This window comes from Periplaneta americana, chromosome 16, assembly GCF_040183065.1.
Source record: "Periplaneta americana isolate PAMFEO1 chromosome 16, P.americana_PAMFEO1_priV1, whole genome shotgun sequence".
NCBI lineage: Eukaryota > Metazoa > Arthropoda > Insecta > Blattodea > Blattidae > Periplaneta > Periplaneta americana.
In genome coordinates this window covers 152,897,703-152,969,791 of record NC_091132.1, presented here as the reverse complement: position 1 = coordinate 152,969,791, position 72,089 = coordinate 152,897,703, and the positions used below count along the sequence as shown (strand labels likewise).

Below are 72,089 nucleotides of genomic sequence, written 5' to 3'. Positions count from 1 at the left end.
TTCGCACTGGAGCACGAGCTGAAGATAAACAATTCATTCTACAAGAAAAGCGCAGCTTCCAAGTGGATCTGGCAGGCTCCAAATGGGAAGACAAGAAACGAGATTGATTTCATCCTAAGCAATAGCCTCAGAGATATACGAAACGTGCAAGTGCTAAACGGGTTAAAGTTCGACACGGACCATAGATTCATTTCTGCTTATATTATTCTATTCAGAAGGAAACGCCATTTCACACCGAAACACAAACAAAACGCAGAAAATATCGACATTCAGAAGTACAGGATAGTATTACAACAGAAACTTGAACAAGATTGCACCGCAGAATCACGAATTCAGGCTCTCTATAACACTATGGTGCGTTCAAACAGTATATAATTTATGTCTTCAGTTTGTATTTTTATGGGTTTAGTTTGTATAATTTATCTGTTTTGTCTGTATAGTTTTCGTATTTAGTTTGTAACTGTATAGTGTAAGCTCTCTTAGACTGGTTTCCCAAGTGTAGTATACCTTCAGCTCACACTACACTACTGTAGGAGGTCGTTGCACTTACGGGACTTCAAGCTTTTCATGTTTCATATTTAATGTAGGTATCATATAACTCCATCACACACAAATTAAGTTAGTTTATATTATTTTTAACGTTGAAACTAAACAATAAATGAAATTATTGCATGTTCACTAAAATGAAGAAAACATTGAATCAGAGTAAAAATAATAACATTGTACAGACTGAAAAGAATAAAAGTTTCTAATAAGGGAGTATGTCGTCCTGCAGCATTTAACACTTTATGAATTCATCTCGACATACTGGATATCAGATAATCAATGCCTTCTTGCAGAAAATTATTCCAATCCTGCATTAGAACAGTCTGGAAGTATCCAAGGGTCTCTACATCCTCCATGCAGGGTGTTACAGGTCTTTGATTTACCTCCATACATGCTTTATAGGATTAATATCGTGACTGGGCAGGTCAGGGTAATAAAAATTCTCTTACTGCTTCTAACCATTCACTAATCGCTCGAGTAGAATGGACACGGGCAAGCGAAACATTCTCCTAGGGCAGTGATGTCAAAGCAAGCGCATTTTTCTGACCTTGACGTCGTGCGCGGGCAGCAAGCGCTAAGTATGGAAAGAGGAAGGGTTGTGTATATGAATAAGCAACCTGTTGGGTTAAGAAAACAGTGGTGCACAAACTTCAAACGGAACGTGAAATTTTATGTCGTTATTTTTATATGGCTTCTTTCTGTTTAATGTTATCTATATTGTCTGTAAAACAAAAGTACTAACACTGATTTCTTAATATTTCACTTGTGTTTTAAATCTTAATAACATAATAGAGAGTTAAGAAGAATATTCACTTAAATTCAATAGTAGTATAATATTATACTGTATTAAGTGGATGAAACACATCATTCATAAAGAAAGTGATATTCCAAAGAAAGGGATTGAGTATGACATGATAAGTTGGAATTTATATTGATGGTATCTTTAGCCTTACAAAAGTAATCATAATCAATAAAGTAATCAAAACAATATTACAGTACAAAGCAAAGTTACGTAGTTACTGTATCTATTTTAAGTGCAACTAATATTACGTAACAAAACTCTTATCGCATTATGCTTTTAAGGTGATATTTGTGAGCAACTTCCTATCATCAGAATATTAAATTATTTTCTCGAAATCTGCTGAAGCTATAGAGCTGACATTTTTACAACAGATGGGCACGTATCTTTTTCTTATGATGTAACAGTAGTTGATTTGATAATTCATTTCCTTACAAACAATTTCCATGCGAATATTTTCAAAATTTTCAATACACTATCTTCAATAATACGTATATACGGTATATTAGACTTACGAAAACATTCTGTAAGGCTACTAAATAAATAGGCCTATACCTGAAAATTTCACTTTTCTATACTAAAAGTTGAGAAAATATTTCTTTTGAATAAAAAAATCAAACTTGTGAAAAATGGGCATTAAAATTAAAACTTACATTCTTATAATGCACTTATACTTCTCAGGCAAATCTAAAAATTAACATGGATACAGTTTTAATAAGTTCTCTTCCCTTTATCTATTGAATCAGTGCTGGCCATCCCTGAATATAGCTCGACCAAGCGGCATATATCACCTCTGTCGTCTGTCTCTTTCCTTTCTGCTGTAAAGCGCTCAGGCTCTCCTGGGCTCTAAAGCGCGCGCTTGCTCCTGTGGGCATCAATTAACATGCCTGTCCTAGGGTATTCATATCAACTGATGCCCATAGGCGCAAGCACGCACTTTAGAGCTCAGAAGAGACTAAGGCTGGTATTCATAGTCAACACTTTCGATTAAAGTGTCCTTTGGAAGATTCGAAGTATCACTTTTCCGTTGCACAGTCGACACTTTGGTGCAAAGGAGCACTTTGGATGAAAGTGTACTTCCGACCACACTTTGAGCCAAAAGTGTCATTTTGTAGAAAAATGGCTGACGTCTTGGAAGTTGTCGAATTATTTATTAGAACGTGCGGAAGTGGTGGCACAATTAGTGGACAATGTACGAAAGCACTACATTAGGGATAGGCCTAAAGAGAATCCCGTGGAATTTTATAATGATATAGAATTAAAAAAGGTTCCGATTTGATAAAGAAACTCTTATTGAGATTGCTCATCTTTTCGATGACCGGTTGACAAAACCGAATAATAGAGGTTTTCCAGTGCCTGCAATAATACAGTTATTGACTGCATTAAAATTCTATGCTACAGATATGTACCATACATTAATATCTATAATATTATAGTTAAGGCATTTCTGTAGTAACATTCGTATATTTATAACCTCAATTTGATGAAGTGATATGTAGGTAGATATGCCTATATAACCTATTTTTATTACTGAAACGGATTTTTTAAGTTAAATAATATTAACAACTAGCCGTACCCGTGCGCTCCGCTGCACCCGTTACAAATAAATATAAAGTAATTACATAATTAAAAATAGGACACTTGATCCAGGGAACATTCGTGTTTGATAAAAGGATAAATCGTTTATTATGTTACTTAATTTAAATTGTATTGAAAACATAAAATGCGATCATTTTGATCTAGAGACCACTCATTTGGTCGTAAAAATTATTTTAGGAAATACAGGCAAAGAATCCCTATCAAGTTTTCTGTGCATAAGAAGCTATTTTAATCTTACCTGTCCTCGATTCACTCAGAAGTTACTGTAATAACATTATAGCATTATGTCCATCTCGAGAAACTACACTTTCCAATGGTGAATTAATAATTAATTATAAAAACCGGTTAATTTAGCTTCCGATATTACTTCATAGAGACACAGAAAAATTCTCTGTAGGCTATGTTTCATAGCTTTCGATTGTTGTTGTCCAAAGTCCCTTATAGACGAAGTCATTTGTTTTTTATTTCATTACACCGCCTTAGATGGCGTTGTTACTGTAATTTTGAAACTCGTTTATCTCATTAAATATCAGTCCTATCAAAATTTTTCATGGAATAAAACTTATCGGAAATTATTTTTAAAGAAACTTTTGCTATGTAATATTTTTCATGAAAATTAATAAGGGAGATATTTCGATTTATTTAATTCAAGCCCTCTTATAACCCCCCTTTTAAATAAAATATGTTGAATACCATATAGCTCAAATTATAAGTTACAACGAACTTAATTCATATTCCAATTTTGAAATAAATCGGTTCAGCCATTATCACGTGAAAAGGTAACAAACATACAGACAGACAGACAGACATACAAACAAAAATTTCAAAAAAGCGATTTTCGGTTTCAGGGCGATTAATTATATATGTTAGGACCAATTATTTTTGGAAAATTGAAAATTACCAGAAAAATTTCGGCTACAGATTTATTATTAGTATAGATTAATATTTGAGGAGAAAAATTTGCTTCGCCGCCGGGGATCGAACCCGGGTCCTTGGTTCTACGCACCAAGCGCTCTGACCACTGGGCTACGCCGATTTCAATCCACAGCACCGGATCGAATCTTCCTCCCTCAATGTTTCCCTTTGTGGCCTGACTCTAAGTTAGGCATACATGTTGACGTATATGTGCAATGTCAACTACCATTATATTAGGAGCGCCGGAGCGAATTTTTCTCCTCAAATATTAATTGTCAATATTACAGATATTATTCTGTAGGACAGATTAATTAATCTACAATATTCTCATAGCTGCAGTACATATGTCTGTACAGATTACTGTGCACTTAACTTCGGAATTCCGGCCAAACAAGTCACTCAGCTGAGTGCGCTCCTAATATAATGACAGTTGACATTGGACATACATATACGTCAACGTGTATGCCTAACTTGGAGTCAAGCCACAAAGGGAAACATTGAGGGAGGAAAATTCGATCCGGTGCTGTGGATTGAATTCGGCGTAGCTCAGTGGTCAGAGCGCTTGCTACGTATAACCAAGGACCCGGGTTCGATCCCCGTCGCCGGAGCGAATTTTTCTCCTGAAATATTAATTGTCAATATTACAGATATTATTCTGTAGGACAAATTTATTAATCTATAATATTAAATAATATTAAACTAACTTCAATATCTTCAATCTCATGTAGGCGTAACTATCTTAAATTAGCATTGAGAGACCTCACGCCTGCTTTCTAACCAGATTCCATATTTATATTGGGTTTAAAATGATTTTGATTTTTGTTTATTACCTATATTTTGAGATAAGGTTGATCTTGATGTTGATATAATCATTACTGTTTTGATAATATATATTTTCATGACGGTAAGCAATACATCTGAAATGGCTGCTTCTGCTGAGATACTATCTCTAGTTCACGTGCAATCATAACCTCACCATGAAAAGAGATCTCATACCATTAGGTCTATTTTGTTTTGCATTTTAGAAAAATTTGGCATTCAAAATATTCCTGAAGAGCAGGCAATAATGGAAACAAGAGAGATAATAATAATAATAATAATAATAATAATAATAATAATAATAATAATAATAATAATAGCAGCAGTAATATTTTTATTTCATTCCTTTGACTTCTATTCACTATTCACGAAAAAGACAAAAATGAAAATAAAGGGAATAAAACGATATAACAATTAAGCAGACACGTATAAAACCTAACCTAACGATAGAAATGACACACACACACACACACACACACACACACACACACACACACACAAACAAAACTTAACCTACTGAGTCCAACTTAACCTAATTATATAAACAAATAGAATATATGTACAAAATCTAACCTAACTATATAAACCAGTGGAACGGATACATACAAAACATAACTTAGCTATATAAATCAATGAAAAAGATATGTACAAAACCTAACCTAATATCACGAGCAGTACAACAGTCTATTTAATAAAATATTATATATCTGAACTAACTGAAATAATCTAAACTATCGGTAACAAAAACTAAAAACTGAAATAAAACAACTTAAAATATATATTTTCTTTCTCGCGCGATCAATTAGGCTCCCAACTCAAATCACAAGCATTATAATCTGTGGGTTACACATTAATTTGTTATTGTTTGTTCACATGTTTTGAAAGGCATTGTGGGACTTCTGTTACCAACCAAATTGTAACGCTTCACTTTGCTGGCGTAAAGTGACACTTTGTAAAGTGCGCTTCTTCAATCGTCTATGAATACCACTAATATGAAAGAGCCACTTTCGTCAAAAGTATCACTTTGCAAAGTGGTGATATAAAGTGTCGACTATGAATATCAGTCTAAGTGATTTACAACGGAAAGGAAAGAAACAGACGAAAGAGGTAGTATATGCCGCTTTGTCGAGCTATATACAGGGATGGCCAGCACTGATTCAATGGATAATGGGAAGAGAATTTATTAAAACTATATCCATGTTAATTTTTGTATTTGTCCGAGAAATATAAGTGCACTATAAGAACACAAGTTTTAATTTTAATGCCCATTTTTCACAAGTGTGTGTTTTTAATCAAAAGGAATGTTTTCTCAACTGTCCTTTTACAGAAAAGTGAAATTTTCAGATATGTTTATTTAGTACCCTTATAGGTACTGAAACAATGATTTCATAAATCTAATATATCGTAAATACGTAATATTGAAGATAGTGTATTGAAAATTTTGAAAATATTCGCATGGAAAATATTTGCATTATTATTATTATTATTATTATTATTATTATTATTATTATTATTATTATTATTATTATTATTATTATTAATGGGGTTCAAAGGGCCCTTCAGCATGTACGGCTATTTGCGCCCTTGAGGAAGAGTCAGTACAATGACTCAATTTAAAATTGGTAGACGTTAAAAACGACTTAAATTAAAATCTCGGTGTCAAAAACCAGAAGGCACAAATAAACAAGAAAAATATATATATCACAAGGAAGTTTGTTACTAAAACTGCCACGAGATGTAAAATGTCTGGTACATAAAACGTAATCGGATGTAAAGCTCCGAGTACAAGGCATATAAAACGTGGGAGTGTATCCCCTAGATTTAAAGAGTCTAGGGACCGATAAAAATAAAATGACGTTATCAAGACCTGTACTGGATAAAAACTTTAAAACCGCGTTCACACGATTGAAATCGTTTCCAAGAGCGTCACGCAGCGTCGGACCTATTGCATGTTGACGTCGAGCACGTCTGTATTTCCTACAGTGCAATAGCACATGTTCCATAGAAACTGGGACATGGCACGCGTCACACACCGGAGGAGGTTCACCATTTAAAAGATGGCCATGTGTGAAACGGCAGTGGCCAATCCTCAACCGCGTAACTAAAACTTCTTCACGTCGTGACGCTCTTGTAATGAAATGTCAACAACACGTTCATTTACAATAGGTAATCATACCTCAACAATGAATTGTCACTGGAGGCTATTATGATTAACTCACTGATTATGCCATAATAACAAAATGTCATAAATCGTTAATATAAAATCAATATAATGTGAATTATAGTGAAAAAATATCACTGGTATCAGTGGTTAACCCTCCTGTTAGTATAAGTAGCATGATTACTTTGTTAATTATAAGTTACGTACGGCCAGCAGAGATTACAAAAGAAAGAAAATAATTTGTTCGTTAACATAGATGAACCTAATCTAATTATACAAAGCTGGTATTAACATAGGCCTAGGCTACTTATATAGGCCTATGTGATTTATTTACACTTACCTGTAGGCTTTAACATTCTCGGTCGTTTCGGCTTTATTTTCATTAATGCTGCTCGAAAATCAGGAACAAAATCGTCATGTTTAAAATGATCAGAGTATACTCTGTTTGTATCAATGTTGAATTTATCCTGTTTTTTGCACGCATTTTTACCCATTTTTTTTTTCTAATTTCTTAAATCTTTAGGGTTGGTAAAGAAAGACAAATCTTTATTTTTATCGTTAGAATTGTTGCATACCGCAACAGCACATCTTTGACCTGGCATAATGCATTCAAAACAACATAAACAAGAAAAAACACGAGATCCTGCTTTGAAGCATTTGAGCTTTGGCGCGCTCAGCTATCTTGTGACGTCAGATCGCTCTCCTTTCCCCGCCAATCCCTCGCGAACAAGCTCGATACTAATGCAGCCAAAGAGTTTGTAATATATAACTAGAGACACCAACGGCGCTAGTTTCGCGTACAAAATTGAACCACTGTTCGGCCGCCATTAAAGGGAGTTGATGCTTCGCCAGGAGTGCGAGCAGTTCATGTTTATTGAGGAGTACGAATAAATATAAGTACACTTGAAGGGAAATAATAACAAAATGGTGAAATATTGCGCCGCAAATAATTGTTCGAACATAGCTACTATTGTAGAATGCTCAGGAAAGCATGCATATCTTAATATTTGAAAGAATGTTCCAAATCCAGTTCCTCCTTTGAATGTGTTTACAGAATGTCGGAATATTTCTTGGATAAAGTTTTTCCAAAAACACATTAATGAGATTTATAAGGTTGATTTCAACAATGACTAAGGGTTAGGTGCCATCATATTACAGTGGATTATAATAGCAGAGTGCATAAGAAAATCCTCAGACTATATCTGTCTAAAACTGTTTTGTTTCACAGTAAATGAATTAATCATGTAATTTCCGTACTGTACAGTATGTACTTCTAGTTTTTGGTTCTATTAAATGCAAAGAAATTGGTGAAAATATAGCTGATGGCCTAGTTAGGCCTATTATCACCACTACTACTAGGTCTACTATGACTACTACTACTACTAGGCCTACTATTACCACTACTACTAGGTCTATTATTACCACTACTACTAACTAGGTCTCACTACTACTAGGCCTACTAATGCCACCAAAACTAAGCCTACTATTACCACTACTACTAGGCCTATTATTACCACTACTACTAGGCCTACCATTACCACAAAAACTAGGCCTACTATTACCACTAATACTAGGCCTACTATTACCACTACTACTAGGCCTATTATTACCACTACTACTAGGTCTACTATTACCACTACTAGGCCTACTATTGCCATTACTACTAGACCTACTATTACCACTAATACTAGGCCTACTATTACCACTGCTACTAGGCCTACTATTACCCCTTATACTAGGTATATTATTACCACTACGACTAGACTTATTATTACCACTACTACTAGGCCTACTAGCCACAAAAACTAGACCTACTATTACCACAAAAACTAGACCTACTATTACTACAAAAACTAGACCTACTATTACCACAAAACTAGACCTATTACCACAAAAACTAGACCTACTACTACCACTACTACCACACCTACTATTACCACTACTACTAGGTCTGCTATTACCACTACTAATAGGCCTACTATTACCACTACTAATAGGCCTACTATTACCACTACTACTAGGTCTATTATTACCACTACTACTACACCTAATATTATTACCACTACTACTAGGCCTAATAGCCACAAAAACTAGGCCTACTATTACTACAAAAACTTGACCTACTATTACTACAAAAACTAGACCTACTATTGCCACAAAAACTAGACCTACTACTACCACTAATACTACTACTACACCTACTATTACCACTACTACTAGGCCTACTATTACCACTACTAATAGGCCTACTATTACCACTACTAATAGGCCTACTATTACCACTACTACTAGGTCTATTATTACCACTACTACTACACCTAATATTACCACTACTACTAGTCCTACTATTACCACTACTACTAGGCCTACTAATAAGTTACTATCGAAACTAGGCCTCCTATTACCATTACTACTAGGCCTATTACCACTACTACTAGGCGTACTATTAACACTACTATTAGGGCTACTATTACCACTAGTCCTAGGCCTACTATTACCGCTACTAATTGTATTAAAAAGTCTGTACTGACCTCTATCTTGGTGGTCATCAGCTACACAATGAATAGATTGTTTTATGATAAAATTTATTCTCATTATATTTTAAATCTGTCTCCAGAATTTTTATGATCTCATATTACACCACTAAATATTTTCTAAGTACCATATACCTTCCTCTTCCTTTGCATGAAAGGACTAAAATATAGATTATTTTAAATATTACAGTAAATATCCATTAGTATGTCTGAAAACAATACTAGTAATACTGAAAATTAATGCTGATATTGCCATTATTCAATATTTCACATAATTGTCCCGAGTGTATATGGGTGATATCGCCAAAGATGAACCATTATAATACTTTAATAAATATAGCGATCCTCTTCCATTCATGTTTATTTCATCACGATTCATCATTTGTAAAATATGTTTAAAACAGTGTCTATCACCAGGCTACATCAATGTATTGTGATACTGTTTTCGAATTTTGCGCCGCAAACACTCCCTTTAATGGCGGATGCTAGCCGATTCAATTTGTGACATTTTTCTTGCCTGCCACTCACGGGTATGTGTCTCTAGTAAGTATTACAAACTCTTTGAATGCAACCTATGAGAAGTTTAGAAGCCTTGCTGTAGACCAGCACGGTAAAAGGATGGACCAGCACGTCTGAGCCACTCTTTAGCAGCGTGCACAAGGCAGTCATCTTCTAACCTCGTTCCGGGAAGGGATCCTTCAATTTACCAAAGAGATGGTAATAATACGGTGCCAGTTCAGGACTGTAAAGCGGATGTTTCAGTGTTGTCTATCCGAATTTTCTGATCTGGTCTGTGGTCTTGTGACCGACATATTATGGCTGTGCGTTGTCGTGCAATAGCAGAACATCCTGCTTCTCCCGATGTAGTCGAACACGACTCAGTCGAGCTTGAAGTTTCTTGAGAGTTGCCACATACGCGTCAGAATTGATGGTGGTTCCGTGTGGCATGATGTCCACAAGCAAGAGCCCTTCTGAATCGGAAAACACAGTAGCCATAATTTTCCTGACGAAGGTGCACTTTTGAATTTCTATTTCTTTGGTGAATTTGCATGATGCCACTCCATTGTCTGCCTCTGTCTCCGGTCCAGAATGGTGGAGTCATGTATCATCTTCTGTCACAATTCTTGCAAGCAAGTCATCTAGCACTTATCATTGGCACTTAGCATGATAACAAATCAAATAGAAGCTACACTGAACCCATTGCGTCCCCCTTTTCTTTTTTGTTATTACATCTTATCTTCAGATTTCTAAAATTTGTATTGTAATACAATTTTTAAAATCGTATAAAAAGTAACGCTTAATGCTCAACAAAATTTCGCCTCAAACAGCTAAGATTTCTATCATTAAAGCTAAGCCTATATGGCGACTACAGCTTTATCTAAAATTCCAAAAACATTTCCTAAAATTTCATTAAGATACTGTATAATAAATTATGGTACCAAATATCATATGCTTACCTTTAGTAATAAGTCTGTAATGTAATTACCAGGGAACGGATTTATATGGACTAAAAATATATGAAATATGTAAATATATATGTAGTTATTTTTACCAAAATATGGAATTAAATATGGATTTTTACCAAAATATGGAATTAAATATGGACTTAAAATTATAAAAAAATGACTATGTACGTTAAATATTGGTACATTTTAATCAAACTAAACAAAAAATATAATGGACGTACCTTATCTTCCAATGTAGTTTCAACAAAACACAATTTTTATTGTCTGTTACCATAACAATAGGTTACAAACATTTCTTTCAAGTGCTGAAAAGTGAATCTTCTTCTATTGTCTCTGAGGATAGATTTATACTGACTAAAAGAGCGTTCGACGTCACAAGAAGTAACTGGTACATAATTCAATTTCACAATGTCTGCTGGCGATAAGTCCAAGTTAATCTTCACTGTTGATTCACCACTCATCACAGCAACAACCTTTTGTAGTTCTTCATATCCAGGGTTTTTTGAAAGTACAGTGTCCACCTTAGCTCTTACTGCATCTGCAACTTTACCTCTACCACGATTCAGTTGTTCCACAGTACTATTTATAATTTCAAAACTTTCAGATAGTGAAAGGTGCCTATTTTGGAGACTTTTGAGCGTTTTTATGATGCATGAAAATGTATGCTGAATGTGAGCTAAGTCATTCTTCACACTTATGTCACAGGTAACTGTTTTCGCAGTATCAATTGAGACTGCATCTTCAGAGTCCAATGCAAGGAGAACATTGTTAATAGAGTCTATATGTTCGGCATAATATTCAACTGCTTCTAGCCATGTACCCCATCTAGTTAAAATTGGCTTTGGTGGCAATGGAATTTCAGGGTACATTTCTTTCAACACGTTAACTCTACTGGGAGCTTTGAGAAATACTTTTTTCACTGATGAAATCAACAAATCTACTTTAGGGAAATTGTCTCTGACCACTTCTGCCACACGATGAAATGCATGCGCCACACAAGTAAAATGAGTCAATTTAGGATATACAACAGATAATGCTTGTCCAGCTTTGACCATATAAGGGGCAGCATCGCTAATAAAGAATAACACATTATCGTACATAATACCCTTTGGCCACAGGATACCCATAGCTTCGTTGAACAGTTTAACTATAGTTTTGTTATTGCACTTTTCTAGAACATCACAATGTAAAAGAATTCGTTCAGAATATTGTTCACTTAACAAACCGATAACTACATTACCAACAAGTCTACCTTCTTTGTCGGGAGTCTCATCAATGGAAACCCAAATTGAACTATCTTTAATTTCATCTCTTATCTTCTGTATTGTCTCATCGTAGATGGATGGAGCATACGTCTTCCTAAGTGTTGACTCATCCGGGATTGTATGTTGAGTATATTTTTCAAGGAATTCCCTGAAGACCTTATTCTTTAGTTTGTAGAGAGGAATATCAGCAGAGATGAGAGAACGGCACAGGTCGATGTTAAACTCAGATCTTACATTCGATGTTGTTGGTTGTGTTAAAAACAATTGTCTCTGCTTGGAATTTAGTTGTTTGTTGGCCTGATGTTTACTAGTTGTAATGTGTTGTTGCACCAGGAACTTTTGTGTAGATGATACTGCACACTGACACAAATTACAAAATAATATTTTATTGTCAGTTGATAAACCATCTTCTTTAAATTCTGAAATGTAACTTGTTAGTTTTGATTTTAAATTGACTGAATGACGTACTTTTGGCATATTTACCGTCTTTATAGTATGATTTACAAAACTGAACCTGTGTGTACTCTGACTGGCATTTAACTGTTGAGCTGCACAACTGAAGTCTGTTAAAAATTTTAAATTAAATTAATACAGTTTTGTAACTTACTTTCCCATTGTTGATAGGACTGCTAATTTTCAAATAACTCTGATGTTAAAGGGATTACTGAACATGTGTTTAAATCTCTATTGTTGAAATGTATTTTTAAAAGTTAATGGAATTTTGTTTTGTTTTATTGTTAAACCTAATATAATATGGACTGTTTTATATGAAATATGGAAAATATATGGAAATTAACGAAAATATGTACTAAACTCTAAAATATGGAAAAATATGGAAAATAAAAGTAGGATTTTTCAACCCTACACATTGTGAAACATAAAGATAATGCAAAATATAAATTATATTAGCTTTATAAGTAAATATGTATTTACATATAAATCCTTTCCCTGGTAATTACTAACATCCACAAAATGTATACGCCTGAGAAATCGACGCTAACTTGCTCTCTCCAAACATAAAAGCTCACTGAAGCAGCTACAATAGTCACACAAAGCGTAGCTGTATGTTTCTGGAAAACGGACAACATATGCAATCCCTTGGCGGAAATTTGAATCTCGTAACACCATTGGTTAGTTCACGAAAGAGCAAAGAAAAAATATCACGAAATAACCACTGCCACGAAATTACCAATGTTTATCCTACCTTTATTTTAACTTTATTCAATTATCCTAATTCCCGTATAGACATTACACGCAACCATAGGGATATCCTACATCTAACTTCCAAACACATTACCCATTTTAACCTGGATCTTCCTATTCTTGCCCGATAAACACATAACTCAACCCCAATATTGCTTACTCAATTCACTTGCGCAGTAATTCGAAAACTTAGTGTTCACTGTTGGTCTTGATTAGTAATACACACAATTTGCACTATATTAAGTTCCACTTCAGGTGAATGTACTCAATCCCGAGCTGTAACCTTACATTGCTGTGTCAGCGTCTGGCTCTGCAGAGCTCAGTTAAACATGACTGTCTTCACTTGCTGTTGATTGATGACTCAACATAGAATACACCGTTGAAGCTGTACACTAGTACGACACACCCGCCAGTCCCAATGGCGCCAAATTAGTGGCAATTCCGCTACTTCTACAGTATTTTAGATACCTGCGTATTATTTAACGGAGGCTTACGTTGGAGTTTGGTAACAACCTGTTTTTTTACGATGATGGGTTATTGGACCTTCACCCAACCCCCAAGATGGAGGACCACCCCTTATTGGCTGTCAGCGACTGCTTACTGAATAGGATATTTTCTTATTGAATTTGGTATTCCCAAGCCTCTAGTTCGATTAATTAGAATGTGTCTCAGTAAAACGTACAGCAGAGTCCATATTATAGGCTGGTTTTTGCCTGATGTTTTTCCAAGTCACTGGGAGCTAAAGTAAGGAGATCCATTATCACCTTTAATTTTTAACTTTGCTTTAGAATATGCCATTATGAAAGTCCAGGATAACAGAGAGGGTTTACAATTGAAAGGGGTTACATCAGCGGTTTGTTTATGCGAATGACGTGAATATTTTTGCAAATCTTGTTTTTCAGGTGAAGCTTCCTGTAAAGCAGATTTGAATAAGTTCAAGGGAAAAATTGTTCCGGGGCCGGGTATCGATCCCGGGACCTCTGGTTGAACGTACCAGTGCTCTCCCAACTGAGCTACCCGGGAACTCCACCCGACACCGTCTCAACTTTTCCCTTTATATCCACACAACTCGCGTGGGCTGACGAAACGCCAGAGACCCACATCGAGTATACACACAAACTCTGTATGACTTGGAATTGTGGTTTTCTGTTAACGTACACAGTGACGTATATATTATGCAAATCTAGTCTTTCAGGTGAAGCTTCCTGTAAAACAGATTTGAATAATTTCAAGGGAAAAATTGTTCCGGGGCCGGGTATCGATCCCGGGACCTCTGGTTGAACGTAGCAGCGCTCTCCCAACTGAGCTACCCGGGAGTTCCTGGCGTTTCGTCAGCCCACGCGAGTTGTGTGGATATAAAGGGAAAAGTTGAGACGGTGTCGGGTGGAGTTCCCGGGTAGCTCAGTTGGGAGAGCGCTGGTACGTTCAACCAGAGGTCCCGGGATCGATACCCGGCCCAGGAACAATTTTTCCCTTGAAATTATTCACGTGAATATTTTTGTTTAGTCAACTGTCCGAAGGCAGATTTGAACCTCACAAGTGATACCAAGAGGGCACTACTAATGCGGCAGTTAGGCCAGAAGGTAATGGGGTAGGGTGGCCAGTTATTTTCTCCCTCCATTGCATGCATCACCGATTAGCTACATATTACTCTAGTCAGATGAATACAAACAAATTGTTCTTCTTCTGGCACATATTGTCAAGTGAGATGTACTGCCTTGTAGTTGATGTACAGTTGTCAAAAGAAAAAGTGGTCGCTCTCCTGAAACAAAGTTCCCTTCGGGTATCTTCGCTACAATTCGGAAACAGGCGATGTTACATGTTGTTGGACCACGTTGGCTGATATCTACAGTAATAATTGAAGTATTCTGTGTGTTATTCGATAGCGTAATAGTAGCGTTCCGGCCTCTTGTTCCTGAGATCCTGCGTTCGACTACAACCTCGTACTTTTTATGTAATTTTTTGTTCTGTTTTTGAGAGCGACAAACTATACATAATGGCTCCTTTCTCTTTTACGATTATTTTAGTAATTAACATCAGGTTCATTAATATATTATGCCATGACTTTATCATTATGATATTGTGGCTGCAAATGGAAAGAAAGAAGATTTTATTCTTAATAAAAATATCTTTCGTGGCATAAACAAAACAAATTTACTGGCGTCGGCCTTAAAACATTCAAACAATTAAGCGTTCAAAAAACAAAACAAAAGCCACAATTCAATATTTAGTCTATCTTCCTCTTATCTCGATCATCTTGCAGTCGAGTGGGCATGGAATCGACTAGTCTTTGCAAATAGCGTCTGTTCTTAGACACGATATTCCAGGCATTCTGAACATACATACATAAGTGTTCTGTCCATGGGCAGGTCTTTCATTGCAAACCCAGCAATCTCCAATCTTTCCTATTTTCTGCCTTCCTCTTAGTCTCCGCATATTATCCACATATCCTACTGTCCTCTATTATTTGTTTTCAACCAGAGACCCAACAAATTCCTTTTTATGTTTCTAATCAGTTTCAGCATCATTCTTTCTTCACTCACTTTTTCAAACACTATTTTATTTCTTATTCTTTCTGTCCACTTCACACGCACCGTTCTTCTCCACATCCACATTTCAAATGCTTCAATTCGTTTCTCTTCATTTCGTCGTAATGTCCATGTTCCTTCCCCATACAATGCCACACTCCACACAAAGCACTTCATTAGTCTCTTCCTTAGTTCTTTTTCCAGAGGTCCGCAGAAGATCCTTCTTCTTCTATTAAAAGCTTCCTTTGTTCATGTTTGCAGTTTTTCTTGGGAAGGATAGGCCTAAATGCAATAACATCCCGTTGCTTTCGCACACCACTATCTCTTTCGCATCTTATTAAATTCCAGGAGGCCCAAGCGTGGAGATGAGGAGAGTGGATTTGACTAATTGGGTCCTCCGGACTTCACCGAAAGTCACGGCAAGGGTTAAATATTAATTCTATCAGGATGTTTGACCCGATCAGAGACCGGGAAATCTCAATTAGCCTTTGTCTCCCGCATCCTGGCCTAGCTTCTACGAATCGTCAGTAAAATCTTAGAGTGTGATTGGGCCAATTTTTCCGAAAATGTTTCCACACATTTTCCCTCGTAGCTCAGCGGACGAACGTCGAAATTTAGATGTCAACGTCTCAGGTTCAATTCCTCGTTACTCCTTTTCATTTTATTGTGGTTCAAGTTAGTATAATGTAATAATACAAAAATAAATGTAATAGCAGTATTATGCAACTGGATTTTTCCAAACCTAATATTAAATTTATGTTATTTATATCGCTAAAGAACGATTACAATATAAATAACTTGAATATTATTTATACAGTATCACTAAAGAACGATAGCAGAATATAAATTATAAATATCAGTTTGTTTAATTAATATAAGATATTATATAATACCTATTTAATTATCTAAATAAAATAACCTATTTTACAAAGAAAGATGTTTATTTGTGTTATAATAATTACTTACATAAAATACAGATTATTTATATTGCGAAAGTACAATAACAATATAAATAACTTGAATATTATTTTATAATGCTAATGAAGGAAAACAGAATATAAATGATAACTTGAATATTATTTATATCGCTAAAGAACGATAACAGAATATAAAAAACGTGAATATTATTCATATCGGAATTTCACAGATTTATTACAGATGTAGGCTATTTAAGAAATTGTAGAAGAATAGTAATTAGTAACAGTGTCCTATTTATTCTTCTTGGAGCCAAATTTGTAACTTTTAAAAGTGTGGTTACTATGTTGAAGTGTATGTGTTGTAACGGATGCTTGATTTGTTATGTATGTGAGTCAGTTATGGGATGCTTGATATCGTCGCAATGTCGGAATTATAGTTTGATTGTGTTTGTGTGACTATTGTGTATTAATTTATGATGTATGGTACGGAAAGCTGCATATTTGTGTTATAGAAGTGTTACGTATGTGTGTTGTTAATGTTTTTGTATGTTTCAAATTGATACCTGATATTTCTGTGTTGTTCGGGTAAAGGGGTATAAGTCATTTTTTTGTCCAGGTGGAATTTTGTTCCCCAGATGAACACACAAGTAAAATTATACAAATGGGTGTGTAAAAATCAAAGAATATTAGCAGTTGATGTGTTTTATTTGTGTAGAAAATTATTTGTAATAAGGGTTCCAAGTTTAATTTTCATTTATCTTCGAACTCATTTTTATAACTTATCTCCCTTTACCCAAACACCACAGATTTGTTTTGCAATCGCAATGCCTAATTTACGGATTGTTTATGTTTTGTTTACAACGCGTAAGCTAATTTAATTTTCTTTTCCATTTCTCTTTATGCATATCTTTTTTGTGTATGAAACTATAGCCCTAACATACATATATAAAATAGGGCTAACCCCCATTGGAGATACAATAATAATAATTATTATTCATATCGTTATGAAACGATAACAGAATACAAATGATGATTTGAATTTTATTCGTATCTATAAAGAACGATAACAAAATATAAATAACGTGATATCCATAAAGAACGATAACTGAATGTAAATGATAATTTGAATAGCATTTACATCGCTAAAGAACGATTAAAAAATAAAACGGAAACTTGAAGAAGGCCCGAACCCACAACCTTTGAATCATTAAACAAGCACTCTACCGCTGGTCTACGACGCGCAGAGATGGAACACTTTCATAGTTACGGAACTGCTTGTACAAGCACATGCATCGTGTAACATCGCCGCGACCCGAAGTGGACTTTGAAAATCAAGAATCTTAATCAGAGGACAATATGTTAGGATAAAATACAAAAAACATTAGGGAAAACACGAGAATTTTACATTAAACAAGTAAAGAGATAGGTTTGGAAATAAATCCCGAAAAGACAAAATACATGATAATGTCTCTTTAGCGGAACATAGTGCGAAATGGACATATAAAAATTGTAAATTTATCCTTCGAAGAGGTGTAACAACTAAAATATTTTGAAGCAAGAGTAACAAATATAAACGACATTCGGGAGAAACTTACTCGCAGAATAAATATTGGAACTGCCTGTTATTATTCCGCTGAGAAGCTTCTATCATCAAGTCTGCTTTCAAAAAAAAACTGATAGAATTTATAAAACAGTTATATTACCGGTTGTTCTGTATGGTTGTAAAATTTGGACTCTCACTTTGAGAGAGGAACAGATGCTAAGGGTGTCTGAGAGTAAGGTGCTTGGGGTAATCTTTAGGTCTAAGAGGGATGAAGTCACAGGATAATGGAGAGAGTTACACAACGCAGTACTGCAAGCATTGTATTTTTTACCTACTATAATATATTAGGATCATTAAATCGAGACGTTTGAGATGGATAGGGTATGTAGCGCGTACAGGAGAATCCAGAAATTCATAAAACCGTGTTAGTTGTAAAATCTGAGGGGAAAAGATCTTTTGGGAGGCTTAGACGTAGATGGCAGAATAAAATGGATTTGAGGGAGGTGGGATATTATGTTAGGGACTGGATTAATCTGGCTCAGGAAAGGGACCGATGGGGTCTTATGTGAGGACCGCAATGAACCTGATTCTCTAAAATCCATTTGCAAATAAGTAAGTGAATTTTATTACTTAACGGAGAAAAATATTGACATGCAAAGTTCAGCGGTTATACAAGTTCTCATAGTGCAAATAAACATTTCTTTACACTGATAGCATAAGAATTCAGGGAAATTCCAGTCTTATCTAATATTCATCATAGACATTTTCATTTCACCAAATGAGACTACAGAGTATATATGCCCCAATTTTTAGCCATTTATTTTCGTAAAATTTGACAGGAAGCCTCAGAAGTGATTTCTAGTATGAATGGTATTGAAACTACATAACTGCGCATTGCCACTCTGGGAATGTATAGTCGAGATAATTTAGGCGAGTTTTCTTAATAGGACTTTTCGCTGTACTTGCAATTTGGCCTGAGAAATTATATATTTCAATTGACATAATATATTTTCTCTAAGGAAAATATTACAGGTACATAATTTTTCATCCAGTGTTGTAATATGCCCCTCAAAAATATTAATAATATACCTGTACCGGTAACAATTTATGTAAATATGCTCACACTTTTGGAAATAATAAAATACATATCACCCTTTTTAACTGGAACACCCAAAGTAATGTTGATGATTTATTTACACACATAATATACGAATTTATCTCTGGGTATGAGAATGTATTTAGCACTTACTGAACTTCGCCACGTACAGTCCACAGTTTTCCTCCTTCGCTTCGGCTGTACTTAACTCTGAAATCTGAACACTGTAGAGAAGATGATGAAAAACAGAGACCGATGATGCCAGTATTTATAACTGAATATCAGTAATTGCTGTAAGAAGATTGCACTCGCTTGAACTTCCTCTAAACTTGAACTATGTAAAGTTTATTTTTGTAACAGATAACACAATCTCGACTTGCACAACGCAATAACAAATAAAAAATAAAAAGGCATATGAGTTAGAAAAAAAATGTACAGTACTTTTTGTTTTTACAGTTGTAACGAACATTTCCTCCGAAGCCTATGACATGTAACATTCACCATATGATCGTAATAGAAGTGAATTTTGTATACGATCCAAATTTGGATTAGTCCCTTAATTTCGCAATTATCTGCTATTATAAACAGGTTGTCCTATTATCAACACATATCCTCTTGATGACAGTTCACTTTTAGAACCGTTTAGTTCACTGCATCAGTACATGTTTATTACAGTTGTATGTATTGTACGAGTATAATTAATGTATTATTTAGGAGACATATTTGTGACGTAAATGATGGTAAATTTCCAAACTGCCAGTTTGAAATTGTTTGATGTACTAAGCCAAATATTTCAAAAATGTTTTGTCTGAAATAATTTTTAAGGGTTTTATGATGCAATTTACAATAATTACAGCAATAAAAAATTAAATAAACGTAAATTTACTTCTAACTATAAATAAATAGATGCAATAAACATAGGACTATAAATAAAAACTATGCTATAATAACGCCTACAAAAGTAAACCTAACTTATATGTACTTCTATTACACCCAACTATTACCAACTTAAGTAATTACATATCACCTTAATTAATTACATATCAACAGAATTACATATAATCTTAATTAGTTACATATCAACTTAATTACATGACACAACTTAGATAATTACACTGCACCTAAATTACATTTTCAGTCTAATCTTTTCAACCTTTCCTTAAATGTATTGATTTTGAGAGGACAACTCTGAAAGATTGCCGCAGGCAAGGTGTTCCAGTCTACTATTGTTCGGTTAATAAAGGAAAATTTTGCTACTTCCATTCTTTGTTTTCTGCATTTAAACTTCCTAATATGATCAGCCCTATCTAAGTATGATGGTGTCGGTCCATGCTTTGTGTTCCATTTGTGCCTTAAACATTGCGGTCAGTCTGGTTTTTCGTCCTTGATTTGAGAAATTCCAATCCCAAGTCTTTTACTATCTCTTCACCATATCCCTTTCCCATTTTGACATATTTTGCTGCCTTCCGTTGAACCTTTTCAATTGAATCGATTTGATTTTGTCTGTACGGATCCCAACCTATTGCTCCATATTGAAAAATTGTGCGAACAAGGGTTTTGTACGCTAATTCCTTTGACCTTCGGTTAGATTTCTTCAGGATACGCATAGAGAAATGTAGTGCTTTCCAGGCTTTCCTTGTGGAATTAGTGACTTGTTCCTCCCAACCCAATTTGTTACTTAAATATATATATATATATATATATATATATATATATATATATATATTTACAAGTATTCAATTGTGGCACCGATGTACCATTCAGCTGATATCAGAGATAATTTTTTATGATTTCTACAGAAGGATATTGACTTACTTTTACTGGCATTGATTTTCATTTTATTTTCTGTCGTCCAGGTTTCAATAACGTTAAGATCCTTTTGAAAGGTGGCGACATCGGATTCGTCATTAATTTGTCTCTATATTATACAGTCGTCCACGAATAACTTTACCTGAGACGTAGTATTTCTATTTATATCGTTTATATATAAGAAACAGTAGAGGTGCAAGAACCGCCATTTGAGGCACGCCTGATGTTACATTACCTAGTTCCGATATTTGTTCTTACTACAATACTCAAATTCACTTTTCATATTGCAGCCATACACATTGCACAAAGGCAGTTTTTATAATTTAAAATAAATAATAGCGTGCAGTTTAAGATCGTAACCTGAGGAAATTAATAACAAGAGAAGTGTGTCCTTCATGTAGCAGTTTCAGCGAAAAAAACTCCAATCGTCTGTAATCCAATGACGTCGTGGTTACTTATATATTTCCTTTTAATGCCGGCAAATGAAGACCTCTCTGTACTTAGCAAGCATAATTCCCGAGGAGTCCAGATAATTATGAATATTATTAATAGTTATTAATTTGGCAGATAAGTGCAATGGGTTTAGAAATTTATACATAAATTTTATAATTTATATTTATGTTTAAGCTTTTTTAGTTTAATCTATAATCAACAAGAAGGGATCAATATTTCACAAACAAATATATAAATAAAAACGAATTCTGTGAGGCCAGGATTATACAGTGTGTCTAAAAATGTTTATATATATATATATATATATATATATATATATATATATATATAACATATGTAAGGAACTTCGCCCATGTGATGTGCAGAATGCACGTCTGTGGCTACAGTGCTATCGTGCTGGCCTTCCAACCAGAAGGTCTGGGTTCGATCCCAGAGTAGGTCGTGGTGGAATTTATGGTGGACAAAGGAGACGTTGCAGAGGGGTAATCTTTGGGAACTCCCGTTTTCCTCTCCACCTCTCCCTCATTTCATATATCATTTGCAATAATAAAAATAGTCTGAGGTGAAGTTTTGGGGGTAATACGTGTTTCTGATGCTGATATAGGAAGGGCTTGGTGCTCCGGACTCCTGGGGCCCTTCAGGTTACCTGTATGCAGACGGAACCTAGTTCTGTCAGGAGTGAGGCAGGATGGCCTCCCTTTCAGCGTCAGTTTTATGAATTCCATTCATGCCTTATGTCAGTCTTGGACAATCATAGTATATTTGGGTGCACATTTGCTTAAAGCGTGCCTAAGTGTACGAACCTGTATCGAGTCCAGCCCACGCAAAGCCAAGTTAAGCCAAATTGCATACGGAAGTTGGATGCACGTATCTTTTGGAATTGCTGTAATTTACAATCGTGAACAGAGGGCGGATCAGAGTGACCAGGTTCCCTGACTTCATGTTACTGATGCATAGAGCAGAATGTCTCGGCACGTGTTCCCTATGTACAGACAGTGGGTAAAGAATTATGCAGTATGTAGTAGGAACATCACGTTCCGCTACGCAAACAGGTGGCGTATGCTAGTACTAGTAAAAGCAAATGCGAAGTTATTATGTGGGAATACGAGGTATCCGATGAACTACGCACAGTAGCGGGTCTATAGTTAAACACACCAGTTAGAAACAAGAGTGTGCTATTGGTGTTGTTATTTATAAAATGTCGGAATGTCTAAGGAAAAATGTGGCAAAGTGAAAAAAGTGAACTTCTTGTACACCATTTCGGAGGTAATATCTTCAGCAGTGAAGGAGAAATAATTACGTGTAATATATGTAAAGTAACGTTAAGAGCTACGAAAAAATGGCAATTAGAAAGGCACTGCAACAGCAGATATTACAGGGAATACATACAAGAGAATCCGTCAACATCGGTTGCAAATTCAAATGCGAAATTTTGCAGCGATTTGTGTGGTATGATCATCGGTGCAAATATTTCGTAAAAAAAAAAAAATAAGATAAACCACGCTTTCGAGAATTTCTGCGTAAATAAGCTATACAAAGCAACATATTTCCACGACAGAAAAGATGAAACACACAATAATGGCAACTGTATTTTGTAATGCCGTGGACTTTTGTGGCCTACTGGTATCAGGTATAATAATGTACTTCTTTTAGTCACAGATGCTGCGCCCTATGTGATAAAGCGACCAAGGACATAAAAATAATGTATCCTAAGTTGGTTCATCTAACTTGCTTAGCACATGGACTCTATAGGGTGTCGAAAGTAATTCGCTCTTCTTATAGTGACGTCGATAGCTTTATAGGTAATGTTAAGAAAATTTTTCTGAAAGCACCTTCCCGAATACAAAAATTCAAGGAAATCGCTCCCGCGGTTCCCCTTCCACCAAACCCCATAATAACAAGATGGGATAGTTGGCTGGACGCTGCCTTCTATTATCCCACATATTATGTTCAAATTGTGGAAGTGATCGATAGTTTAGATTCTACAGAGACACATGTAATTGAAACAGCAAAATCCCTCATTTCAGTTGATCTTTCGAGCAGTTTAGATTTCATACAGAAGAACTTTTGTCACTTACCGAAAGCCATAACATTGTTACAAACATCTGATTTACAAATGCCAAAGGCTATAAACATAGTGGAAGAAGTATCTGTGAAACTTAAGGAAACCAAAGCCGGAGAAGTTACGAAAAAAGTGAACGAGAAACGTCAGAATGTGTTAGCAAAATATAATGGTTTTTGAATTATGTGTATTGTGCGAGATGTATTGCTGCAAAAATAAACAGAGCCCTCCAGATCAAAAAGTGAAAGAAATATATCAGACACTGATATAGTATAATATTCGTATGCACCAATACGTCTTGCGATGTCGAAAGGAGTTTCTCATGATATAATTTTTGTTTAAGTGAGAGACTCAGAACGTTCACTTTCAACAATCTCCGCATGCACATTATTGTCCACTGCAATTCACAGACTACGTAGTATTCACTTTACATATAAGCACAATGTAGTGTTTTATAACTGACGTGAGTACAAATTCACAGCCGTAATGTACAGCACAGTGTACGCATTCTTTTGATGCAACTGTACGGACAATGCACGTACGCGCCCGTTGTGTACTTCTGCAGACACCGTCTCTACTTCAACATAAAGAGACTATAGTAAATGATAAGTTAAACTTGTAAGAAAAGTCACTCTGATCCGTCCTTTGATGTGAAGCTCTTAAGAAAATTTGAGGCTTAGACGACCCATAAAATTTGAATTATTATATTTAGTAACAGTATGTAAGTTCGTAATACGATGTATTGTAACACTTGATTTCACTGCGATCCTTCCATATATTAAATAAACTGTTGGCAGTCTTTCCACTGAGAGAGGCTTGTCGTAGAAGTTTCGTAGCGAGGCGCGACGGCATCGCTCATAGGCAGAGGCACTCGCAAGTTTCAAGGATGATCAAAGTGTGGTTTCGATTCGCCACGACTCAATAGCCTCAACCGCGATGTATTACGCAACACTATATTAGTTGCCTGTGAATGCGCTGCATTTCTGAGTGTTAGTTTAATCAAAAGTGCATGCGCGTATATGTGTGTTATATACTAATTCTCTGCAAAATAGCTCATAGACTACTGAGAGAGCTTTGATTTCATTATTTACAGAATTGTAAGAGATACCGTTTTCAAGCTTGGCGTATGAGACAAAATGAGCGAGATCGACACTATATTTACACATTACAAAGCGGATGGAGAACGACAACATATAAATTTTCAATTTTCATGATATAAGAAATATCCTTGGCTAACAGCGTGTCCTGAAAATGTTATAGCCTACCTGTATTCTGTTTGGTGGTGAAAATGATTGGCAATCATCTTTTAATATGTCTGTCACAAATAATTGTGATAGAAAAGCCGAGAATCTCCTGTATAGAAAGATACAAGGTAAGCTGATTTTTTTTGTCAGCCTACCCCGTATTTATACCTTATCTTCGGCACCGGCAATTACATACCTTTCTCTCGTAGATAGTGAGCATTATCTGTCTTCGATACATATAACTTGTGCCAAAGCACAAGCCTTCTTTTCTAGAAGGAGGGTCATAAATAATCACCCTTCTTTACGCGTGGCATTAATCTGATCCACTTGCAGACTAAAGACGCCCCTGAGTTTTAATGTTGCCGAATGTGGTGGCGAACTCATGTACCAATGGATTTTTAACTCAATCACTAAATTGGTGTTACAGTTTCTGGACTTCCATTCTTAAGTAAAACGTCAGGATTTTTCCGATCTTGCCTTGGCGTGTTAAAGATATCTATCTGCAATTCCAGTCAGATTTCTATCATGGGAGATGATCATTATTGAAGTGGATTAGTCATATTAAGTATCCGGTGAAAATTAGAGCTGGTTCTTAACACACATACACATACAGCTAACCTTCAACTCGTACAAGGAAAGTATCACACCCTGCATGCCGAAATTTGCCTCGAAACTTTGGTGACAACCGATGTTCTACTAGAAGACCATGTACAAAGTATTAGCTGCCTGTTTTCACTGCAAGGTCCCGAAATATATCCCGGAATTAAGCATATAAGCAATAGGGAAATGGATACTAGTCTTTACAAGTTGGAATGGACAGCCCTTCCTGTTTGCAAACCAGTGGAGCAGTGACAACCAGCAGCAAACAGAAGCATGTGAATGAAGGTCAGTAATACAAGCGGAGACTACAGGATTAATGTATCCAGTACGATGTAGAGGGTTGTGTAAGAAAGGAGAACTGTTGCAATGAGTTCCTCGGAGCAAGACGTAAATTCGATTAGTGTTCTTGAGTTCGCCACCAGTCCATAAGAATATTATTTCGTTTTCGGGAAACATAAACGCGAAAGAAAAGAAAATGTTCCAGTGCATTATTGAACTGATTGAATATAGTTGTACAGGATTGGTCCGATATAAGGAGACAACTCTCGATGAACGTGAAGGAAGTGATTGTGATTCAAGTGATAGTGATACCGATCGCTAGATCCTTGCTCCTGTCACAAATAATGTTGCAGGCCCGAGTTCGATATTCGAGTCAGACAGTGAATCCCCAGAAGCCAGTGATACGAACAGTCAGTCCCCCTGCAAATCGTCCAGTTCAAGCTATGTCGCAAACCCTGTAAAAAAAAGTAAATGTAGGTGTCAGCGTGGACTAGAAGAGGAAAGCTGTGAAATTCTGGCTGAATGTATGTGGTAAAAAGCACCATGCAATATCTTACGTTCGCAGGATTTTCCGTCGCGTTACATCAGAGCGACAACATTATTTATGGAAGAAACACAAGAAAAATATAACGATAGATCCCTTGGAACTTAAAAAAAATATTTGCTCGTTTTGAACATGCTAGAAGACCATCGATTTGCTCTAGATTCCTCTAGGTACCGCTTGATAAGTTCTTCTTCCGGCAGTGGAACTGTCATGGCCAGCACAAGCAAACTAAGATGGAATCAATCATGTTTAGCCATCCGTGAAACAATGTGGTATTTCTAGCAGACTCTAGAATTATTTTCTACAGTAAGCATGTTCTTGAAAGCTTTTGCAAAAATTATCACTAATATACTATATCACGAAAATACCTTTCCTTATCCTATATTAGACTTATAATAAAATAAATTTCCGACCTACCTCATTATCTTCTGGCCTAGTTGCCTCATATGTGGTGTCTTCTTAGTATCACTTGTGAGGTTCAGACCTGTCTTCGTACAGTTGACTATAGTTTTCTTTTGTTCCAGGATTTATTTTTCTCTTCCGTGATGATTTTCCATACATTGCAAATTTTTTCTTCCAAATCTAAGTATTTTGAATGAGCTTTCTTGAGTTCGTCTTGCTTGATCTTTAATTTTTGCAATTTCTAAGTTCAAAATTGACTTTACTACGCGTAGATTCCTTCCATTTGTAAACCCGAACAAAAATAATACATTTAAACAATACAACCGTAATTTCATTTCCTGACTATGGTGACGTAAGTATTCTATAACTCGGCACAACATATAGTGACGTACTAAAAAATCCAAAATGGCCGTACTTCAGTCTTACCAACTTTGAACGTAAAGCACTAATATTAATTCTTTTCAATAAATTGAACAAATTGTCAGTGGAGAGCATTTAAAAATTGTGGATCAGAATGAAACAAACTCTGAAAAAAAGTAAAACAATTTATGCCACGAAAGATGGTATTATGTGCCGTAAATAAAATTTGAATAACAATTTAAATGGTCATGTCTTAAAAAAATATTCTTAAAAACTACATTACATTCATCACTATTATTTTCCATTTCTTTTGCTGCACATATTCCTCTTTAATACATATAGATACGTATGTATAAATACAATTAAAAAGTACAATGGGAAAAGTGAAATTTTATTTTTAACTAACCAAGTAATGAAAATTTAAAAATCATACTTACTTTTCACGACCAATCTCTATACAAAAAGAATTAAACTTTAATTTTGTATAATAAGGATTTGTTTCTACCAAATGAAAGGGCAACTTAAGTATTTTTATTATTTCAGGATTAATGGAGAAGGGTGATGTAATTATTATATTGTTGTATAACATTATGGAATGCTGACAAGTTGATATATTGAATCAGCATTACACAATTCTAATATCCCGACTTTTGCCTCAGGACTAAGGGAATACTTCGACAAAGGACAGATTGAAAATAACTTTATTTTATTTCTTCATTATACAAATTTAACATAAATCACACTTAGGCAACAACAAAAATACACAATGAACAATCAACTGTATTATTTTCTGTGTAACAGCACACTTACTTTATTTTTCTGAAAAATACAAAGTGATATAAAAAGAAAATAACTATGGTTTTGGATAGACATATTATGTTTGCTCCAGCATTTGCATCAGCCATAATTCTTAAATTAGTCATTATATTACCAAATTTCCAGACGTCCTCTTCCTTAACCAACCTCTTGATAATGTTTGGCGGCATCATGGGATCCTTTGAGACTAAAAGAAAGACAGAATTTGATTTAACACAGAAACTGTCAATGTTAAAAAGGGATCTGTGCATGTTTAATATAAGAAAATAATTACACATAGCCCCATTTAACAATAACTGAATTAATTTTTAGTAGAATTATAGTGGACATTATGGTGACTATACTAGACTGGACAATTAATCATGTAAATATCAGTAGAAAAAGGGGGGGAGGAATTAAAACTAAAATAAAAAATATATTATGTTGTACACAGAGTGAAAATTAATACTGCATAAATAACATTGTACCAGTATCTAAAATATGCCATCAGGCTTTGAAACAGAAATATTGAAAATAACTTTCAGTGCAATCTAGCTCAAGGATCTGGCAAGTTTTGTAGCAAAATACTACCCTCACAGAATTCTTTGCTTCTGAAGGTACACAAATCTAACTATATCATATTTCGTGAAAAAGATAGTGGTACTGATGTAAGACATCATATTATCAGACACTTTCACTTTCCTCTGAATTAATGGTGGCCTCTGATATGCCTGTCTAGGTGGAAGTCATTGTGCAAAATGTTAACCCTCATGGCATGGATGTCAGAGAGGTTGGTCTATATATGAGAGACCAAACAAAATAAGCCTCACTGGCTTCTTGAAACATCACGATAGCTAATCCCTGGAAGGGAAACTCTATCGTTAAGTCCTAAGCAACAGAAAAAACACAACTTGAATTTATCAATGATGAGATTGTCTAGCATCCTTGTATTTGAATGTACAGCAATCTATCTGTAGGCATGTCATATTTTGTTAAAAAAATAGTGGGTTTTGATATGAGGTGTCTGATCATCAGAGATATTTTCACTTTTCTTAAATTAGTGGTGGCCTCTGATGCACTTGTCCTGCTGTATGTCGTGCAAAATGGTAACCCTCATGGCCTGGATGGTGGAGAGGTTGGTGTATCGAAAACCAGCCTCCTATGACACACCTTGGGCAATGATTGTGTTGATAAATTGGTCTACACAACTCGCTTCATATGGCTGAATGACAAATAGTCAATTAACCACCATTGGGGGGGGGGGGAATTACTTATGAATTACTTACATTTAGAGAATCACCTTTCCAAGTGTCGTTTATTCCTGTTTGCATTGTCTGGCAATGGTAGCTCCATTCTGTTTCAGTCATGTCTACAAAATTCACATTTAAACATAAATAATGCAATTTAACATCACAGTTCATTACTCAGATTCTACAGAAATTATATTTACCATTAACTGATCTCGTCTCCTTTTGTTGTGGGTTTGTATTCTGCAATTTTATTGTGGTAGAAAGCATTATCCATAACAATAATCGAAGGACCTAAATTTTTCAACCCAACAATAAGCTACCTTTCCACCCACTTCTGGATTGTATTCATGGCACCATAGTAATCTTGACCAGTCTTCAAATTGGATGCAAAAAGTTAAATCTGCATCTATAAAAGAGACAAGATATTTAGATTCTAGATAGAACACACAATAAAAGTTACTACACTATATATAGTTTAATAGTATTGTAGTTATATTACCAGGTTCCAGCTTGTACAATGACCAGTCTTCCTTCCACAGCAGGTCGATGCATAACTCCTTGAACCTTACCACCAACGATACTGGTTTGCTCCATGAATGTGTTGCAGTCTATGAAATATACATGGAATTAATAATGTTACAACATTTATTCCCTTTACTATCTTAAAATATTGTAATAAAGCCTGTCATTCATAAAAATCCAAGTTTCATCCAGAAAAACAACAGACTTTGGACCCTCACTTTTCATATTTCTCACATATTCTCTTAAAATTAATATTTTTACTTTCTCTTACTAATGTGAGATTGCCCTCTTTTTTCAATTTAAACCACATTTCCTTCAAAATTGTCCTTAATGACGAACGTGATCCTTCAAATGAAGTATGTATCATAGTTTGCTGTTACATGGCCCAGTACCAGCATGGCTGTTACTCTTTTTCCTGAACAGGAATGAAAATAGTACCGGTACTGATAAATAAGAAGTAATTATAAGAGTAAAGTCTACAGTCTTCTAACTTATTAAAATTAAAAAAAAAAAAATGTTACTGCCATAATTTTCTTCATCTCGATTCGGTCTATCATATACAAATCTTGCAATGACTTCCTTCGAAAAATTATCTGATGCCAGTTATAGATTGTGGATATTTCTTGTTTTTCCCTGGTGTAGACAGCATATGCCTCTTTTCAGATTTGGTAATAATTATTTCTACTGCATTCTATGAATGCTGTGATAAAAGTATGGAGATTATATATTTTATTTACAGTATTTACTTACAAATGGCTTTTAAGGAACCCAGAGGTTTTTGCTGTCCTCACATAAGCCCACCATTCGTCCCTATCCTGAACAATATTAATCCAGTCCCTAGCTTCATATTCTACCTCCCTCAAAATATTATCCTCCCATCTACGTCTCGGCCTCTCCAAAGGTCTTCAATCTAACTCTGTATGCATTTATGGACTCACTCATTCGTGCTACATACCTTGCCCACATCAAACGTCTGGATTTAATAATGTTAGGTGAAGGATATAATGCTTGTAGTTGTGCGTTGTGTAACTTTCTCCATTTTCCTGTAACTTCATCCCTCTTAGTCCCAAATATTTTCCTAAGAACCTTATACTCTAATACCCTTAACCTCTGTTCCCCTCTCAAAGTGAGAGTCCAATTTAATGCTTCTTATACATACATGCCTGTGGTGTAACAATATCTGGAACAAGTAAACATATAATATGCTACTTTTTAATTATTCCTATAGCCTTAAAGATTATGGTAATATATTGAAGTACTTGGGACAATAATAAAATATTCTTCTGCGTTATTGAATACGTATTTTTTTTTACTTAATTTCTAACAAGAATATTTTTATACATACGAAAGGTTATCAGTGATGGGACTTTACTTTATTTGGGACTTGTATTTCTAAGTAAACTTAAAATTTTTCAAAATTCAGTTGCATGTAAACTCAACCACATGCATTAGTTTATCATGAAGTTGCATTAGATTAGGTTACAGAAAAGTCTTCGTATGTTAAATTATGTGTAAATATTTTTTAACACACTATCATGGATGCATCCTTATGGAATAAGATCTGTACTGATCCTGTCAAATATTATCTATAAAAACAGGTAGGCCTACTTACAAGAGATTTGCAATTCTTGCCATTAGAACCGCTTTGGTTTGACAGATATCTTCCTATTCTGCTTCAGCCTTAAATTGTCTGTACATATTAACCACTGCTTATTGTAAGCTGCTCTGTAACGAAAGTATTTTCTTTCTTGATATAGGCCTATAAGTTCTTCAGACTCTTTCCTTCTGGACATGTTATAACCTTAAAATAAAGTGATTATTGCATTTTAAAACATGAACTACAATTAACCTAACTTCAACCTTGATTTTATTCACTTTCATTAGACTGAATATTTGTAAGGTTATGTAAAATTATATTACGTAATTCTCAAAAATAACTGCACCATAAGAGAGACTGTTTTCCTTTGTTCCACTGACTTCTGTGAGATGATAACACATGGTTTTAGTTTGGAGCTATAAATACTTTCAACATAAAAGTCATTTGATACCTGTATATTCTAATGGATAATTGGAAGTTTTTATAACAGCAAACTAATAAACCACGTGTTTATCATTATATACATCTCTCATAAGCCAGTGAAACATGCCTTCTTTGATGTAGATTCTCTGGATAATACCTTATATTATGATAAAAATGTAATTGTTATATCATATAATTTATTTTTATATGGATAATGTTTTAAAGTTAAAATAATGCTCTTACCTCAGCAGAATCATCTGTAGGCCTAATTATAAATTTCACTATTCTAGAATATAAGTATGCCTATGTAATATAATATCTTAATACATGCTAAATAACAGTGAATCTTAATACAACATAACATTCTAATATGTTAATTTATTGTAATATTGCAATATAATGCTCCAAAATTTCTACTTACCTAGAAACATACAATACTGGTAGTTCTGATAATAAGAATAATTGCACCACAGAGTTATATTATGTGATGTGATGGAAATAGTAACTTCACGTACAACTCGCAATTCCCGGAATATATTATATATATTATAATCGTGATATAAAATACACGCACAATATTACGTTTGAATAAATCTAATGAATTTTAAATCGAGTAGCGGTAGGCCTGAATAATAATTCCAAGTGTACTTACGTAGAAACATACAATACTGGTAGTTCTGATAATAACAATAATTGCACCACAGAGTTGTATTATGTGATGTGATGGAAATAGTAACTTCACGTACAACTCGCAATTCCCGGAATATATTATATATATTATAATCGCGATATAAAATACACGCACAATATTACGTTTGAATAAATCTAATGAATTTTAAATCGAGTAGCGGTAGGCCTGAATAATAATAATTCCAAGTGTACCAACATAAGAACTACAAAATGACTAACTATCATGATATCTAGAACATGTGGGTGTTGAAGTAAGTGTTGCCAATAGTGAAGTGAACCTGGGGGCTGCAAAAACACTAGATTTCAGCTGGTGATCACGTAATGGGGGAAAAATGTTGAAGTTGCATCTTAGTACCTCAAGATATGCTGTGCCGACAATACGAGCCTTTGCATACCTGATACAGTGCAGATTTTTTGTATTGTACGAATGCATTTTCTGAGTGAATCCTCCTTTTCAAGTAATCCCATAAGTTTTTTGATTTTATTTTTCTTTGTTCTTTTTTTAATCCTTAAAAGATACTGAGATTACGAGTTACGTACGAGTGTACCATATTGTCCAATATGTTAATATATTAATAACAAATTAGTATTGTTAGCCTCCGAACAGGTCTCAAGGCCTAAACCTTCACAGGCAGGAGATTAATAATAATAATAATAATAATAATAATAATAATAATAATAATACTGATAATAATAATATTAATAATAATAGTAATATTATTATTATTATTGACTTATGGCTTTTAGAGTACCTACCAGGAGGCTCATTACCGCCATATAATTATTATAATTATTATCATTATTACAAATTATTATTATTGACACTATTATTATTATTATTGACACTATTATTATTATTATTATTATTATTATTATTATTGACTTATGGCTTTTAGAGAACCAGGAGGCTCATTATCGCCGTATTATTATTATTATTATTATTATTATTATTATTATTATTATTATTATTATTATTATTATCATCATTATCATTATCATCGTTATTATTATTATTATTATTATTATTATTATTATTATTATTATTATTAGTGTATAAAACAAACGTAAATGATCAATTTGTTCCTCTCTTTATAATGATATATCAGGCCATGTTCTCGTTTCCATTCATTCTTCACCTGCATGTGTTTAATACCAAGACTAATATTACGACGAACTATTACCACATTACTTGGAATACAAGTCTGAAGGTGAATTAAACCGGGAAGTAAGCAGTGAAATGATCTTATACTAGGTCCAAGTGTTTGGGAATTAAGTTAAATAAATAGTAATGATAATAATAATAATAACAATAATAATAAAATAATAATAATAATAATAATAGTAATAATAATAATAATAAAATAATAATAATTTTAATAATAATAATATTCTAGAACAAAAACAGAAGTTTAGAAATCAGTGAAACTAAGTTATATAATAGAAGTAATGTAATATTTCCACTTATTTTGCTAGATCGAGAAAATCACGGGTTTGTTTCAAAAATGTTTACTCGCGTATGTCAGTGAACAGAAATCGCTTACCTTCGTCCCAAAGTCACGTGACTCGTCAGTGTTTCGAAGTTGATACTTTTCATCTTTTACGCAGCTATCGGGCACGGCTCGCCGAGTGAAGGGAGTGAAGGAGCCCTTCACCTAAAATTTAAAATTAAATGCTATAAGATAATGGCACTCGTTAGCCAGTCTCGACTTACCGGGTGAAGGGAAGAAGACAAAGAGCGAGCGAGGGTTCATCATGCTTTTTCTCTCTCGCAGTATACCTGTCAGTGGTTATGAACAGAACGTGTCCTCCAAACTACGTCGTTCCCCAACAGCTGGTTACCATGACAACGTGACGTCAAATTCTCTCAGAAAACTGTTATTTTACTCATTTTACTATTCATGTGAAGGGATATTTTCAACAACCATGCATCCCCGCAACAGTACTGTAGACTTCCGGACCTCTCAAACCACTTTTAAGCAAAGGCCACCCTCTCAATATTGTTCGCTCCTCGCCTTGACGCCTCCACCCACATTAGGGCATCTCTTATTTTACCAAAAAGAAAAAAAAAAAGAACATTTTTGCGCCGATCCCGTAAATATTTTTTATTTGGTCAGATTTACTCAAAAACAAAATTTCATCTCCATAGGATGACATTTACCCGTGCCAAATTGAGCGCTAATTTGAATGTTAGGAAATCTAAGACTTGTAGTTTGAACTTAGTGTTTAAGCTATTGATGAATGTATAACATATAATTTTTTATTAAACAATTGCCATGTAACTCTACACAAAGAGAAATACATATCTTTTCCATGTGTAGATTCTCTCTATTCAAATTTGCTACCATTTTGATTTTGAGTAGTACGTATCTACTTCATCATCAAACAGCGATAGGACAGACAACTCTTCTGATAAATACCACATAATGGTGAATAAATTTCTTTACAGCTGCTTTTGTAATTGTTGAATCTATTTTTATATGATTTCGGAACTTTTAATAAGCAGAGATCTTAACAAGGAACTTTTACAGCTGCACTGCACTGAAGCTACGGTTTGACGTAAACAGTTACAATGAACAGATTGACATCCCTTAAGACATGTTTATCTTTAATCGATAGTTTAAGTTGAGATCTTAGCAGAAACATTTTAATCAATATATTGCTTTTGCCATCCATCTAAAATTTCTTTAATTTCCACTCATTGAAAAACACTTCCACATTGTTTCTGCCACTTCTCCAGCTTTCCCTCAAATGTTTAAAAAGTGCTATGTCAGGACTGCTTGTTACATCACGTACTTTACATTCAAATACACATCGTAAAATAAGTTCTTATATGTGATGACGACACGAGAAATACAACTCCCCGCCCAATTTTTGTTCAAGTAAGACACATGTCCATTAAAGCAGCCAGTGTTTGAGGCAGTTGTGTCGCTGCAGAGAATTTGTACATTATTTTCAATACCCCAATACGTTAATGCATTCCAAACAACATTCGCTCGCTCTTTATCAGAACTATTATGTAATTTTGGAACGCCGATGAGCTGCTTACTGTCCCCAAATGTAACTACGATTGGAAACCTTTCTTCTTTTGGGTCTCTGATATTTAATGCGGGCAACAGTTTACCATCCCAACAAACAGTAAGAATTGCAGGGATATATTTTTGAAAGTGGATCTAATTATTTTAGAAAGTTTTCTTCTCATCTTCTGTCTGATTCGATGAATAGAAGAATAATTATTAATTGGGAACTCTTCAATATTGTGGCCAAGTGCCTCTAGTGTCGTCTGAAGGATGAATACAGAACGTCTTACACTCAGCCGACATACTGTATATCCAAAGCAATCATTAATTTTGTAGTGATATCATTCTTGGTACTTCGCCTTGTAGCATGTGTAATTGATGCGACATTATGTTAGAATAGCGACCCGAAAATACGTGCGACACGATCGGTAATAGACAGAACTGACTGTACTGCATGTACTGACTCAGCGAGTCATGCGAGTTCGCGCTCTAGTCGGCACGGATTGCAGTGCTTCAATCACAACAGAATTTTGTGTAGACATATTTTAGAGTCATTCGAACAAATCTGGAGTGTTAAAAATGTTGAAGTCGGAAAATAAGGAATACCCTAACCCACATCCACAGTATAGCTTTGTTTTTTTCCTTGTGAGGGTGTTAGACAGTAAAAGTTTGTTAAGTGTGTGCCTGTGATAATGAATCCATTTAATGACTCTGTATGTGCGTTACTTGAAACACCGTTTTCCAGATGGAAAGACGAAGAGAAGAAAGACATTTTACAACAGGACGGCCTACCACAGCATTAAATGTTAGTGTAAAAAAAAAAAAAGAAAAAAAACAGTAAATCTTATAATATTAACTTCAAAAACTCTTGATTTTCTGAATTTCCATGGCTATCAGTAGTCTCTATTTAGAGAAATTATTTTGTTGGCCCTGTTTGCTTTTCAGCAATAACTACAATATTTGGAATGAAGAAGGATTTTCAGATTTTAAGAATTTCACGCGGGCTCTAAAAAACACAAAGATTCTGCCCAACATCCGAAATGCAAATTGCAACTCAACTCTTTCCTGAAGAATAGGAAAACAATTGCTGACGCCATTCAGGAAAATGCAAGGTTACATCTTGTCCATTTCAATGGAAATTTTCGCATAAATAGGATTATTTTCCAACTTATAATTGATTCAGTGTTGTATTTAAGCAAACAAGAACTTGGATATAGGGGTCACGATGAAAGGGTTTCTTCAATAAATGGAGGCAATATCAAGGACCTACTTGCATTATTAATATCTAGGAGTCCGCTGGAAATTCAAAACCACTAGGTACTCTAAAATTAACAGTGTATTCACCGGTGATTCTAGGACCATACAAAATGAAGTCTTAGACTGTATATCTGACTACATCAATGACCATGTGAAAAATAAGATTCATAATACAACTTTTTTTTTGCTGTTGAAGTTGATGATAGCACAGACATTATTCAGACATCACAGTGTTCTATGATAATAAGATATGTAAATTCTGAAGGTATTATTGTTGAACGTTTCCTAGGGTTTTCATAATGTTAGTGTTGATAGATCCTCTGAAGCATTGTTCAATATTTTTGATGGGGTTTTATGAGAATTTGGTTATGAGAACAGATTGGTAGCACAGTGCTATGACGGGGCAAGCGTAATGGCAGGTCACTTAAACGGTCTCCAGATGAAAGTTAAGGACAAAGCATCTCATACTCTGTTTGTGCATTGTTTAGCCCATCGGTTAAACTTAGAGTTGCAACAGAGTTTAGAATGCAATTCTAAATTTTGCATATTTTTTGCGAGTATCAGTGGGATTCCGTCATTTTTCCACTATTCATCAAAAAGAACACACGTATTAGATTCACTATCAGCTAGACGTATACCAACCTTAGCAGAAACTCGCTGGCGTTCTAATTCAAAATTACTCGATGTAATTGTAGAGGATTGAGAAAACATTAAACAAGTTTTGAGCTAATTATGAATGACAAACTGTCTAACAAGAAATCTATTCAACTTAGTAAGGGGTATCTCAATGATATGAATAGTCTTGAATTTACCTTTGTGGCTGTAGTATTCAATGATATTTTTTTACGATATTGGATGACGTATATACGTCCATTGTTGTGAAATATTAATGAATTTATTCATTAATATGTCACATCAATGGACGTATATATGTCATCCAACATCGTAAAATGAAGATTATATTTGTAATGTTTCTTCCCACCCATAAGCAGTGCTGACTAGATCAGACGCTATGGACAGTACTCTATAACAGAGTCGCCAGTATGAAAGGATGATTCCGAGCCTTTAGCGTGAGGCGAACTCGATAACTCAGTCGGTAGAGCGCCTGACCCGAGTACAGGAAGTCGCAGGTTCGAATCCCGCTTGAGATTGTGAGATATTTTTTTCATTGACCGATGTTCTATTTGATGTTCTACAGAAAAAATCACTGGACATTACATACTGCATATCTAAGATAAAAAGTACTTGTGCTGTAATACACAATAAAAGAAATGACCAGTATTTCTTGGAATTATTTGAGCAAGTTAAAGGAATGACCAGCATAACTCGGAGAAGAGAATACACTACCTTGACAGAGGAAGAGAGTTATCGCAATTTCAGAATTTTGTTTTTCGAGATTTTGGATTCTGTTTGAATGGAAAAGAAAGTGAGGTTTCAAGACTGTGATAATTTGCAATTTCTCAGCTTTGTGGATATTTCCCTCCTACAGCACTTGAAAATTTACAACACCACTGGAGAAGAATTTTGGACACATCTTTTGTTGACTTCAATTTTTCAGCTCATTTTGACTAAAATAGACACGCCGATTTCGAAACTTCACTTAGTCTTCCTCTATCACGTCAGGTTTTTTCTCTATAGCTTACCTCCAAGCGATTAGGCCTATATGCTGATTTTGAAACTGCTGTTAGTTTTATTCTATCACGTCAGGTTTTTTCTCTATGGGTTATCTCCAAGCAATTTACTGTATCCGCGATAGGGGAGAGTACTATTGTTCTCCTATTGGCCGAATACGAAGCAGCCTGGAGGGGGGATGGAGGGAGGAAGACCCTATAGTAGAGCAGCTAGTCCGACACTCGTGGAGAATCTTCATTAAGAGACATATTTGTTCTTCGACACACAGAAAAAAATATATAAAGGATCAAACAGAACCATCTATGGGAGAAAAAAGTAATAGAAAAGAAAATAAAACCACGCTGGTCAACAAAAATTAATTAATAAAGAGAAACGGAACAGAAAGAACAGGATGCCGAAAACAAATCGGCACATTATTAAAACTCTTTACAATTTACATTATCGGTATTTTAAATTGTATATATTATTATTATTATTATTACTACCACTAATATTATTATTATTATTATTATTATTATTATTATTATTATTACTGTTATTACGTACTTACAAATGGCTTTTAGAGAACCCGGAGGTTCATTTCCTCACTCGCATAAGCACAAAATCGGCACCTATCCTGAGCAAGATTAATCCAGTCTCTACCATGGTATTCTACCTCCCTCAAATACATTTTAATATTGTCCTCCCATCTATGTCTCGGCCTTCCCACTAACACTCTATATGCCTTTCTGGATTCGACCATACGTACTACATGTTCTGTCTATCTCAAACGTCTCGATCTAATATTCCTAAATATATCAGGGGAAGTATACACACAATGCCTGCAGTTCTGCGTTGTATAACTTTCTCCATTCTCCCGTAATTTCATCTCTTAGCCCGAAATATTTTTCTAAGCACCCTTAGCCTCTGTTCCTCTTTCAAAGTGAGAGTACAAGTTTCACAACCATACAGAACAACCGGTAATATAACTCTTTTATAAATTCTAACTTTCAACTTTTTTACTAGTAGACTGGATAACAATGTCAAAAAATCTGAACGTTAGATTTTATAAAACAGTTATATTACCGGTTGTTTTTTATGGTTGTGAAACTTGGACTCTCACTTTGAAAGAGTGACATAGGTTAAGGATGTTTGAGAATAAGATGCTTAGGAAAATATTTGGGGTTAAGAGGGATGAAGTTACGGGAGAATGGAGAAAGTTACACAACACAGAACTGCACGCATTGTGTTCTTCACCTGACATAATTAGGAACATTAAATCCAGACGTTTGAGATGAGCAGGGCATATAGCACGTATGGGCGAAACCAGTAATGCGTATAGAGTGTTAATTGGGAGGGTGGAGGGAAAAAGACCTTTGGGTAAGTCGAGACGTAGATGGGAGGATAATATTAAAATGGATTTGAGGGAGGTGGGATATGATGATTGACAATGGATTAATTTTCCTTGGTATTATCACCACCATCCAGCACTGCGCGTATCGCGGAAAAATCCCTATCGCAACCGAGTCTCATTCATTCAACTACCACTTTCCAAACCTGTTTCGTTAGCTGGAAGCAGGAAGCCATGCTTTGAACTGCTTTTCTTTCGCGCGCAAAGAAATTCTTGTTTGGTTTTTGACATGTAGCACGTATGGGCGAATCCAGAAATGCATATAGAGTGTTAGTTGGGAGGCCGGAGGGAAAAAGACCTTTGGGGAGGCCGAGACGAAGATGGGAAGATAATATTAAAATGGATTTGATGGAGGTGGGATATGATGATAGAGACTGGATTAATCTTGCTCAGGACAGGGACCTATGTGAGGGCGGCAGTGAACCTCCGGATTCCTTAAAAGCCAGTAAGTAAGTTAAGCAAGTAAGTAAGTAACTAAGTAAGACTGGATAACAAAATATATTATTATGATGTACCGAAGTACATATGATATTTCCGTGCAGATATTCTGCGTCTCTGTTCCACTCATCTTTCATCGTATGGATAACAAAAGCTTCTCAACCGAATAATAACAGGCATTTCCTTATTTAATCTGTGTTTAATTTCCTCCCGAATGTCATTTATATTTGTTACTCTTACTCCAAGGTATTCGAATTTTTCCACCTTTTCAAAGGATGTATTTCAAAATTGTATATGACCATTTCATACTTATGTTCTGGTCACGAAACATAAGCATACACTTAGTCTTTTCGTGATTTACTTCCAAACCTATTTCTTAACTTGCTTTATGGAAAATTCTGGTATTTCCCCTAATAGTTTGTGGATTTTCTCCTAACATATTCACTTCATCCGCATAAACAAACTGCTTATGTAACTCGTTCAAATCCAAACCCTGTCTGTTATCCTGGACTTTCCTAATGGCATACTTTAGAGCAAAGATAAAAAGTAAAGGTGATAGTGCACCTACTTGCTTTAGCCCACAGTGAATTGGAAACTCCTCTCTGTTATTCTTGAGTTTTCTAGAACAGAATTAAATAATAAAGGTGATAGTGCAGTGAATTGGAAAATCAAGAGATAGAAACTGGCCTATGCGAACTCTGCTGCAAGTTTCCTGAAAGACATTTTAATTAATGGAACTACGAGTAGTTGTTATTGTTCATTGACTTTTATGGTTTTGAGCCAGAGGCCGTTAAACGGTCTTATGTGTCTGACACACGCAAAGATTTACCTGGAGGTAAGTCTGTGGAAACCTAAATTCACAGACAAGTAATGTCGTGTATGGGCAAATTGTATGAAGATTTTTGGCCCTGAGACAAGTCTCCAAACTACTGCGACTGCGTGAAATGTTCCGACTGTTGAGCTCTTCAAATCAAGCGGCACAAAAAATAAACATGAAATAAACTATACTGCAAGCACCTGGTAATTGTTTCGTTTTGTATTTCTCTGTGGCGGCAAGCTATGAAAGTTCAGATTTAGATAACTATTCTCGTCCATTCTGTTAGAATTTATAGAAATGTATAAATAAATCACTTCCGTGCTTGTGGAAAATCAAAAGTATATAATATTCCAATAAAACGCTGTTTATGTCTAATCTGTGTTGGATTTTAAGTTATGGGCCTAGTTGTTATAACAAAGAAAGTACAGGTATACTATTTCAGAATAGAGAACAAAAAATGAACGCAGAACTTTGGAAGAATAGCATTTCTCAAGTGATCGCATTTCTCCATGAGAAATAATTGAGTACTACGACGTCTTGTGACTTCTTTGTGGACTATAAGACTAGGACAGGCATGTCAAGGATACGGGAAAGGTTATGAAATATTGTTTATCAGAGTGCACTTTACGAGCGCTGTGGATTGAGTGAACGCGAAAGAAAGCGTCAGTCAGGGTATACGTTTAGAGGAAAATTAGTTACTACAGCAATGTAAAGTAAATAGGACTACTATGCTGTATATAGCTCTACTAGGTTCATTTAAGTAGGCAATTTATGTTTGGACAATCATTTTAAGTAATATTTATTTGAAGGTACCTGACAATAAGTCAGAATGAAAATTATTTCGCATTACAACACAAACAATTAAAAATATTACTATATTGTGGATGACACTACCCAGTCACGAATAAGCGCGCAGTAGGCTATATCCGAACAACTTTTTTTTTCAGAGTTTTTCTACATTGAAAAAATTTTTCAAAATAAAACTAAAATAATTCAAATATATTTGTTTTTACACACACATATACAAACATTCGGGCTTGTCCTTATTCGTGAAAGTTCAATCTCCTAAATTTTTGTGATGTGCTCGATGTGAGTCCTGCTGGAAACCATCCACATAATGGACTTTATGTAAGAATCTGTAAAACGCGATCTTTGCCTAGTTTTGTTGCGACCTATTTCTAAAAAAAAGTTGCTCGCAACTATAAGTGCTCCCAAATATTGACGTTACTTCTGTTGCAAACTTACGTGCGAAATGTACGAGTAATTTGAACAAATAAATAATAACCATAATAAAATTTTAAAATTATTAACAACACAGCGTTGTAACTTCTTGATAGATTTTCGATGTTTTAGGAAACATTCTGGACTACTTTCAGTTTCATAAGTTTTTTTTTTTTTTTAATAATCATAAATTATTTTCATCATATTAACTTTCGCAACGTTCCTGTATCCATGCCAAATATATACATCGTAATGTCGCTATACATTCAATTTCTTACAGATCATGTGTTCTCCACACATTATACGTTGTGCCTCTACATCGTGATTTCCGTTTGATAGCTTGAATAGCCAATCTTCATTCTAAGATTGAATAAAATCTACTGCTGATTGTGGAAATAGTAGTGTGATTTGAGTGCCAATTAATAGTCTTCATAATTACACTGATATCCCTAATGTAATTTAATCGACTAATCGTATATAGGCAATAAAGGAAAGTAGATCAGCTTCCCACGTGTTTCTCCTCTCGTGTTCAAGTTGTTTAAATTTGGACAATCTGAATTATTACGCGTTATTCCACGGCACGGGACAAAATGTGATTTCCTGTGCTGTCACGTTCTGCATTCAATGTGTGGTATTCGTTTTCTCCATTTATTTACGTTGCTTAGAATCACACTATTCCCACGCCACGGACGCCACGTCCTCTCCTATGTAGCACTCGTGCTATCACGTTTAGATTTTCTGTCGCACCGGACATTGTTGGACGGTGGAGAGCACGTGCAGGTTCATTATGGAGGAATATATCATTGAAAAAGTAAGGCAATATGAATTTATGTATAATTTTAAGTCATCCAATTACAGAGACTTAAACATGAGAAAAGAATAGGAAATAGGAAGAGAGATGAATATAAGCGGTAAGTACTGTATGTTAACTTATTTCCAAGAGCTATTCCATCTCAAATCGACCGAAATATAGAGAAAATTGACCTTAAAATTTCTAAATACAATGAAACTTTTTTGTACGTAGAGAACAGTGATACAATGAGTATCAAAATGCGAGGTTTTTTACTGATCGATTTCATATGGAATAGCCCATAAGTAAATCATCGATTCAACTTAACCTCATTATTACTACTATTTTATTATTATTATTATTATTATTATTATTATTATTATTATTATTATTATTATTATTATTATTATTATTATTTTAGGAGGTACATCAGTGTAGATGCTACCATACACATAAAAGTGCATATTAACAATTACTACAACAGCTGTACTGCAGACATTAATCTTAATTTTGCGATCTACCTCGACGAACAACATTTAATTGCCAAGGCACTGAGCCTAGAGAATTAAAATATTCCTTGAAGTTTTCTCGCACTTGAAAAGACTCGCGTGTATTGTTTCTTCTCAAGTGGTCTAGGTTTCTTAGGGCACAGGTTGGTAGTGAAAGTGCTTGCACATCAGGCTCAAACATATTGTCTTTACATAGCATATTATGCAGGCAGCATGACGCAAGTGCAATTCTATCGACCATGTTCGGTTGTACCTCCATATATCTTTGAAAAATTCTCCAACGAGCAGTCAAAATTCCGAATGCATTCTCGACCACATTTCTCGCTCGGGAAAGTCTATAGTTGAAAATCGTTTTTGTTTCGTCTCCATCTAAATGGGCCTGCCATATGGACGCAGAAGATATTTTTTTAATGGAAATGCTTCATCCCCAACAATTATGTGTGGTTGTGGCTCCCCATTTTCAACTAATGGAGCATTTTGTGGCACATTTAAAGTATTACATTCCAGTTTTTTTCCCAAAGCGTGAATTAGCAAAAACACACCCATCACTGTTTCTGCCGTAAGAGCCTACATCAATTGTAATAAATTTATAATCCGCATCAACCAGAGCAAGAAGTACTATAGAATGATTGCCTTTGTAATTGTAGAATGCAGATCCAGCATTAATAGGGCACTGAATGTTCACATGCTTTCCGTCTATGGCTGCTATACAATTAGGAAAGTTCCACAGTTCCTTCAATCTTGCAGCTGAGTTTTCCAAAATTGTTCTGTAGGTTCGGGCATTACTATTGGCTGGAACTTTTCCCAGATGGCGTCACAAACCGTTATCACTATTTCTCGAACAGTGGAGAAACCCAAACGGAAACTGAAGCCCAAACTCCGAAAAGAATTTCCTGTGGCCAGAAATCTGAAAGAAGTTAATATTTTTGTTTACTTAAACTTACATAATTATTTAAATACATATCTTATACAAAGGAATTGACATATTCCTTAGCATTAATTATACAATTACACTTTTAATTTTTACAGCTATGACGGCAAAGGAAATTTGGGAAAAACTAAGAAAAAGCTTCCTTCAAGCAATGAATAGACGCCGTAATAAAAAGTCTGGTCAGGCAGCTAGGAAATTTGCACCCTGGAAATTTGAACAGGAGATGTCTTTCCTTTTGCCATATTTGGAAAATCGGAAGTGAGTATAAATAACTATTTAGTTATTAAGGTCGTCTTTTATATTACTAGTTTTCAGTAAAATATACTTTTTATTTTAGGACACATGACAACTTAGAGGATTTACAAGAAGAATCTCAAGATGAACCAGAGGATGACCCAACAACCGAAATAAGTGAAAGTCAGCCTGCTCCTCACCCTTCACCTGAAAACCCTGATTTTGAAGATTCTAAGTCTCAAACCACTGCTTCTCAAGATCTGGAATTTGGACAAGGAATAACGCGTAATAATTCAGATTGTCCAAATTTAAACAACTTGAACACGAGAAAAGGAAAGAATCGAGAAGCACAAAATAATTCTGTTGATAAAATGATACAGGTAATGAAAGACAACGCTGCCTTACGGCAAATTAAATATCAAGAAAGACAGGAAAAAGCAATGGATGAAACTGACATGTTTTTTATGAGCATGTGCAAAATGACAAAAAAGTTGCCACCATATGAACAGACAAAGATTAAACTAACATTAAGCAATGCTGTTTTGCAAGCCCAAATGACAGTGCAGGAAAAGGACAATGAAAACGCACAGCAGCAGTTGCAATTAACGCGTCCTTTATCTGCACCATCAAGTTTATATATATATATATATATATATATATATATATATATATATATATATACAGGATGACGCTCTACTATCTGCAGGATCATCTCGATCAACAGCACAAGATATAAATACAGGTAAGCCCGCAAATTGTGAGCCGATAATGGGCAATGATTATTATCGTTAACCATAAAATATTATCAGGGTTCGCTCAGTTGTAAAACAGTGGACATTATTCAAGAAGCAACTTTAAGTAGGTACGGTAATGTGAAACTTCATTGAAATATTAGATAAAGAGTATTATGTATTTAAATTTGTAGCATGTACTTAGCTTAAACATACGGCTAATTTTTCTCGAGTGTTAACTGCTATTCGAAATTGAGTGTTCTGTTTCTGTATTTTCTCTTTTATTTGATTGTGATTAAATTCAAATTCTTCTTTATTCATTCTAAAGTACATATGAAAACGTTGTGGGTCTTCTTCTAGTTGCTTAAACAAAGTATGAAATTCACCAGATTCCTCCCGTTTCAAGTTTATATCATGCACCCACTTCCGACACCTTCTTTCCTGAATGATAACAGCCGCAGCCACATTTTCGATGTCTTCTTCAACCTCTGAAGAACTACTGGAACTACTAACCCATTCACCTTCCATCTCTGCTACAGAAAGCTACTGAATAAAATAGCGACTGAACAGATTGTAAGTTTAGTGTGAAGTGACATGGCGTGGCGATAATGTGCACACAACGCGACACAGCACGTGCCTTCCAACTTATATGATCTCACAGGAGAACACATGCCGTGGCAATAATGTGTTTCCGGCTTAAGAGCATCGGTGCACGCGAGCTGGACTGTTTTCACCGCTGGCTGATCTAATGTAGGTCTTAGGAGGTAAATCTTTGCGTATATGGGTCTCTTTACAAGCGCATGACGTCGTCACCCGCCATAATTAAATTGCGAATTATATTTAAATACCATTCATATAACATTAACGGTCCTATCTATATTTTCTAGTACGTAGTACGTGCTCTCAATTGATTATTTAATACATAATAAAAACAACAGTAAAGAAGTTCATATTCAATTTGTTCTCTTAGCACAGTGGTTGTCGTGTTGGATTGTTAACTATAGCATGCAATGGAACGTCGATCGAAATCCGATGAGACCAAGCTATGTATAATTTCTAACTTATTGTGACATGTAAGTAAAGGGAGACATAAAAACAAGACGGAGTAGAGAATAAAGAGAGAAATGGGGAGAAGGAAAAAAAAAAAAATTTTCTGCTGTAAGTTATGTACGATATCTTAAACTATGACGTAAGAATCTACCATCCCAAAACACCAGTTTTCACGTATATCCCTTAGGGGTATTGCGTGCATCGCTTCCATTAAATTACAAAAATTTGATAGGGAATGAAAGACTAAACATATTAATAACTGATATTAAGCGTACAACGAAGAGAGCCAGATCACCACATGGGAACTGTAACATTGGCAACACAGCCACTGTTAACATAGGAACAGGATTCCCACTCTATATTTTCAGATCACAGCTCCAAAAACAGTTATAGTGACACACTACAATCGCAAATGCGGTTACCATGATCGAGAATACAGGAAAGAGTTTTCAATTGTTCACACTCTCTCAATGTATTTCCTCTTGGATAACAGCTGACTTTCATACTGGGCCATGCCTGAGCACAATTGTTTATCTCTGAAAACAGGTTTTTAAGGTCCTCATTGCTATCGGAACGTGTAATACACACTAAAACTATGATCGCGAGGTAGTTCACCTAATCTCCGATATTTAGCCAAACTTGCGTTCAGAGAGCCAGTTAAGGCTGGTTCACAGTAAACCTGGAACGGAAACGAGAACGAGAACGGAAATAATGTTAAAATAAATGTACTTCAATGTGATCATTCACAATAGTTAATTGTGATTGCTCACATTTAAATATATATTTTATTTTAACAATATTTCCGTTTACGTTCTCCTTCAGTCTGTAGCAACACATTCATTCAAGATGTCACCCACACTGCTGATAGTAAAAATATCCAGGCAGGTTTGGTAGACGAGAACAATTATGTATATAGTTAGCTAGTCAGATGTCCAAGTTACTCATTCACCGAGATATGATACTATAATATTAGTGAGTAAGAAAGATTTTAAATCTGTCAATTCTACGTTCAGTCTCAAAAGGAAACTTTCCATAATTGTTAGGTCTAAAACCTCCTTGAACATTTGTAAAGGCAAAAGTATTGTCATAATCTGTAAACCACATGTAAGTATTGCTCCATTGATTTTCATATCACTTTTCTACTAACAGATGCGCTTGGGAAATCCTCACAAGTGTTCAACGAGATAAAATCAGAGGCTAAAGTACATGCAGACAAAGTTAAATGGTAACATTTAATTTATGTCATTATACATTGTTTGTATCATATGGTGTGACATAGTTATCCATAAGTAGTAAGGTTATTGTAACAATACTAGAACAGAATATAAGGCTATTATAGCTATTAAAAAGATTGTTTCTGTGTATTAGAATTGGTGTCGATTGCTAGTTTTTGTTAGCCAACTTCTTTAATTATATTTACTCTTTGGAAATTGTTGGTAGTAATTAGTAGTATTTATTTATATAACCTAGTGCAGATAAGGCTACTAGACCTATTCCCCTCTACTACGGGTTGATTTGTACCCTATATCAGTCCTTAAGGCAGCTATTACAAACACTGTGGTAATTTGTAAACGAGATAGTCGATTTAATCACACTGCCCGTCAGTCTGAAAGGCTAGCCATTTAATTATAATTTTAACCAATCGCTGAAGACAGAAACTATTTATAACTACGAACTATGATAGGGTAATCAATGTCATTCGTAAGTATTAAGGGTCGCAGGTTCCGTTTCACTGAACCATTGAGTGCCGCTTATGTTAGTTGTGACTCCAACTGCGACAGGAAGTCCACCAGGGACTGGTGTTTCTGCTTCTGCGCCTGTTGCAGTGGCGTACTTCCGCCGTTGGTACGTGCATGGATGTTCGCTCCTCTTGCTACGAGAGCCTGCGCAGCTTCCAGGCGGTTATTCCACGCTGCAGTGTGGAGAGGTGTTTCACCATATTTTGATCTTTCCTCTAAGGACGCCCCACGGTCCAACAGTAAGTACAGCAAGTCCGGAGAGCTGGTAGCATAGTGCATGGCAGTAAAACTCCATTGCTTACTTTTACCGTTAATAGGCGCCCCAGCATCCAGCAAGATTCGAACCACATCCACTTGGCTGTACTCTGCCGCCACGTGTAGAGGAGTCCTTGTTTTTTCATCCGTGACGGAGAAGTTTGTGCCCACCTGCAGTAGACCCATCACCAGTGTAGCGTTACCGCTTTTGGACGCCTCTAGCAGGCGACGCTCCCTCTCTGACTTGCTGAGAGCAGCGAGTTCCTATGACAGACAAGACAAATTGCATTCGTGCCGATTTTAGTGACAGAATTACCTTTAATTGCTGACAGTATGGCTTACTAAACATTAATAACGGTAGAACATTGTAAATAGTCCTAGCAACAACCTCGGCGTTATTCGTATTTGTATAAACAATATTAAAATGAGAAGTCATATAAACTTTTATACAGAATGTCTCAGGAGAAATATAAAATACTTCAGAATAATGTAGTCTCCGTCAACCTACAACAAATTAACCAGATATAATTATGTCCGAAATCTAATGGTTTTTTTGGGGAGATGTTAAGGGAGAAATACTGGAACGTCTTGCAGTTCCGTGTACTATACTCGCACCTCACGTGTTACGTCAGATCTTTTGCACACGTTAGCGTCTGAGCAACGCAACACCTGCGCAACATATAGAACTCAATACATGTTCAAATGGCATTTAATTCGTGTATTAGCATAGCGAATATGCAGATATACTCTTTGTTTATGAATGTTGTGATGTTCTATCTGATGTTTTTCCAATTCACTACGGCCCAAGCAATGAGATCTACAATCACCTTTACTTTTTAACTTCGCTCTAGATTCTAGAATATGCCATTAGAAAAGTTCAGAACAACATAGAGGTTTTGGAATTGAACGGGTTACATCAGCGTCTTTTCTATGCGGATGACGTGGATATGTTAGGAGAAAATCCACAAACGATTAGAGAAAATACGGAAAATTTACTTGAAGGAAATAAAGCGATAGGTTTGGAAGTAAATCCCGAAAAGTCAAGTATATGATTATGTCTCGTGGCCAGAATATTGTACGAAATGTAAATATAAAAATTGGAGACTTATCCTTAGAAGAGGTGGAAAAATTAAAATATCATGGAGCAACAGTAACAAATATAAATGATAGTGGAGAGGAAATTAAATGCAGAATAAATAAATATTTATTTATTTTTTGTATTTATTTATTTATTTATTTATTTATTTATGTACTCTGGTGGAGTTAAGGCCATCAGGCCTTCTCTTCTACACCACCAGAAATGCCTGTTATTATTCGGTTGAGAAGCTTTTGTCATCTAGTCTGCTGTCAAAAAATCTGAAAGTTAGAATTTATAAAACAGTTATATTACCGGTTGTTCTGTATGGTTGTGAAACTTGGACTCTCACTTTGAGAGTGGAACAGAGATTAAGAGTGTTTCAGAATAAGGTTCTTAGGAAAATATATGGGGCTAAGAGGGATGAAGTTACAGGAGAATGGAGAAAGTTACACAACGCAGAACTGCACGCATTGTGTTCTTCACCTGACATAATTAGGAACATTAAATCCAGACGTTTGAGCTGAGCAGGGCATATAGCACGTATGGGCGAAACCAGTAATGCGTATAGAGTGTTAGTTGGGAGGGTGGAGGAAAAAGACCTTTGGGTAAGTCGAGACGTAGATGGGAGGATAATATTAAAATGGTTTTGAGGGAGGTGGGATATGATGATTGACAATGGATTAATTTTCCTTGGTATTATCACCACCATCCAGCACTACGCGTATCGCGGAAAAATCCCTATCGCAACCGAGTCTCATTCATTCAACTACCACTTTCCAAACCTGTTTCGTTGGCTGGAAGCAGGAAGCCATGCTTTGAACTGCTTTTCTTTCGCGCGCAAAGAAATTCTTGTTTGGTTTTTGGCATGGAATCTACGCCCAATCCGAAATGAAGATTTTTTTTACAAACATAGTTAACATCATAATATGCTGAGTTTCGTATTTGTAACAGTTTTTTTCTCTTATTTAGTAATAAACTGAACTAGTGTTACAGTGAATTACGGTGCGATATTAGTGGGCTGAGGTATGTAATTGCATAAACTGATTATTGTAAAGGCAGCGTTGATTGTTCGAAAAGGAGACGGATACCGGACCTCCAGCTACATGTGACTGTAATATGTGATCTTCCTCGGTGTAATTTTTCTTCTTGGTCGTTTGAAAAAATAAAGTAATTTTGCAGAAACATCGTTCAACTTCTCAATTAAATATCTGTACCAAATTTAAAACTTGCGTGAGGTATTTTTTATTCTAATTTGTATGACATTTGACTGTTTGTTCTTCAGTTCAAAAAATTATACTGCTGGTCCTGTCTTCCTTTTCAAATGATAAAATTATTTGGGATCATGGGGGTTATAATATGAAGAGTGTGCGCAAGGCTATAACAAAGCACAGTCTTTCTCAGAATCGCCTGCATGCAATAATACTGAAGAAAAATAAAAACCTTTGGTACATCTAGGATAGACTACATGACTGATAATAAAAAATATGAGTGAGTGAACAAAAGCATAATGTGCTTGTTAGCAGAAACAGAGACATTATGAAACGTTTAATCAATGTTGTTTTGTGTGTGGAAAAAAAGAAAAAAGCTTTCAGAGATCACAACGAGGGCAGAGATTTTTCAAACAGGTGAAACTTTGTTGAATACGATACTATATAAGGTCTTTCAGCTGAACTCAATATTGTCACAGTCAGTTTCTAATATCAGTATTCTTCTTAACTTTGAATGGACTGGCAACATTTTTTTTTCCAAAATCAACTAAAAGGAGTCATGCGATATATGAGGAAGTCAGGAAGAGATTGCCCAAAGTTTCGGACATACGCAGACACTTCAATTCACGATTAGTAGCAACAGTTTCGGAATATAGCGAACAGCTAATCTCATTAATTTATAAAATGGCTAGGGATTTCTCTCCTTGAGTTTTTAGTTTAATTGAAGGACTTTAACTTGTATTTTATGTTGACAGTATTTGGAAGTAGTATTTTCCCTCTTACTGTCGTTTTGTTCTCTATATTCCAAACAAATTCTCGTCATATAGGTTATGGTGTAAATAAAGTCAAAGAGCTGAAAATAAAATTAGAAGCAAGACGTGAGGTCTTTGAAGAAATATGGGCCGTGATGGAATTAAGAGCGAATGTAAATGAACCAGACAGAACAAGAACAAGATTAAATAAAGTACTTGATATTGAGACAAACTTTAAATACCTGTTTTATGAAATTATTGATGCAATTTTATTTTGCAATAGCTCAACAACTGGTTCGATAATCTCGATTTCCTACGCTTCTTGGAACTCATTAATCCCATTAATTCAGATCAGAATAAAAGAATGTGTCTCGAAATTGGTTTTGATTCCCTTAAAGACCGTTACTCCAACATGTATGACTTTCCTGCTTTTCGATCTCAATTATCTGCGTAAAAAATGTTAATGAACTATTAGTTTACATCAAATCAAAACAACTGAATACAGCATTAGGACAGGCAGTGAAAATCTGTGTACTTATTTTATCAATTCCTGCTACAGTAGAGAGAAGTTCCATTGCTTTTATTATTATTATTATTATTATTATTATTATTATTATTATTATTAATTAAGCTTCCTTTATAAAATATTGCCAGGTTTGACAAAATGTATTATATACATTATTATTATTATTAAATATATTATTAGTGTTATTGTTATTTTTATTATTATTATTATTATTATTATTATTATTATTATTATTATTATTATTTTAATATTATTCATTAAGGATTAGGTATATTCAATTTTGTGCTGTAAAAGAACTTATATTTAAAACTGTATCCTTATTTATTTGTACTGTGATGTTTTAATTTCTCGTTTGTTACTGCTTATCCTGTATAAAATACTACCACAGGCCACAGGAAATGCGTATATAATATCTCTCTCCATTTAAAAGTTTGCACATCAATAACTTCCTGTTACATATCGGACATAGGTATATCAGGTTAAATCGATGTAGGTTAAAGCAAACTACATTATCCTGAAGGATTTTACATTCCTCCTGAGGGACTCTGTAGAAATGTTAAATGGCCATATTAATATGATACTGAAGTATTTCTGTGGCGCTGTAACAGTTTTATTATATACTAGCTGAAAGCACCCGGCGTTGCCCGGGTAGTCCTTTTCTTTTTTTCATTCAACTGGTTGTTAGACTTTTCGGAAATTTCAGAAACTCAATTATAGACAACCTAAACGAATTGTCTTTAATAAACTTTCCTTATCCGTCAAGATGAATCTTTACATAGCGTCACTTACATGAATTATATTAAGATGATGATAAATGAATCAATGTTACAGTGTGATCCAACGAACAGTGGACTTCCCAGCTGTGCTCATAAGGTCCCAAAAATTCGTAACCTTCTGAGGAACAGAGAATTTGATATTTGGTGTCGTCGTCCACAGAAAGGGAAAGACGTAGTTTTATTAAAAAATATCCTGGTGCCAACAAATGGATTTCTAAATACGAAGGACTCTCCAACAGCGAATGGCGCGGAAGGCATTAAAACGTTGGAAATGTTGCTGCAGTATGTGCTTTGCCGGGAAGATCTCAGGACAAACGTTGTAGGCATTCTCACAACGAGGTTGAAACTCTTGCACACGATCTGGAATTCTGTCCGCACGGCGAAGCTCTGCGAAACGCTAGACACCACCAAGTACGATTAATTATAGCCACTGCCTTTAAAGATGCCGATTACAACACCTTTGAAGAAGTACATGGTCTCTCCGTCACTGGCAGTATACGGCGCATAGATGTAATAGCTTTCAAGGAATCTACAAGATCTGAATTCATAATTTATCTCACTGTGCGTTTCGAAACGAATGAGAAACAGCTAGCAGAAATGGATAAGGAAAAAAAGAATATCTACAATCCTACCATTTCCTATTACCTCCAAATGTACCGGCTAAAAGAGCTTGAAATAATCGGACTTCTGGTAGGAGCAAGAGGTACCGCTACTCTCTTTATGAAAGATGTTTTTAAGAGGCTTGGAATACCTACATCTATTATTCCGATTGCAACCTTAGATGCATTGAAAGAATCAATTGCTCTCCTGAAGCATCGCCTATATTCGAAATGAAACTAAGTTCATTAACATTCTTTACTTATTTGTAACACCTGTCTCTCTAGAACCAGGTATATTTCAACTAATCTAAAAATGTACTTGCAGCTATGTACTTGTAGGAGTTTCATTGTCAAAACAAAATCAATGGTTTAATGAACTTGTAAACATTTATATGGTTAACTACTCTTTGTCCCTTGTGGCAGCTCACGAATTGTGAGAAGATTTCTAAATTATTATATCGGAATATATGACGGAGATTTCCGCCAGTAAGAATCTCATTTCGGTGTAGTGCGATATATATTGATCGTGTGTTGTGTTCATTGTGTCATATTTTGTGTGTGAGTGTTAGTGATTGGAAAATAAAGGAAAATGAAATGGCCTCCACTTTAGCAGAGAGAATGTTCGTTGTGGAACATACAGTAAGAAAGAAAGATTACAAAACTGAAGCTGTCTCTTACGTAATATTGTGCCAAAAAATTATAAAAAAGAATAATTTATATTAGTCTAGGTTTAATGTTATGCAATTTTTAATTGAATTGGTTTATTACATTATTATTTATTAAATTCCATATAATATATAATATAATATATAATTTACCATTATTCCATTGATTTATTAACTTAATATTCTATACATGTATTGTGATACGAAGAGAGATGAAAAATCGAACGGCCGAGGCAGACTCCAATATCGTTGGGTATTCCTGTATAAATTTAGGATATGTTTACCCATAACGATGTAAGCAAAATTGTTCCTTCAAATGTAGGTGAGATTCCTATATCAGAATCTCTTAGTTGTATTTCAACAACAGACAGAAATTGGCTGCAAATCTTGCTTTCAGGTACAGCTCCCTGTGCAGCAGACTGGAATAATTTCAAAATTGTTCCTGTGCCGGGTATCGATCCCGGGAATTATGGCTTAGCGCACCAACTTTCTACCGACTGAGCTACCGGAACTACACCCGACACCGTCTCCCTTTCCCTGAAAGCCAGATTTGCGTAATATATACGTTACTGAAGGTACGTTAACAGAAAACCGCAATTCAAAACACACAGCGTTTGTGTGCACTCAAAGTTGGATTTCTGGCGTCTTGTCAGCTAACTTGATGTGTGTGGATATGAAGGGAAGAATTTTATTGTGACAGTGTCGGGTGCAGTTCCTGGGTAGCTCAGTCGATAGAGCTTTTGTTCGCTAAGCCAAAGATCCCGGGATCGGTACCCGGCGCCAGAACTATTTTCCCTTGAAATTATCTAAGAAATTGGCTACTTAAGCATGTGTTTAGAAAAAAAAAACATAGTTATGTGACTTGTGTAAATTCACAGAATGAAGGAACTATTTATCCATACGGTGCAGGCTACAAAGTCAAAGAATCTCAATACTTTTAAAGTCAACTGTCCGAAGACAGATTGGAACGTTATTGACAATAATAAGGCATAATTCATGAGGCAACTAATCTAGGAGATAATTGAGTATGGTGGCCAGATTCTGTCCCCCTCCATTGCAGAAATCGTTGACTAGTGAATCAGACTTGATTTTCTATTAACCTACTATGATTTACTGTTCACTCCATTAATGAAGGACCCTGTAAGGAATAGAACTGCAAGTTACTTCTACTTTTCATCTTTACCCCACTCAAATAATGACAACTTTGGTTAATTTCTTACACCACAATATAACAATATTAGTTACACATTCAGGCAGTAAGATCCATTAGTTCCGGGTTTTCCCTCAACCCAATACGTGCAAATGCTGGGTAACTTTCTGTGCTGGACCTCAGGCTCATTTCACCAGCATTATCCCCTTCATTTCATTCAGACGCTAAATAACCTCAGATGTTGATACAGCGTCGTAAAATACCCCGATAAAAATCCATTAGTTTGCCTAACAAACAAAGAGACTCAGTGAGGGTTTTGAGCACTTTAAGACAACGGGGTAAGTGTTGCGAACAGGTTATGAGAAGCGGTAGAGGGGAAAAAATTCGAGGAGTCATTAAAAGTAATAGTGTGCCTATAGAGCTGAAGAGTGCGTAGTGGACTGAACATGGTAGTAATATCCGGACTTTATAACAGGAAGCTACTTGTTCTTACATTCAAAAGCACTGACATACAAAACCGTGTGCATGTGTTATATAAAATTTACTCACCGAATTTTTCACTAACGGACATATTTGAACAGAGTAAAGTATTAAAGTGTAAATATAATAGTGTCATTTCCTAACGGAGGCTACAAAGTTATATTTTGTTAAAGGCTTCATTTCTTTACATTTTACACTAAATAATTTATTGTTTGTTTAGTCAAATGTGCATACACAAGTTTCAGCCTCATAAGTGACACCATAAAGACATTACTCATGAGACAACTAAGCCAGAAGATAATGGGAAGGTTGGCCAGTTCGCTTCACCTTCCATTGCAGTCACTGCTGACAAGAAACAAATTACATTAAGCAATATACGAAATAACATATAATAGAATTATTCGGGAAACCATTATACCATTGAATGTATAGACTCGTAGATATTTTTTACTGTATGAAAATAAAAAGAAAAATTTGAAGTTATATGATACATATTTTCTGATTAGCAACCGGTAGGAAAATTAATAACTGGAAAGTTATCGTCCATTGCACAGCTAATGAAACATATAAGAATGGAGACATAATAAGTAACAAGTTTTAAATGTATTTGTATCAGACGTGAAATATTAACCGTACTAAATTTACTTGTGGCAGTAGTAATATTATGTAAGAAAACTAGAGCGATATTCTGATTATTATAGTAAAACTCTCCAGTGTTACATAATACATTAACTCCACAAGTGGGAGTGCAGTATTTGTAACGTTCTGTAGTGAATATTAGAAGAAGGAGCAACGTAAATCGCTAACTTACCTTTCGAAGACCTCCCAGAGTATCTTTACCATAACAGGCCTTGGACTGACAGTTCTCTAGTTTATCTAACTTCTTCAATATATTATCGCCATTCTTGTTTTGCAGCTCGTTGTGATAATCCAACTTCTTCTCTATAAAACCGTTATGTTCCTGGATTTTCTTTTCCAGAAAACTGTTATAATTCTCAAATTTCTCGAATTTTTTCTCCATTATTGCATCCTGTTCAAGTATCCTCTTCTCCAGAAGATCATTATAATCTTTTAATTTCTTCGTTATGAATGCATTCTGATCCTTGTATGTTTCCTCCATAAGACTTTTTAGTTCCTGCCATTTCTTTTCTCGCAAATATTTATCATCGCTTATTCTTTTCGAAATCAGAATATTCTGCTCCTCGAAACACGTATCTAGAGTTTTTAATTTCTTTTCCAAGAAACTCTGCTGTTCCTGGAAGTTATTTTGGAAGAAAGATTGCATCGTTTCAAGTTGTGTGTTGTACGTGGCGTTCAAGTTTAAGAGTTCTGCCACCGTGCCCTTGAGATTTCCATTCGTGGTATTCGTGATGTTATGTACGACCAGGTTGAACAACTGCAGTAGTAACAGCTGCAGAGGTGCTGGCACCGACGTCTGCGCTTCCACTGAACCGATGGACATAGTCTGCAAAAGAATACATGATTACTGCCAGCGTTTATAGTACAATGCACATATTATAAAATACAGAATGTTCTTTAATAGATCGACACACTTTGGGATCGGATGAAGAACCTATTTTTGAAACTTTTTGTTAAGGAATCCCCGTAGTGTGATATTTCATATCAGCACAACAATGTAATTACTTTTGTTGGTGAAATTGACATAACAAAATTGAGGAAATCAGATATTTTAAAATTAATGAGTCCAAATCGCGTACTCTGCTATACTTTTTGGTAAATTTAATGTAATGTAGTAAGATTTTGTCAGTTTGGGAATAGTTTCTAGTAAATCGTTTGAGTCTCAAGACCAGAATCAAATCCTACTAATAATGTCGTGTGCATATCCTCAAACTCGGTCCATAAGAAACTTTTAATGATGTGCCTTGGTATAATCAGGTTAAAAACTGCGTGGAAATGACACTCAACACAGGGGATGTAATTAAATGAGGACGAGCATAATGTCTAACATTGAAGATATGCTTCGAAACATGGAAGCATGCACCCAGCGTCCAAACATTCCTTACCAGAACCGTGAAAGATAAAGTTCTCCATCTGATCAAAAAGTTTGTCTAATTAATATGCATCCCTTGTATAAATTCGTTAACTTCTTTCGTTACTTAATTATGATCATATTAAACTAATGATCAAATGTGACATTCTTATTGTAATTGATTTTAACTCACACTATTTAAAAATGTAAGAGTCAAGAAATTATTTATTTTATTTAATAATTTATAGCAGTAAAATTGATATTAAGTATATTAACATGTCTAAATTTATCTCACACAGAAAATAAGTTAGTTTATATTAATGTGTATTTTTAACGTTGAAAACTGAACAGTAATGAAATTATTGTATGTTCACTAAAATGGAGAAAAACTGAAACAGATTAAAACTAAAAATAAGGTACAGATTGAAAAGATTAAATATTCCTAATAAGCGAATATAATTTTTAAATTCACCTCTACATGCTGGATATCAGATAAGATATGTCTCTTCTTGCGGAATATTATTCCAATCTTGAATTAGAACAGCCTGGAAGTCTCCAAGGATCTCTACACCCTTCATGCAGGATGTTACAGACTTATGAATTTTCCATATATGCTTTATAGGACTAAAGTAGTGACTTGGCAAGTCAGGGCAATAAAAAGTCCCTTCCTACTTAAACCATTCACAAATCGTTCCACTAATATGGACACGGGCAAGTGAAATATTCTCCTAGGCCATTCGCAAATGATCTCACAATTGGTTGCAGAATGAAGTTCAAGTATAAAGTAGGCTATGATTAATTATACTTTTCCCTAAACCGAACACTATTTGTTCTGTGCTTCATCACTTCTTGGTACAACATGATTATTTCTTGTATTTGTTTCGTTATCTATAGGAAGCGCTGTTTCTTCATTTCAGAGAACGCATTATTAATCTGATGCTTTCTCCCTATAAACCACATACTAAACACGCCATGAGTTTTGTCATTTGATTGGTGGGATTGGGTCATGTGACTGAGACACAAATTCCGCTGACAAATTGTCCGATGCAGGAACGTCAAGAGTCTTCTAGCTAGGGAAAAGGACAATGTTCTGAGGAAGGCGTTGAAAGAATTCTGGCTAGGGCTCCGCGGTGAAAAGTTCGAGAATAACTGTCGCCCTACTAGACAAGATTCGTAGTTACGTAAAGTCTTATTTGTACGAGTAAGCCTAATATGTACGTATCGTACGTGGTTATTTTTATTTACTGTATCTGTTATTTAGCCCGACGTCGTCTTTTTGCGAGCACATATGATTAATACTGCAATGGAATATTGATAATTTATAGGTTTTCTTGCCATGTTTAGTACGTGGCTTTAAGTTTAAGACTAGAGAGCTGAGAAATAGTACCAAAATAACAATCTTTTATGTGGTTACAGTTACTGCGTGTCTTTGTTGGAAACGGTTACGCTGCAAGATGGCCATATACGTCACGATGTGCAGTGACGTTACGACTGTACCTACATAACCAATGCAAATAGTGTTTATCAGCAAGTGAGCTAATACAGTAGATTTGTGTTATTTCAATTCTCAAAATGCCGAAGATGAAAATTATTAAAACAGACTGGATTCAATAAGACAGGAATTGAGTAGGCCCTACTGAATATTTCAGTAGTAGAGATCATAAAATTACGTGTAAGCATACTTTGTTCATAAATGGTATTGTACAGACACTAATATTTATAGTATAGAGCAACATTGTCGAACAATAATATGTATTGTAAACAATGAACGCACTACAGAAGCAACTGCGGCTTCAAATTGGAATCCCATCCTAAATATGAAATCTGAGTTGAACAAAAATTTGCATAGAATGATGTTTAGCGATAATATTCCATTCAAATTAAAAAAAAAATAATGATATGGAAGCTCTTCAATTTAGACTACAAAATTTATACTTCCTCAGAATTTATTAACAAATTTAAATACAATAGAAGTAATCTTGAAAATATGTTTAAACATTAAATATCTGAAATATTTAATTTATAAATGGTTAAAACTCTACGTGTTGTGTAAAATCTGTCCCACATCATTGATGTGACAGATCCTGAACTGATTTTTAAAATGCTGGCCAAATATTTTTACAGTGTTCTCCAAAAAAATTATGGTTAATCTGAAATATTTTACAGAAGAGATGCTGTAATTAATTCTTATCAACAAACTGGACAGAATGCAAATTTTTAATTGTGTGTCCTATTTTAAATATGTACCCTCCACTTCGTTCAATGGCGAAAGAATTTCACCGCAATTTAAACATTGCCTTGGCAACTGGAGGAACTTCATTTTTGAAAACTGCCATTTTGTATGTTGTTGTGCACTGCAATAACTGTCCTGGGAGACTGATGACTACTGTTTTCTTCTTTTTAAGGAAATAAATTGCATAAAAAATAAATGTAGATTAATCACATAAATGTTCAACATTTGAAATCGCAGGTGTTGAATATAGGTTCTAAAATAATATTAAATAAAAGCATGTCGTATTTCGATGTGCAACAGTCAGCATAAACAGACTATAGCAAAGTATAGATCATTGTATGGGTCTCTAGCCTATTCGTGCTTTTATGCCTCGGCCAGTCGCTCGCCCATTGTAAACAAAGCTGTTGTATATCTAACTTCACTTCTATGTTAATTTCTTCAGCCCAATAATAATGATGAAAAATGCTGAAAAAATGAAGTTATCATACATTTGGTGTTTCCGTTTTGAAGTGCCAATAATGCATATTATGTACGCCTATATTAACACTACTAATGTTCGGAAACGTTACCTCATCAGAAAATAACATGTTCCTGAATAGTTGTCCAAAATAGTTCTTCCATCGCTTCAGGATTGAATGAGAGTCTGCAAGCAAGTCACCATTCTCATCCTTGATCTCATTTACCGTTGCCTGGTATCCGTTGTTAAATAATTTCTTTATACCCTTATATAAATCTGGAATGTTTTTTATTCTTACTGTCTGTTTCTGCCTCATTCAGGTTTTCCTTCAAGTAATCTCTCTTTTTATTCCTATGTGACGACTTGCTTCCTGTCTTTCATTGAAATAATTATCTGTATTCGCCATAACTGGATCCTGTAAGAATTTCAATTTTGCCTGTGTCCTTCTTTCTACTACCATCTAACAACTTTCATCTAACCACAGTTTCTTTTTCTTAGTTCCGTAACAACCTATGCTCTGCTCAGTTGCAATTTTTGATACTATCTCTGATATTTTCCTACACGCTAAACATCTAACTCTTTCTCAACTTCGTCGAAGCTTTTTAAAGTGGCAAACCTATTTGAAATTTCGACCTCATAATGTTGCTTAGTCTTCTCGTCGTTTAATTTCAGGTTATTGAATCTATTAATACTAACTTGTTCCTCTACTCGCTTGGCTACTGATAGTCCTTCTCTTAATTCTCCAATTACCAAATAAACAAGACACCAGTGCCACTTTCATAAAATCAGGCAGAATGGAAGACCATATTTTACAAAAGAATAGAATACAGATCCAATTGCTTGACTGTAAGCACAACATCAGGTGGCTTTGTAACTGAAAACTTTCAATTTAAATGGAGGTGGAACATTAATAATAATGTTTTATTTTCGCTGCCAGAGTTAAGGCCATAAGGCCTTCTCTTCCACTCAACCAGCCTTAATCAATACAATACATATTTAAATTACAAATATTTACACTACACTTGAAAGGTTCTCCAGCAATATTCTTCAGTTTTAACGACTGGTAGACTACATATTTATTTAAATTTAGATAAACCTATAAGGTAAAGTAGTAACTTAATTTATGAGCTAATTTAATTCAATGAATTATAATTAATTTAATATTTGGGATAGCTAGTAAAATGATGAAAATTAATTTAATATAAGCTTACTAGGACTATATTACAAGGAGAATATATATATATATATATATATATATATATATATATATATATATATATATTTCTATAATGAAAATATTAATGTAATTGCCATTAGAGGTTTTGTAAATCTATTTAGAGTAATTAATGATAATAATAAGAATGGACAGATGTTAGTTTCATAATAAGCAACAAATATCAATCAGCAATTAATCTGTTAAGTAAGAATTTATGTAATTTTGACCTAAATGAAGTTATTGTCCAACAACCCCTTATATCACTCGGAAGCGAGTTCCAATTTCTAGCAACTGAAACTGTATAGGATGAAGAATATAAAGATGTCTTGTGGTAGGGTATAATGAGTAAATTGTTGTGATGAGATCTTGTACTTAGCTGATGATATTCTAATAAATTTTGAAAGCGAGAAGCCAAATAGATTAGGGTAGCGGTGCGCAGAATTTGAAATAAGAGAATAAGAGAATGCAGGGCTCGTCGATCGCTTAGGCTTAGCCAAGACAGAGTTTGGAAAGACGGGGAAACATGATCATACTTACGAATATTACAAATATAACGGACGCACGCATTATGCACAAGTTGTAGCCTGCTGCTCAAATTTGCATTTAGGTTACTTAATATAATATCGCAATAGTCGAAGTGTGGCATTACGAGTGTTTGTACAAGGATTAATTTTAATTTATCAGGAAGAAAATGCCTCAGTTGCTTTAATTAGTGAATAATAATAAATATTTTTTTGTAAGTGTAATTCACTTGTTCATTCCATTCCAGGTGACAATCCATATAAATACCAAGGTTCTTCACAGTCGAGCTGTATGGAATAGTAGTATTATTTACAATTATCAGTGGCAAATTTTGTTTGTCACACTTTGATCTTTGATGTTCTATTAAGATTGCCTGCGATTTACTTGCATTTAAATTAAGTCCGTGCGTTTTCGACCATATGGATATTGAATTCAAGTCATCATTAACTTTAGTTATAGCGTCATTTATGTAGTTAGGTCGGGTATGCGGATAGATTTGTATGTCGTCAGCATAAATAAGGTGTCGGCAGTATGTTAGATTAGGAGAAATATCATTAATATAAATAAAAATAGTAAAGGTCCTAGGACAGAGCCTTGTGGTACACCAGTCTTCGTGGTACGCCAAGTGGAATAACGATTATTAATAGACACGCACTGTTGGCGTTCACGAAGATAGGAGTCCATTTACGCTAAGGCATTATCAGAAAAATGCAGTGCTCTTAATTTTGCAATTAGTAAGTCAACGTCTACAGTGTCAAAGGCTTTGGAGTAAGCTCGCTTCACTTAAAAGGGGATATGAAGGTGAAATTAAACCTGTAAAGGCTGCTGATATGAAAAAGTATGTGTCTGTAATTAATCCTCAACATCGATCATACTATGAAGCCTTATTCAGAAATATGCAAATGAGCAAAGTGTTAATGATGAATCTGGTAGTAAACTTTGGGACTCTGATTAATGCCAAGTACTTTAACGGAACAAAATCAAGTAATATTTTATGTAACTTTAAATACTATTGATACATTTAAAAATGCATTTCTAATATTAAATACAAATACTTGACCTTCATTACTCAATATTTTTCCCCAATAAATTCTTTCTTGAGGCAATGACATTCAAATAGAATAAATAAATGATTTTCAATTGAGTAAAAATATGTAAAATTTGGCTTTTTATAACTTGCTGAGATTGTTTCTGGCTTAAAATATTCCTAATATACAGTTACCGTGTGTGAAAAAATAGTTTTATAGTTTTAGTAAGTTGAGAGGTATACAAAAACAAAACAATTATCTCAAAACTTTAGTCAGTGGACTTGTGATGTTCTGCGTACCATGGCTTCAATTCACAAAACATAATGAGAATCTGATAATCACTTTGTGAGAGATCCTAATACAAACAAATATAATACAATAAGTAATCCTGCTTTTGATTACTTTGGGTACAAGTTAGTTTTACGTCGATCTTACTAGCTTCGATTGGTACGGAGAGCAAGTTTCGAGTCAAAAGTTCACGCTGCAGTGATGTAGTCCCCCCTAATGCTCCGATCCTGTGTGTTTAAATCTAGTCATATTTACTCGTGTACTTGTGTGTATACGTCCGTGAATAACAGGAATTGCATTCATTTACAAAATATCAATTGGATTTAGTTACAATAATAACAAAATGTTTATATAACAGCATCTTATATGCAATAATAATGATTTTAACTAGGGATAGACTATACTAAATAATTTTCAGGAGCTAGCCCCTTTATTTTCAGGAGTCAGCATATTTTTCCCACATATTCAATGAGAAAACCATTGAACCTAAGATAAAAATTCTTTACTGAAATATATTAAACAACATGAAGGGGTCAGAGCCATAGTGGGCCAAGCGCCATACATTAAAAACTGAGAAAACAAGAGTTAAAATTAAGAGCTTACCATAATTCAGTGAAACATATAGCAAATAATATAAAGTGTGCTCATTAAAACTAAATTATATGTCAATCTTCATTAAATTATGGTATTCACTTAACTTTAACCCTTGTTTTCTCCGTTTTTAATAAATGGCGCTTGGCCCACTGTGGCTCTGAACCCTTCATATTAAATATTTATGCAGTGCGTGCATCACGAGTCTCTGCACATTACAATCACTGACAAGATTTCAAATGAACCATTTCTCCTTCTTTCTAACAAAATACATTTTCTTCTGTCTTTTATGAAGTGATCACTACCATATTCTTCTACTAGAGCGCTAATCTCCAATCGCCTAGTTTTGTTTTGTTTTCTTATGTTCACTGAACAGCAGACCTGAACTTTTTAAGTAGATGGCGCCTATCTATACTCCATACATGTCTACACTTTGTAGAGATTGACAACAACTTTTCATCACTACTGACATTTGCTGTGCAGCCAATCGTCGTGTATCTTCAAGCCTCCTCTTCAATTTTGATGCCGGTCGGTTGTGTGACAGTGCTATAGCATACAGTGAGATAAAGTCAACATTTCATCTTCAAAGTCAAAATTGAACTAACAAATATCGCACGCATTTCTCTGTACTGATATATTTATCAACTTATTCAGTTTTTTTTTACTTGGTCATGTAACAACGCTGTATCAACTACTGTAACAGGTTATATAGTGTCGATGTGGTTGGTGATAGTGAGAAGGTATTTGACGAGTTGAGGTCGAGGATTCGCAATATACTACCTGACATTCGCCTTACGGTTGGAGAAATCCTAAAAAAAAAAAAACAGGTGTTCAGTGCAAGCGGGAATGGAACCCACGAACCATTCTGCAGGAATTACGGTTCTGCGGGCAAACGCCTCAGGCGACTAAGGTACGCCTGTTCTAACTTGTTCAGCTTAACCTTAATTAATATAGGCCATAGCCCAATATTTCAGTAGAGTTTTAAGTCTAGACCGCGGATCTTTAGAGATGGGGGAACTATTTTTGTACTGATAATGCAAGGACTTAGTATTTACAAGTTTCGTGAACATTTATACTTAAAAATGCTATTGAGAATGTGTATTTTTTAGATTTCGTAAAAGTCTTGTCTTTAGTTGAGTTCAGTTTTCATGTCAGTGTAGTGGTGACAAGGCCGAAAGAAGCTAGTTCCAAAGAAAGCCGTATAAGGCAGTGGGTTCAAGATTTTCCCAGAGTCCGTGGAAGTAGCAGAGTAGCGCAATCACCCAGTCGGCCGCCATTGTTATTCCTTTTCAACACGCGTGGGATAGGAATATTTAAAGTAAAACTCAGATATTCTTAATTTGAAGGGCAAAAACTTAAAAAGGATAATTCGTATATTTTAGAACATTATTGTCAATCAACATGCTAATGTAAAAAACTTCATTTAATAAAAACTGTTCCGGGGCCGGGTATCGAACAATGTTGCAAATAAAAAATTATAAATCTAAACATTTCCAACTGCATTCCTCGTGCAAACACTCCGGCTTCCGCACTTAAGGGGACACTGTACTAAAATTTCTCAAAGTTCCTTAGTTTTAAGAGTTCACAATAGTGAAATTAATAACTGCCATACTTATGAAGCTAGACTCACCAAATTTTGATCACTGATATATCTAATTAATAGTGACAAATGTACAAAATTTCATCCGTATATGATCGGGTGGTTTACATTTTATTAATAGCTTATTAAAATATTGAATTGATTTATATAAAGAGTCGCTTGCACTACAGCTTATATTATTCGCAAGTGATATTCACTTATGTTGATCGTAACATACATGGGATTAAAGCTTACTATAGGGTTTTGCTGCAAAATTAATCAGTAAATTACTAGAATTTTTTATTATTAAGTACAATACAATATTTTATTTTCATAGAGGGATGAAATTTTGTATATGTGTTATTATTAACCACATAATACTAGTGATAAACACTTTGTAAATTTAGCCTTAAAAATATGGAAGCCAGTAATTTCAATATAAGTCCCCTTAATAAGGTTTTTACGGACTCTATAACTATTTTCCAAGCGAGCCAAACAATACAATCTTCTCAAGAATGAATTTAGAACTTTCAAAACTGTATTATTGCATTCTATCAAATAGCAATTAGGATTGAATCAAGAAATACTTACGGCTTTTAAGAAACCCGGAGGTTCATTGCCGTCCTCACATAAGCCCGCCATCGGTCCCTATCCTGAGCAAGATTAAGCCAATCCCTACCATCATATCCCACCTCCCTCAAATTCATTTTAATATTATCCTCCCATCCACGTCTCGACCTCCCTAAAGATCTTATCCCCTCCGGCCTCCCAACTAATACTCTATATGCATTTCCGGATTCACCCATACGTGCTACATACCTTACCCATCTCAAACGTCTGGATTTAATGTTCCTAATTAAGTCAGGTCAACGAGACAATGCGTGCAGTTCTGCGTTGTGTAATTTTCTCCGTTCTCCTGTAACTTCATCCCTCTTAGGCCCAAATATATTCCTAACAAACTTATTCTCAAACACTCCTAATCTCTGTTCTTCTCTGAAGTTTCATAACCATACAGAACAACCGGTAATATAACTGTTTTACAAATTCTAACTTTCAGATTTTTTGACAGCAGACTAGATGACAAGAGCTTCTCAACCGAATAATAACAGGCATTTCCCATATTTATTCTGCATTTAATTTCCTCCCTAGTGCAATTTATATTTGTTACTGTTGCTCCAAGATATTTGTATTTTTCCACCTCTTCGAAGGGTAAATCTCCTATTTTTATAGTTCCATTTCGTACAATATTCTGTTCACGAGACATAATCATATATTTTGTCTTTTCGGGATTTACTTCCAGACCTATCTTTAAATTGAGAAATGCTTGGTTTAAAAAGGAGAAGATGGTAAAAATTTGATATTGATCCTAATTGGTAGAGTCTACGTAATTTTGGTTCGTTTTATGTAGAAATATCATTCCTGCAACAACTTAAATTATAGATTAGTTTTATAAAAACTTTTTGGGCCCAAATTTTGAAAAAATTAATATCAAAATGCAGTCATTCATTAATCTCACAATGTATGCTCGCTTAGGTAAAGGATCGTTCCTTTTAATATTTATAGTCACTTCGTCCCATTTTCCTTGTTTCTTTCACTTTGTCACAGAGAAAAAAAAAATGTGCGCCTTTTTCATTTCTCTGTGAACAGTTCTGAACACATCAACATTGCATTTTCTCGCACTTACATTACATTCTTTTCCTATACAACTGTATACTGCATAGCGCTCACTGGAATAACAATGGCGGATTTGTCGGAATATGCCGGCGCAGAAGATTTCGGCACTCTGGATATCCACGGACTCTGGATTTTCCGAACTTTCGACAGTTGAAAAAATTACTGTATATTGTGTCAAGTATGTAACAAATAGGTTAGTTATGTTTTATTTTTCATAGTCATTTTTTTATTTTATTTCAGAGTTAATGTTCCTTTCACGACATTATGAGATAAATGCGTTAGGCCTAATATTAAAGTAAGCAAATATGAAGCAGATGAGATTGATTTCAAATCATCTTATTTATCAAATAGTTTACTTTCTACGCATTATACAGGATTCTCTCGTTTTTAGGTTTCGATTGATAAAATGTCGCATATAATTCAGCAAGCACAGTGAGCGTTACATAAGGCAAATGTCGAACAGATATCTCAAATTAAGTAAACTCTTTTGTCACCATCATCTGAAGAGTAAAAACATCAGTTTTATGGTACTTATCTTATGCTGTTATGGGAACTAACATTCCATTCCGGAAACTAGGATATCCAATATTCAAAGCGTTTCTTAAAAATACTGCCACCAATCGGTCCCTTCTGAATCAACGGTGGGTAAAATTACTTGGACTCACCCTACGATGATGTAATGAACAGAATCCAACAAGATATTGGAGACTGACATATCTGGATATCGGACTGCGATTTTGGTCGATAGCCTGTACATTGCGAATTTAGTTGCCGAAAAATTGAATTCAGATACTCCATCCCGACCTTACTTCAACAAAGACACTACCGAACATAAACCAGAAAACAATCGCACATTTTGTCAACAATGGACAGAAAGTACTAGGCCTATATCAAAATAATGTTGACGAAAGCAAAGTGCTGCTCGCCTACATACATGGTTGCTGCAATGATGTTGCTTTGGGTGTTCTATGCTGTTATGTTACAGGTGACAAGTCTTGCCCATGGTATGGGTCGCGTAACAGAACAAATAAGAGTAGAAATTGAATGAAATTACAGCCTAATCATCCGCCCTAAATTTTACGCAACAAACGAATAAAAAGACATATTTATTGGTAAATCCCCTACATTATCCTCCAAGATCACTACTCTAACGTCTCCCGTTTTCCTGAGTTACGAATTCGAATATTCATCTTCAAATACTATTTTTCTCAAAATTCTGTAACAATAAACAATAATTATATCAGACTTTTATGTTTAATTCCCTTCTCTGATTTATCTCTCAAAAGAGTTCTATTTAATTCCATTATAGGCTACCTTATTTATTTGCCACATATAATTTGAAGTATAAACTAATACCTAAGAACATTTTCAAATAACGTACAGAGAATTTGAATACAAAATTAACAAAGCGCATAAAATACCAATTCTCTTCGCAAATACTGTAATATAAGGATCGGACACTAATTATATTCAATAATTTATCGATCCCTGTTATCTGTTCAGCGTTCAGTGAAGGTAAATTGTACACCTTGCTTGTTTATGAATATCTTCGCTAGTTTAAACTATTCGTCATTAAACTGATATTAATCTTTACCACGCCATTCTTTATATCAAGATTTTTTGTCGAATTTCTATTTTCTGTATACATTTTATTTCAGAGGTACAGTGCTCCTTTCAGTTTCTTGGCACATCTTTCCACTTATTAATATTAATTTTTCTAGATCCTTTTTTGTTATATGTATTTAACCGATCAATATCTACCGTAAAAATCGTCACTGTCTTGCAGTAGTTCATTTTACATAACAGATCAACCGAAACTATAATTTACTTACACTTATTGGTATTATTAAACTGTCGGTTCTTGTTTGGCTTCACTACTGTATTCTTAACAAGAAATTGGAAGATTGCTAATATCAAACCATAGCTAAAAAAAAAAGAACGAAAAAAAGAAATATAATTATACGAAATGTTGGATGTACTTTAAGTAAAGAATAGGAGAAGGCAGGCCCAGTAGGAAACCACTTACAATTCTGTTTCCATTATACTGTAAATTTTATTAGTTACAACAATGTAATTTATTCCTCACAACAATAATTCCTTTCTACAATTCGCCTTAAACGCTCTCGGCAACAATTGGATCTTCACTCAACACAGTATTCGTTATAGCACTCCACCGACGGCAATGACAGTTTACTTGGATTATTACGCACAACAATGAACTGTTAATCTTAACTAATATTTACAAAGCACTATTTACAAATCAGAACTACCAGTTCTCAGTTCACAGTTCTTCTATCTCAGTCACTCGAGTTCACAGTATCTCGAACCACAGACCTTCAGAGACAGTTCACTGTACTCGAACTCGGGTCCCTCCAACTGCGGTCCACTGCACTCGAACTCAGGTCCCTCCAACTGCGGTCCACTGCACTCGAACTCAGGCCTTCGGATGCTGACGCAGATGCGGACGCACACTCGAGTCGAACTCTGGCTTGCATGCTCTGGCTTACTCACTGACGGAATAACTGAAAACTCTGCTCTAGTTCGCTGGCGCCTGCTCTTTTATAGCAAAATCATAGTTGCGAGAACCTTCTACAGGTGTGTAGAGAATTATCTCGATATCTCTACATCGACAGACGTCTGGAATAGTCGAGAAGGTCGTTCCACATTCACTGCGTTAAATAGCAGCTGCGCGCGCAGACTCGTCGCGTGACGTAATACACCCTCTCTCTTCTCTCCACCGCGCGACGTCACTCAATGTTCCGTGGAGCCTGTGCGATCTGCTTTCTTGCGGGACGCTGGTCGTGAGTTCGATTCTCACGTCGCTGTCACAATACTATGAGGGACGTCATCGTATTACAATAAAATGGCACAATTTTATCCGCATACGTTTCCAGTAAAGCTTTCCACGTCAAACAATTCTCTCATAGGAATAATTAAGATCTAAGCACTCTGTTATAAATAGATGAAAACAGAAGCTTATCAAATAATAATGATAAACATTTTCATTCGAAGGAATGGGACTTACAGATTATATATATATATATATATATATATATATATGTCCCTAACTTTAGTTATTTATTTTTTCTCCTCGCACAGAACTTTGCATAGAATTTGATAGGAAGCGTTACAAATTATTTCTAATGGTGTTAAACTCCGCATCGCCGCTAATATCTCTGGGAAAGTATAGTTGAGATAATTTAGACGACTTTGGTAATAGGACCTTTTGCTATACTTGTAATTTTTCCTCAGAAATTATTTGAAATAACATAATATTTCTTCTCTAAGGAAAAAATTCGAGGTAAGCAATTTTTAATCCAGTGTTGTAATATGCCACTTAAACATTTTAATAATTTATCTATAACACTTGATGTAAATATGCACACACTTCTGGAAGGCATAAAATATATATCAGCTTATGTAACTGGAAGACCCAATGTATTGTTGAAGATTTATTTACACGCATACGAATTTAATGTTGGGTATGAGAATATATATATTTAACACTTACTGAAGTTGGTTGGATACAGTTCACAATTTTCCTTCTTCGCTTCTGCTGAACTTGACTCTGAAAACTGAGCTGTTGTGTGAAGATGACTAGAAGCACAGACCGATGACGCCAGTATTTATAACTGAATATTAATCATTGGTATAAAAAGATTGCACTTTTTCCTCGTTTGAACTTCCTGTAAACTTGAAGTATGTAAGATTTAATTTTGTAACAGATGACACAATCTCGACTTACACAACGCAATAACAAATAAAAAATAGGAAGCTATATCGAATAGAAAAAAAATAGTAGGCCTACAGCATTTTTTGTTTTATAGTTGTAACCATCATTCCCTCCGAGGTTTATGAAATATAATATTCACCATATGATTGTAATAGAAGTAAGTTTCATACACAATCCAAATTTTGATTAGTCCCTTAATTTCTCTATTATCTGATAATATAAACAATTTGTCCTATTATCAACACATATCCTCTTGATTACAATTCACTTTTATTACCGTTTAGTTCACTTCATCAATATATGTTTATTACAGTTGTATGTATTGTATGGATAAAATTCGTGCATTATTTGGGAGACATATTTGGAGCGGGAAATTTGATAACTTTCCAAACTGCTAGTGTGAAATTGTTTGATGTACAGTCATTCAAGAATATTTTGTCTGAAATAATTTTAAGGGCTTGATGATGTATTTGAGTGTCCCCTAATACAATAGCTCTGCTTTTCTTCTTCTTTTAAGAATACTTAATGTTCACAGGACTTTCATACTACATTTTCAGCCGTCCCTTACTTATTAATAATGGAATACAAAACGGAATTAAGTGTCCCTGCATATTATTTACGCTGTTCTTTCGAGAAATCTTTCCAATTATTTGTTTTCGTGCATATTAATTCTTTCATTTTAATTTTATACTTACACTATGCCAACATTACATTCGACTGAAATGGATGTCTGGCGACGATCTGCAAGGATTTCGAGGAGATAAAAATCAGGAACAACGTGATAAGGGGAAAAATGGAGCTGAAAGGATTCCTTGTAGAAAACATTAAAACAGCAGAGTTAAGATGGTTTGACCATATAAAAAGGATGATGGAAGACAGATTACCGAAGATTTATGAATGCATTCTCACAGGAAGAAGAAGAAAGAGAGAGAAGAAGACCGAACTTAACCTGGACAGAGGGAATAGTTAGAACTTTGAGTGAGGAAGATTGGGAGAATAGAAATGAGTGGCGAGTGGCTATAAATTCTTGAAATGGCTACAGGAAGATGTCTAAGACATTGTAAATCTGTGAAGTAAATAAACTATGCTAAACATGAAATTCATAATATTCA

General features: G+C 34.9%; 1 protein-coding gene and 1 long non-coding RNA gene across 2 annotated transcripts; both read right to left on the bottom strand.

Annotated features, from left to right (window-relative positions):
- Positions 1 to 27,895: 27,895 nt before the first annotated feature.
- On the bottom strand, positions 27,896 to 31,491 carry LOC138716447 (uncharacterized). The gene is made up of 4 exons (XR_011336668.1): positions 31,324 to 31,491; positions 29,689 to 29,797; positions 29,226 to 29,595; positions 27,896 to 28,147 (listed from the first exon to the last, which is right to left on the bottom strand). It is a non-coding gene; the product is annotated as an uncharacterized lncRNA (long non-coding RNA).
- Positions 31,492 to 47,649: 16,158 nt separating this feature from the next.
- On the bottom strand, positions 47,650 to 70,862 carry LOC138691371 (uncharacterized). Its single transcript, XM_069813276.1, has 3 exons — positions 70,756 to 70,862; positions 56,478 to 57,131; positions 47,650 to 48,696 (listed from the first exon to the last, which is right to left on the bottom strand). The coding sequence occupies exons 2-3, from the start codon at positions 57,126 to 57,128 to the stop codon at positions 48,190 to 48,192; spliced, it is 1,158 nt and encodes a 385-aa protein (XP_069669377.1). The 5' UTR covers positions 57,129 to 57,131; positions 70,756 to 70,862; the 3' UTR covers positions 47,650 to 48,189.
- Positions 70,863 to 72,089: the final 1,227 nt, after the last annotated feature.

Bases quoted from the DNA above. Each gene is read 5' to 3' on its own strand.
- LOC138691371 (XM_069813276.1), bottom strand. From the start codon at position 57,128: ATGTCCATCGGTTCAGTGGAAGCGCAGACGTCGGTGCCAGCACCTCTG. The intron at 48,697-56,477 runs GTAAGTTAGCGA...TGTCTGTCATAG, and splicing joins CTCTGGGAGGTCTTCGAAAG to GAACTCGCTGCTCTCAGCAA.